This window comes from Micropterus salmoides, unplaced genomic scaffold, assembly GCF_014851395.1.
Source record: "Micropterus salmoides isolate LMB-PRFRI ecotype aquatic unplaced genomic scaffold, ASM1485139v1 Ms_hic_scaffold_19, whole genome shotgun sequence".
Taxonomy (NCBI): Eukaryota; Metazoa; Chordata; class Actinopteri; order Centrarchiformes; family Centrarchidae; genus Micropterus; species Micropterus salmoides.
In genome coordinates, this window is record NW_024041039.1 from 15,812,891 (window position 1) to 15,883,692 (window position 70,802).

The window sequence follows — 70,802 nt, forward strand, 5'->3', positions numbered from 1 at the left end:
CAAGGGAGAGATTAAGTTAGAGCAAGAGCGAGAGGCAAGCTATAGTGACAAAGAGACAACTTCTAGAGAAGCAGAAAAAGATTGAGGGCGTGTGGCTCGTTTCTTGAGGACACAACGTTTGTTGCTTTGGGTCCTTGTTTTCTAAGTATACTGTGTGCCATAATTAGGCGTCTGTGATCCACTGACCACTCAAGTAAAGGATGGGCGAGGGGCATCCAAGCACAAGACACAGCAATAGTTACAGGGAACAGCATTAAAGATTTATAGAAACTGTCTTCAAGAATCTATGTTTATATAGTGGTAATTTGTTTTCCCAATGACACTGTGGTGACAAACATAATCTATAATTACACTATTTACCACACACGAAGAAGAGTTGTTTTTTTTATTATTATTGTAAAGTCGTAATATTTTGGTGGAAAACAAATGAAATATGTTGACAGTGGATATTATTCTGATGCATTCAGTAGCAACATGCTAGATACGTCAATGAACAACACTTCCTCATTATATTGATAGATAATTTGGTAGCATTTTGTGTAAAAAATGTGTTGTATTTAAACAGAATGTCTATGAGATGGAGGTTAAAAGAAATAACTATCGGTAACTGGCAGCAGAAACATTTTACCATAAGTTATCTATGTTGTCAATTAGCCAACAATAAAGGTCATATCAAACAGGCATGTGACTGGCAAAGGGCCTGTCTGTTGATGAGGAGCGCAGAGTCAAAGTAAACTTTAGACATAGCCTATAAAGCAATAATCAAAACATACCCAATTTAACCGATCCTTATTGTCAATTCAGTGTTGGGCCGGTTACTCAGAAATAATAGTTATTACCTACTAGTTAGGCCTACTTAGCCTTAAAAAAGTAACATTAGCTACTCTACTTACTACTTGGTGATGGGCTATAACGTCACTCTCTCCCGATGAGTCCAAGCATCACTGGCAGTAGTGACCAGCGAGTGTCACGTTGCTGTGTTGCTTTAGCTGATGTTTCAATTAGCCCAAGTATAAATGTAAAATTGTTCGCGGTCAAAAACTTTTTGCTGGTCACACAAAGTTTACAGCGGACGACAATGTTCTTTGCATCTTAGACTGTGACACAATAATGACAATAACGTTACTTACAGCTGTCAAAAATACCTCTCTCCCTGCTCTCCAGTCTTTCTTTTGCATTTTGGCTAACGGCTGACTTGAACAACATAAGGTCCGATACCGCTAACCTGCAGCGAGGTCGCACATTCATGTCAGGGATGGTGCATTCATTATTGCAGCATTACTTGGATTAGTAACTATAATAATATAATATGTTTTGGAAATAATAATCCGTTACATTTCTCTTTACTGGGAAAAGTAATATTGCAGTATCACTGCCCAACACGTTAGGTGCCACGTTAGTGTTTCTTCTATATGCATTCAGGAGCGGTAGTGCGCCGCTGCTGAATTGTGACCGCCGCTACTAAAATTTCCCACAATCATTATTATGTCAATGCGCTACTAATTTTCACTCACACACTCACACAAAAGGCAAACATGAACAATCGTATCTATAATGATTCTGAGGTCATATTATCAGGGTTTTCCTGCTGTTAAGGCTGAGGGGGTGATGCCCAAAACATGCTGTGCCATATTTGTAAAATCACTGTGGAGAGCATTATTACCAACCAAATTACTTTCCCCAAATCTAATAGTTGTAGTTCCTCCCCAGTAGACTTATCTTTGGGTGTTTATTTATTATCTGCTCTTGCTTTTCCAACTATTTGTTCAGAGATATGGTGAAATAATTGTCCAGTTTGATGTGAAATTACATAATTTTCATTGGAAAATGGAAAATTATCTTGGGGGAGGACCCTCAAACCCCACCTACCCCCTGACCTTGACTGCCATGACCACCACCAAAACATTCATCTAAAGCTCACACATACAGTACAACTATGGGAAAACACTGACTTTCTGATGTGCATCGCGTGCTCATGGACACGAGCAATGCTGTTGAGACATGCTGTGTTATGGTTTTATATTCAGAGATACTACGCGCACAACAAAAATTTTGCTTCACTTCCGCTGCTACAACTCCATCCTAGTGGAAACACTGCATGCCTTATTTAAATAAATACTACAACAAAATCTAATATAAAACTATTGGGTTATTAACCCTAGCCCACTCACCTGTACCAGCATGGGGGCCTCAACAAGTTATTAAGCTAAGCTTAGGTAGCTTCCTTCATGGTAAACATCCAGAGTAAATGGGACCGGTGCCAGATTCTTCCAATATAATAACATTTAGATCAATATGGTTTAAGACCCTGTTGAGCACATTTTATTTATCTTGTAAATTGTGAATAAAGCAAAGGGCGAGGTGTTTTGGATAAGAGATTTGGAGCAATAAAAAGGAGGTTAAGGAGTCATGTTTAGCCAAGGATTTAAAAGCAGAGATAACTGGGAAAGAAGCAAGCACAGAGTATCAGAAAGATACTTGTATAGGCAGCAAACAGTGCTCATGAAACCCAGAGAAAATTAGCATGGAATCTTAGGAGGAAAGTCAATATACACATTTAATTAGGGCTATGCCTAGTATAGAATTACTATCATACACATTGGAGAAGGAAAAGAAAGATGTATATATGAGTTTATACACTGAAAAAAATTATAAACGCAACACTTTTGTTTTTGCCCCCATTCCTCATGAGCTGAACTCAAAGATCTCAGACTTTCTCTATGGCCTTTTATTGTGGCCAGCCTAAGGCACATGTGTGCAATACCCATGCTGTCTGATCAGCTTCTTGATATGCCACACCTGTGAGGTGGATGGATTATCTCGACAAAGGAGAAGTGCTCACTAATACAGATTTTGACAGATTTGTGAGCAGTATTTTAGAGAAATGTGCACAGAGAAAGCCTTACATATTTGAGTTCAGCATGAATGAGGGCAAAAACAAAAGTGTTGTGTTTATAATTTTGTTCAGTTTAGTCGAGACACTGGGTTTGGATGAAAGAAACAAGCTCACATGCTGCCTAAATGTAGAAATATTACAAGACTTTTCATCCATCCATCCATCGTCAACTGCTTATCCAGGTCGCCAGTCCATCGCAGGGCTACAAGACTTTTCAACCTTACAGAAATTACATAGTCACATTCTTTGCACATTGTATTTCACATGTCTCATTTTCACCCCTTTTCTCATCTCCACTTTTTAAAGGTGATTTACAGGTCTTAAAAACATAAACATCGAAACAGGTCATCTGTCTTTGCCCTCCAAAATAACCCATATGAGAGTTTTCTAATCTGGTAGGACAACATTGTGTGCATTACAATATATGAGCATTTTGTTTTTTATCTGCCTCCTCTATGGTTAAGGTTTGGTTAAGTTTAAGGCTAAGGAAATGGTTAAAAGAAACAAATGTTGACTGTGGTAGGAGACAAACATTCAAATCCTGCATACTCTCTCCTGCCACACACCTGGCTAATTTTGAAGTTGGTATGCGCTGTTGTGTTTGATGGCGGAAAGGTGTGAGAGAAGGGGTTTCATTTCATTTAACGATCCACGATAAGACCTTAGTTTGGAGCACACTGACCCTTTAACTGTCCACCTCCTCCCAAATAAGTTTTTCTGCGCAATTACATCATTACATGCTTCTGCCTTTTTTTTCTGAGAAGACAATCATTATTCAGAGAACCACAAGAGGTTGCTTGTCAGATAAAAATAGACATAGGTCATTTTAAGTGTTTGACCATACAATCACTGTGTTTTTCCCAGTGAGGACGGTCTCTTTGAGTTACTTTTTCCAAAAGATGAGCCCAGACAAGTTATCAACTCAAAAGGGTTACAGTCGTGGTCAAAAGTTTTGAGAATGACACAAATATTAATTTTCCACAGAGTCTGCCGCCTCAGTTTTTATGATGGCAAATTGCATATACTACAGAATGTCATGTAGAGTGATCAGATGAATTGCAATAAATTGCAGTGCCTCCTTGCAATAAAAATTAACTTAATCTCAACCAACATTTCCACTGCATTTCAGCCCTGCCCCTGAAGGACCAGCTGACATCATGTCAGTGATTCTCTCGTTAACACAGATGAGAGTGCTGACGAGGACTAGGCTGGAGATCATTCTGTCATGCTGATTGAATTAGAATAACAGACTAGAATCTTTAAAAGAAAGGTGGTGCTTGAAATCATTGTTCTTCCTCTGTTAGCCATGGTTACCTGCAAAGAAACATGTGCTGTCACCATTGCTTTGCACAAAAAGGGCTTCAGAGGCAAAGATATTGCTGCTAGTAAGATTGCACCTAAATCAACCATTTATCGGATCATCAAGAATTTCAAGGAGAGGTTCAATTGTTGTGAAGAAGGTTTCAGGCGTCCAAGAAAGTCCAGCAAGAGCCTGGACTGTCTCCTAAAGTTAATTCAGCTGTGGGATCGGTGCACCACCAGTGCAGAGCTTGCTCAGGAATGGCAGCAGGCAGGTGTTAGTGCATCTGCATGCAGTGAGGCGAAGACTTTGAGGATGCCCTGGTGTCAAAAGGGCAGCAAAGAAGCCACTTCTCTCCAGGAAAAACACAAACTTCACTCGGTAAAAAAATTGGTAGACTATTAACTTATGTTACAAGTCGCGGTGGATATTTTATGCACGGACCAGGTAAAGCAACAGTGAACACACAGAGTGCAGATGTTGGTTTCAGTTGTTGGACAGGTTACGTCATTAATAAGCCGCCGTGCGGCTCACCTGCTGATAACAGAAAAAAGACAAGTTCTCAGTCTTTTAGACTTTATAAAACATAGGCTACTGCTGATGTAGAAAGTGGAGCAGACGGGGGAGTGAGACAGAGAGAGGCGGGGCAAGCCGGGGTGTTTACCTGAGGTGTAGGTGTGTGTGAGTGTGTCAAAGTGTGGGGAGAAGAGAATTCTGAGGCAGGTGCAAAGTATACGTAAGTAGTATAGTATAATAAGAATGTTTGTGGTCATTAAAAGCTGCTTTCACAAGGTGGTATAATGTGAAAATTTTAGATTTTTTTTTTGCTGGGGGGGCGGAGGTTTTACAATCACGATGCCTGCTCAACGTCGTGATGTCTGTCAGCCATCACCGATGGACGATGGTATTATCTATCGGCCCAACCCTATCGGGGACAGACTATTATTCTGCAATAGGTACAGGGATTGGACTGCTGAGGACTGGGGTAAAGTCATTTTCTCAGATGAATCCCCTTTCTGATAGTTTGGGGCATCTGAAAAAAAGCTTGTCCGGAGAAGACAAGGTGAGCGCTACCATCAATCCTGTGTCATGCCAACAGTAAAGCATCCTGAGACCATTCATGTGTGGGGTTGCTTGTCAGCCAAGGGATGGGCTCACTCACAATTTTGCCTAAGAACACAGCCATGAATAAAGAATGGTACCAAAACATCCTCCCAGAGCAACTTCTCCCAGCCATCCAAAAACAATATGGTGAAGAACAATGCCTTTTCCAGCATGATGAAGCACCTTGCCATAAGGCAAAATTGACTAAGTGGCTCGGGGAACAAAAAATCAACATTTTGGGTCCATGGCCAAGAATGGGCTGCCGTCAGCCAGGATGTGGCCCAGAAGTTAATTGACAGCATGCCAGGGCGAATTGCAGAGGTCCGAGGGTCAACACTGAAAATATCGGCTCTTTGCATAAACTGAATGTAATTGTCAATAAAAGCCTTTGACACTTATGAAATGCTTGTAATTATACTTCAGTATACCACAGTAACATCTGACAAAAATATCTACAAACACGGTAGCAGCAAACTTTGTGAAAACCAATCCTCGTGTCATTCTCAAAACTTTTGACCACAACTGTATAGTATTTTATTAGCTGTAAGACAATGGAGTCTGTAGTGTCCCTCCAATAAGACTTCACTCCACAGTATGTCTTACAAGAGAAAATACTTCTCCAAACATGAGCTTCAGTCTGGCAAAAGCTGTTGTCAATGCCCTTTGCCTCCTACACAGTACTAAGAAACTTTTTGTTCAAATCATCGCATCTTGGCAGTCTGGTTACATAAGGAGTCAACACAAGTCCACTTTCAATTTGTGATTCCATATTTAATGTGTTTGTGGGGGAGGTGAGAGGTTTTTTAAGGAGTAAACACCTACCTACGTACCAGCCAATGTGTTAGAGCTGTCTGGAAGGGGGAAAAAAAAGAGAGAGCCATAAGGAAAGATTTTACAAAACACATTACGGCTACTTTGATCAGAAAAAAACCCAAACCCCAAAAATCCATAATTTCTGAAATGTGGTAATATTCAGTGCTACAGGCCACTGTACTGTATCTGCTTGCTTGATTTTGATCAAAACTTGCCCCAGTTTTGTCATATAGGTACGGCAATGTACTCTTCAGATATTCACAATTAATTGCAGTAAACAGCATCATTATAACTATTCACACTAACCATACAGAGAATTTGAGTTTTCTTATATGAACACTGTCTTTAAGAGGACATGTGTAGGCAAGTGAATATGTGCGACAGTAGTTTAGTGCTGTGAAAAGAGTTAAGTTTTCTTTGAGTGTGATTGTGGATCCCATTCACCTTCAGTTTGGAGTCCTCTGAAAGTTAATGGGATTATTTTTCAGTCTTTATTCAAGAGCAATTTGGGAGCATGACTTATTGATTTCACTTTCACTTTTGTAATGCTGTCTTTCAAAACCCTGCTGTTGCATTCAAATAACCCCTGCTTCTGCTCAGACTGTATGCTTGACCTCAGATATATTGTTGCTTCCACATATTTCCACGCCCCAGCTTCAGCCCTTTTCCTTCCGCTCAGGCTAACACTGCCACTGCGTGCTCCTGAAACGTTTGTTCCCAGATCCAACCACTAGAATACCAATTGCCGCCAAAGTCAAGGACCTCAAGTAAGTTTCTTATTTGTATAGTGTAATTTCTTCCTTCGCCCTATGATGGAGTGGCGACCTGTCCAGGGTGTACCCCACCAGGATTAGCGGTTGACAATGGATGGATGGATGGATTTCTTCCTTCAAATTAACAGGAGGATTTCCTGTTTTACCCCATTCTGTTGACACTGTCTGAATGCAACATTAGTTCACTCTTGGGCCATGTCATATTTATTACCTTGGCTCTGTTCCATATCACTGTCCCCCATTTTAATTGAATGTCCTAAATGCAAGTGTTGAATTTATGCCATAAAAATTTCAACAATGAACCAAAAACAGTCTCATTCAAGGATAATTTTAGCTCTGAAATCTCATGAGAGGGGAGCTGTTGCAGGAAACGACGGTGGAAACGAGAGGGGATTCTGTTGTGGACTTTATTTTCTAACATTACTCCAACACAACAATATCCTCTCTCCAACTCTGACTCGTTTCCACCATCGTTTTCCCGCAACAACTCACTTCTCACAAGATTTCAGGGGGAGACTTATCCTTGAGCGATACTTCCGTTTCTTGCTAAAAAAAACAAAGGGGGTTACTCGTTGGGAACCTTTCCATGATGCTGTCACACACCTTGTAAACAGTCTGAGCCTGTGTGGCAAAAATAATCCCTTTTTGTGGACATTATGTCGACGGGACAATTGCCCTAAAGGAATACGTGCAGCCAGTTCGCGGCTGCTGGCTGAAGCCATCTACTGCACAGATTCCAAAATTTCTTTTTGTAACTACTGGTCATTTCAACTCCAAAAGATAAGAAAAAGAAAATAAATAAATAAAAAAAAATAGGGCACAGGATTGAAAATACCAAAATTATTCTTTAAATAAATATTTACTTGTTTCCTGAAATATAGGTGAAGGCATATAATAACTGTATATTTTTAATGCACTTTCGCAATGGTTGGCAATTTAAACATATCTGCTATAGCTTTCCTAATATAGTAATCATCTATCAAAACAACACATACCAACCCATACTGTTGGACTTGATCAAATCTGGAGTCTAACACATAATATGTAAAGATGTGAATAAGCTATTTTAGTTACCTGCCATTTGGATTATTTCATACCCCGACTTTTTTTGATAAATGTAGAATCTCATTGATCAAACTGTTATATGGGCAGATGGTGCAGAAACACTTGCCTTGCCCTCTCATGTCGTATATAAAGAATATATGGACCTCAGTTAGTTTTCTCCTCAAGAATTACACAGAGAAGGCTACAAACCACTGATGAAAAGCAGATCCTGTGCTGTAATGTGACTGTGGCCTTTTACACTTGAGGGTGTTGAATAGATTATTTTAATTTTCCGGTTGCTTATGAAGCTGCAGCCTTTTGTGGATTGTCAGTATCATCATCATCATCATTCTTGTTTTGGACTTTATTTAGGAGTAGTGTGATATAATGAGAGTATAAGATATAATGTAGCTCTGGTCATGCAAAATACAAGTCACTGGGATTTAACGCTATGACGCAATGCAGTATTTTTGTTTTTCCTGCTCCTTCTGTTGCACTGGTTGCCAAGGAAATAAAGCCCCTTTTTTACATCCATGTCATCAGTGCACTTTTCATTAGGAGTGAGATGACCGGATAGCTTTGCCTACTGTTTATACAACGTGGGTGTGCGTCAGTGTGTGTGCGCATCTGTATGCATATGCGTCTCTTGATTGACTGTATCCCTCTGCGACTTGGTCGGCAGCTCTGTCTCTCCTCCCTCTGCTGTGAATTCCAAATGACATTCCTCTCACATATTTAGACCCGATATGAGTCCAACTTGACACAGTTGCATCTCAGATCTTACTTGCTGACATGCTGTGTGCAGGCGGGAGGCAATGGAGCAAAGCAAGCTAATGCTGAGCAGAGAGACGCAGAGAGAGGGAGAGAGAGGCTACGCAGCGACAGGACTCAGCTGTGTATTTGCATCCACCCAAAGTTCAGATGAGGACAGACTCGTACACTCGCTGCCTTGAGATTAGCCACGGTTTATTTGTAAGGCAGCAGACGGGACAGAAGGAGTGAATTTCAACCACACAAAATGCATCCCATCTTCAATATAAAACAAATGTAGCTATTTTTATGTAATACACAAGCCAAAAACCCAATCTTAATCTTTTATGACTAGTCCTTCCTGTGATGTATTTCAGCTTTACAATGACTATGTAGGCACCATAGCGGGACCTTTAGGGCTCATCAAGCATTAGGGAAGGATCACATGTGGAGTTAACACATCAGAGCAGAAAAAATGGCTAAAAAGGAGGAGAAAACGTTCATCTGAGTCTGAGAAGCTTCTCCGTGGTAATTCTGTTGACACATCAATGGCTAAAAGGCTATAGGCCTGGGGGAAGGATGTCCTGAACATAATGAAAAGCATGTAAGTAAGCATAATGAGAAGCAGAACGTATGTGGAAGGCTCCTACGTGCTCTGCATACGTGAGGTCCAGCATGTTTGTTACCTGGCTTATGTTGCCGTGCTCTTTTCCTACAGATTGACTCTGCTCATATATTGTTTATCACATGATGCTTCGAAAGCATTTTAATCAGTGTCCTCCCAAATTTTTAAGTTTGATGCATACTGACAAAAAAATGCCTTTGCTATGTTCCAGCCTGTTCTCCGTTACGTCTCTTGCATTTGCTGTGAACTATTCCCTGAGGTTTCCATAAACTATGCAGTGAGGCCCTCTTTCTATAGCCTACAATATGGGACCTCTCCAAGAATCTGGGGGCCTGTTAACCTAAAACAGCTTTGCCTTGCCAAAAAAACAACATTTGAATGTCAGCCCAACAGCTTTCCCTTGAAATAACCAGTAAAGAGCCTCAGTGAGTGAGAGCCCATGGTCGATTTCCACATTAGCCTTTCACTCAAAAATGTTCAGGATTTCATTTATGAGGTGAGTTTAGAAAACAAAAACACTGCCAAATGTATGCTGCTGCAATTACTTGTGTGAATGTGTTTTAAGCCTTTCTAGTAGAAGTTAGATGCTGTTAAATGAGAGGAAGAACAAATACAGAAGTATGCGACTTCATTTGTAACGCCAGCGTGAGTCAAGAATACACTAACTTACTTGACAGAAAAGAAAGACACATTAGCAATCATTTGGCACTAAATAAGCTGAATGGACATCTTTCGTTCATATTTAAAGTTAATTTGTGTAACACAAGGCTCCTTCATCTACTTTAAGAATCACTTACAGTAAATTTCACATAAGTCATGACTAATCATTTTGTCTGTCTGGAGAAATTTGTCAGGATTTCTCAGAAGAGGTTTTCTTGAAAGGGGGCCATGCTTTTGTGATTTGCTATTGCATCAGCCATGTCTCAACTTACATTGTAGAGGAAGTGATGCATTTCCAGTAGAAGATTAGGACCAGTCAATTTTACTGGCAGAATTAGAGAATGGCGGACAACACCATGACTCACTCAAGTTCAGCTTAAATTAAACTGGTTCTGGTATAAAGAACTGGGGTCTCATTTATAAAAGTGTGTGTAGAATCCTCACTAAAAGTGTACGTGTGCCCAAAAGCCAAAAATGGCGTATGCCAAAAAATGTTTCAGACTTATAAAACCGTGCATACGCACACTTATAAGCAATGTTCCCTTTATAAATCACAATCAACTTGAAATGTGGCGCATGTGAGGGAGCTCCATGTCCGACCCTTCAAACGCCCTTAGTTGCCTATAAATGGTTGGTGAGGCGTCCCTCATTAATATTAATACGCACTGACTGCATGAAGAAAAGGAGGCAAATTCTGACAGAAAAGCTACAAAACAAAATTTAACTCAGTTTGACACCGACGTTCCTTTTGGTGAAGCTGAAGCATGTTGTTTGGTGGGAGGAGGAAAGGGAGCACTGGAGCTCCACCCCTTTATAACCGATCTGCAGGAAGAATCCCTCTTGAGTGGTGATGTCATTTGCTGGAGGGGGGCACACAGACGGGATGATCCAGGTACTAATTTGGATTCCCCTGTTTGAAATTGAGATTAAACTAAATGCATTCTGCTTGTGTTTAACCATTTATTTAGGCTACACAGCTACACATCCACACGTTGGTGCACAGCATTTGGCTCGACAGGGCAACTAACATGTGATAACAATAGCCTATTTGAAACGAAGCGCTCGTGTTTGCTCGACTGACACAATGGCATCAATTTAAATGCAATTTGTCCTCCTGTTCACCTTATTTATGAGAATATTGCACTGCATACAAGTGTTAATTATTATGATTCCCGATGAAACTGTACAGCATATTTGAGGCGTTCTTTGGTAGAAACAGATATCTGTTTGTGTTTATGATCCTAAATCTGGTTCTTTTTGTGTGCACTGCAAATGATGTTAAATTGTATTTTTTTGCACACTTCAGGGAAAATAAATCAAACTGGTGTTTGTTTATTCAGATAATATAATACTCAGAGGTAATATTTTGATTATTTTACTCAACAGTAGGTCTATTCATTTCAAACCGTTTCATCCTTCTGCCATGTGAGTCGCTGTTTCTCATGTCTCCAGTTTATGTGCGTATGCATGGTTCAGAGTTTACTTACAGGACCGCACATTCTCCCGTCAAGTTTGTTTTTTATGTATCACAACCTTTGCTTGGGAAGTGGCATCCGCACGTTTCCAGCCATTTTGTACGTACACACTGTTTATAAATGAGGCCCCTGGTTGTTTCACAACCAAGTCTGCTCTAAAAATAAACAAATCAACCAATTAATTATTTCCTTTGCCACCGGGTGGCTGAAATTACATTAATTCTTCTAAATTTCCATGGTATGTGTCCACCGTAAAACAATTAATAGCCCAGGCTTTTATTTCTTTAATCACTGAACACACTCTGCCTATATTTGGGAAAGGCATCTACATGGGACAGGCCTTTAATTCCTTCACCATGCCAGTAAATCTGAATGAATAAAACTTTGGTACTCATTGTTTCTGCAAAATGAACTTAATTACTGAATTTTGGAATTTATTACAAATCTAACAATGTGTAGGATGTCCATATTTACAAAACTTTAAACTTGGAACCCTTTGAAGGACAACTGGGGGTCCCCAGACCTCACTTTGAGAACTACTGATTTAAGCAGCTTAGAACAAGCTCAAGCAGGTGACCCAGTTGGCTTTAAGAGGTTTTATACATCCAAAGATTCTATAAAAACCAAACCAGGTGTCTAATTGAGACCTGCTTTATTTGTCCAAAAATGTAGCCACCCCAGGCCAGTAAAAAGGACAGGCGTCTAACTGGGACTCTTTTAATTTAAGTTCTGAAGATCTGAGAACTGATTCAGCTCATAACTTTTTAAAAATATAACCTTATTGGCATAAATGATGATGTAAGTCGCCTTCTTTTCTTGCCAAAATTAATTTTTAGTTACACATTATCTATGGATTTGACATTTCTTTACTGTAAAGGAATGATTTGCTTTGCATTAGTTATGTAACTGACAACTGAGGCCTGTTAATTTGATGTGGTTGTCATTCGTTCGCTTCTTGGGCACAGGATGGAGACTGGTGACAAAAAAAGGCGCCGAACGGAAACATGTCGGGTTTAGTTATTTCATCTTGCTTTTATTTGAGTATCCAGTGTTCTTTTTCACTTGTCTTTCCATCATAAAATTGTTTCTCAACTTTGGAGTAGCCTGTTTTGCTGGGAACACATGTTTAAAACTCTACAAAGAAACATTTTGCCTTCAGCAGATGAATTTGACAAAAGCCATCTAATTTCAAACCCTGAATATATGTCTTCCTGTAGAGTGAAGGTGAAACATTTATCCATCCATCCATCATCAACTGCTTATCCTGCGTACAGGGTCGCAGGGGGCTGGAGCCAATCCCAGCTGACATCGGGCGAAAGGCGGGGTACACCCTGCACAGGTCGCCAGTCCATCGCAGGGCCAGGTGAAACATTTAAATAAAGCATACAATACATTTTTGAGTGGAGACTCAACTTGAGTTAAACCCAGGATCCATGAGATGCTTCAAAGTGTTGTTCCAGCATTGGCCTGTTGAGAGCTGGACGTTTATAGGATGACTTGAAATTGAGGTTAACTGTTTAGATTGTATGCAAGAATTATTACAAAGACTATGGTCTAAACGCGGTGCGGTGGTGCAGTGGTTAGCACTGTCACCACACACCAAGACGGTCATGGGTTCAAACCCCAGTTGCCCCAGCCTTTCTGTGTGGAGTTTGCATGTTCTCCCTCTCCCTCTCCATGTTGTCCGCGTGGGGTCTTTCCGGGTGATCCGGCTTCCTCCAAACCTCCAAAGACATGCAGGCTAAGTTAATTGGTGTCTCCAAAATTGGCGACCTGTCCAGGGTGTACCCCACCTTTCGCCTGATGTCAGCTGGGATGGCTCCAGCCCCCTGCGACCCTGTACGCAGGATAAGCGGTTGACGAAGGATGGATGGTCTAAACATGCTCTAAATGAAAAGTACAATGAGATAACTTTTTTATGAACTGGCACTATATTAATAAAACTGAAGTGTATTGAATAAGCGAGATAAAGATAAAAAAAAATTTTAAAAAAGAAGAAAGACAATGAGGCAACTAGACGTAGCCACTGATGTGCAAAATTATTTTTTGCACTTGTCTATTTTGGCTCCTTTAGAGTTAGCAATTCATTGATTGGTTACTGGCAGTAAATGTTGCTTAAAAATCTCCACAAAAGACATCTGTGAGACCCAGATCCACCAATTAAAACCTCTCCAACCCGTGTGGTCTAGTGCACATATCGAAACACAAAGCTCATAGCTTGCCAAATTAAGGAATTGAGAGATGAAAAAAAATCTACGGTAAATGCACCAGTCCATGTGCTTGGTGGGGCCTGGGTTCAAAGCAAGGGCTTAATGTAATTCTCTACCACAACAGGATTTGTATTAGTCTCAAAGGGTCGGTGAGGTTAAGAGCAGTTAAGTAGTAGTGTCTAAATCCTTCCTAAGCTCTGCCACCACAATGCAGTGCTTCCTCTAGGATCTCCTGGCATGCTTAATGGCATATTACACATGTCGCATAACCAATGAGTGTGGTTGTTTTGGTGCTGGTGCTTTGGTTTTGACTTAATTGTTTAGCCAATCTTGATTACTACTGTTCCAAATCCAAGGGTCATCTTGGGTTACACAGACTCTTAACTATTAAAGGCTTAACAGCTGTATCATTAGCTCATGTGTTTTTTCTTTCCACAGTGTAACTGTGTGTCATTGATAACTAAATAACTCCCGAAGGACTCGCCACTCTACCTGATCTTGTTTGAAAGCTTGTTGTTGTTGTTCTAAGTTTAAACACAGTGGCAATTGCCAAGCAGGTACACCTTAGACAAACATTAAAACAAACACACAAACAACTTCTCCTCTAAGAATCACTATAAGTGGCAGCCATGAACAGTAGCACATTAACTGGAAAATGTTTTTAGGGCCAGCGTTCACTTGTTATTCAAAGGAAAAACCCGGTGCCACATTGCACAGCTGATGTTTTGTTTCGTAATTAAGGACAGATATCCTCGAGATACAGATTACACCAGCCATTGGCATCAGCCATGACAAGCACGATCACTGAGGTAACAAGGACGGCGACCTGGTTACTGAACTGCACCTTCAGGTCAGGGAACACGTCACAGCGCATTAGTTGGAATAAATTAAGGACGTGACACAGTGCCCCGTCAATACGATCACAGCTACAGGAGATGAAATGAAAATGAGTCAATGGTAAAGCTCTAGCTATAAGTATATTGGAAAATAAGTCAATCTTGATTACATAGACTAATGTTCAGACCAGCAGGGATTATTCTATGACCCACAAAGTTTTATTCACATTCCTAGAAAGCTAGTAGTATTTATTAGAAGTGGCTGGCCGAAAGAGGGTGGTACACACACACACACAAAAAAAAATCATCTTCATTAGCAGTATATTTTTATAATTGATATAAATTATATGCCAACCCTTTCGGGCAATTTTGGTGTTATTGACAATCGCCCAGATCGACTTTCATGTTAAGAAACTGTACGCTATTGCAATCTCCATGGGCTCCGGGGAGGCTTGTACTTAGATGTTTCGGTAGAAAACTAATTTTTCCAATGATTGTAACACCACATGAGGCAGTGTCATTTGCGCCAGCGGTCCCATTTAACATCAACATGGCTAACATAACCTCAACCCAGACGAGCAACTCGATTGTGTCATTAAGGAAAATACCGTTCAGTCATTTATCTATGTCAATGGCGCTCGTTGGATTGGTTGGAACAATTTGATCCAAACTGAAATGTATTAAGAACTATTTGATAGATTACTGTGAAATTTGGCACACACATTCATAATGGCCAAATGATGAATCCTAATATTAGTGATTACCCGTGTTTTCATCCAGCACCACAAACCGGTCTAAATTTCCACTTGTGCAACATTATACAGTACAGGATACCTCTAATAATAACAGCAAATAATAACCAACTTCCAGTAAGCCTCAGATGTAACTTGAAAATATTGTGAATATAGCATATTAGACAACACTTTCAAGTGTGTTATGAGCACTATAGCCTCATGGACTGCCTCAGAGACGTTTGGTCTGGTTACATTTTAGTCCTTCATAGACTGAGATTGAATAGTTTTAATGCACACAGTCAGCTGTAATTTTACCTTAATGGTTATATATGTGTTAAATGTTAGATAACTGTTTCATAAAGTTTCTGTTTCTGAGAACACTTGTTTGTTCCAAAGAACGTTTCAGAATCCTGGTCTAAATTGCATCCCCTATGGTGGCGATTGTTTACCCAGTGCAGATTTACCTTGGATGAACCGAAGTATTTGGCTGTGGGTAGATGTGGGCGAGAAAGAAAGAGAGAGAGACAGACAGACACAGAGAGAGAGAGAGACCGAGAGAGAGAGACCGAGAGAGAGAGACTAGTGTGAGCAATCTGAGCAGGCTGAGCAGCAAGAGGCTGATTTATAATTAGAGTGAATGTCTGTTCAATACCCCTGCTGTTCTAGTGATGGCTCCACTGCATAGAGAGGCAGCTTTGCTGCTGTGAACTTAATTTGAATTCTGAAGCACCACACATCTTCCTGCATTTACGGATAGCCTTGCATGTCTGGGATAATAAAGACTCTGAAAAAGATTTTTATTTCTGGATGTACTATACCAAAATCTTGGTTTTGACAGTCACTTGAAGCCTTATCAAATATCACTAATAACAAAAACGGGTTATCAGACACAGCTTTATAATTACAGTTTCAAGTGCAAAAAAGCTAAAACAAGTCAGAATTTCAAATTTCACATTCCACATGATCAACAATTTAGTTAAAGATTCAATCCATTGTGCTTTTAGTTAATACAGTTTATTTTATCCATCTGTATGGTGGAGTGGGGTGAAAATTATGAAAAGACTGCTATTGAGAAATGTTTGCCATCCTACTAATATATTTATGTGGATGTTACGCAGTTATTGGAAGACACTGCTACTTTATACCCAAAAGAAACCCCAAGGTAAGAAGGACTTTGCACTGCAACACTTGAGACTTCACGTTTGAATCAAAGAATTTAATGTGTTAATCCTATTCCACTAGCACATCGCTTATTCCAGAATATGTAAACTTTAAAAAATGATCCAAAACACATATCTGATTCACGATACAGCCATGTCACAAAATATGCACAAATGAGAATCATGCGAAACTGATTAATTTTTTACCTACTGTGACACTGGTAAGTCTTGGCCTATTAAAAGAAAGTTTTGACATAGCAATGGTTTTGAAACAACAAAATATGAATATTTTAGATGTAAAGTATAGAATAGAGCACAGAAAGCATATATTGATGTGTAGCTGCCAAGATGAGAATGTTATTTGGCAGTCTTAAAAGTGAGATTAAAATACTGTGTTAAAACACAATTTGGTGAGCCAATTGTCTCTCTCTCACAGCAAATTTTAAACTGGAAAAACTCCAATTATCTTTGAAATTAAATTGTGTAGGTCTACAAAGAATTCTTTGGAAACACTTATAATAATTTAAAAAGTCAGGAACTAATTGAACACCCAACAGCTCAATTTGAATAAAAATTTAATCAAGATACATAAAAGAGGGTCAGAATGCTAGATACAATCACGTTTGCAATGGGCAATTTAGAGTTTTCAGTTGATGCGCATCTTATCTTTGGCAGACAGTGTCAAGAAGCCAGAGTACCCAGAGGAAACCCACAAACTGGGAGACAAGCACAGAACGGTGCCAGCTAACCAGCAGATTCAAACCCAGAATATTCTTGCTGTGACATTGCTAATCACTGAACCACCTCTCCATCGCTAACTAATAATATGACATGTTCAACAGCCCAACATGACGTCCTCAAATGTCCTGTTTAGTTAACAACCCAGAGTTTACTGTCATAGAGGAGTAAAGAAACCAGAAAATATTCACATTTGACAAGCTGAAGTCAGAGAACTGGACATTCTTTCTTAGAAAAATGACTAATAGTTCAGAACTAATCAATTAATTTACTAGTTGTTATAACTAATACAAATAGACTCCTACACCAGAGCTGCAACATCTTTGAAGTACAGTATGATGTGCAGCTTTTGGTACAATCACCAATGCACCACTGATGCAGTTTTCAACTTTTGCACAGTTATACATAAGGTATTAATGTCCACACCAGATGATGTTGCCAACATTAAACGAGCACACCTGGAGACATAGTGAGTATCCAGGTATTTGCTCACAGCGTCATATTCAACAGCTGTCGAAGAACAGGCTGGATTTTATTAGGAGTTTACTGCCAGTTGTGCTCATTACTTTGACATCAACATGCAAAACACCAATGACTACATGTTATGCTGTAGAGGGGTGCTGTCATGAATTCTTCCAGTCTCTGTACCACCCAAGAGGTTTGTTTGCCAGTTACATGCAGTCTTTCTGGACAAGTTCCAAATGTAAAGTACTATTCACACTTAAGTAGTCACAATAGCTTTCTGTATGTTCTGCTAGCGCTGGAGCAAGACTTCAAAATGTAAACACTGGAGATATATGCTCTCTGTTATTATGGATATGGGGATTTTTAATGCCGAAGTTACAGCAATTACAGTAAAGAATGTGTGCATAGATGGTGTCTGAAGAGTTTTCTTCAAACAGGTATATAAACATTTAATAACTATACACAAGACTAAAAAAGAAAGTTGGTGATGAATGAACTTTCCATCCTTCCCATCATTAGCTGCTTCAAATCTGATTCAAATCTCCAGGATATTTGTCTCATAAAAGAAAATGGTACCCTTTTGCACCTAATAAAAAGACACAAATTAACCCACATCCTCATATTTTGGGAGAAACTGCAGGTTATAGAAGCGCATCTAAATAAATGAACGACTCCGGCTTTCAGTTCAACTTTCACACGCAGACTTAAATTGTCAGTATGTCACGCCATGTAGGATGTGGATGTATATAATTCGGCAAACTTGGTCATTACTGAGGTGTCAGTATGAACATCTTGCCTTCTCATTAAGGTGATAATTAAAGCTCAAGCCATTAACCTCCCACATTCAAGCAATATTCATAAAGCAGTATGTATTACCATTGCATACCTTCAGATGTTTGTCACATACAGAGAGGCCTCATAAAGTTTGCAGGCTTCCATATGATTACAGAATTCAACATATTTGATCAGTGGCCATTTCCAATATGCTCACCTTTAACATTCTGTTTCATCTCAGATTGGAAAGTGATGGAGGTGATGTGTGAGATATGTAAGGGGCGGAGTGCAGAACATGTGCAGTAACTAAAACATATAAACCATATGGAGAGATCAGCAGGAGACATGAAGGCAATAAAAGAGGAAATGTCAGAAAAACAGCTTGCATGTAGGAGGGGTGCGTGCAAGATGATCATGACTCAGTATGTTGAACACCATCACTGCTAATTTCATCTGTAGAAAATGTTAACAGATAGGTTTACAATCTCTATTGGACAAAAAACTATTTAGAGTTTTTTGTTGTTCAGTTCTAAAAATATATGCAGAAAGCTTCAACAGCAATCTAATCTAACATTATTAGATTATTCTCATGGCGTAGCTCAGAATTAGTGTGTTATGGAGCCACTGACATCAATGGCAGCAACTGACGCACAAAAAATAATTTTCTCAGAATAAAAATGTAATATTGGTTCCAGCAAAAACTGCACTACTCATTGTTGTGCCAGTAATCTCAAACTAGGAATGCTACTAGCCAGCCTTTTCTCTCCAGATATCTCAGGTCAGTGTATGCAGATACCTTGCCATTTCCAGTCCGGTACCAGTGCTCCCCTCTCCCCAACTTTAAAATGTGTATACCTCAGTGCATGAAACTCATTGAATTTTTTTTATGTAAGGTATTGTGAGGAGATGGTTTGCTGTGGCATTGTTGGCAACTTGGCAGGTGGCTGCCTGCCGTGACTGAATGACTATAACAGATTGTGGAAAATACCCTTATTATTTTATTAATAGATTTTTAGTACCTAGTACTTTATCAGTACCTTTATTAGGGTTCAAACTGCGAAGCGGAACCCTTCTATGTTTGTGTGTTTTAGTTATTATTATTTGTTGCCTGCCGCGCCAGCTCAAATTTCCGTGAGCTGGAATGAGCTAGAAACATGAAACTAAGGCTTAAAAATGCAAACTTTGAAAAGGCCATACCCCTCACGCCGTAAGTCTGATTGTCTTGAAATTTCTGACACAGATGCAGCTCAATGTGCTCTACAAAAAAGCCTCCGGGACCATTAAGGTCTGCCTATAAAATTTCCCCGCCATTTTTTGAAAATCAAATGTTTGACATCTCCTCCTAGACCGTAGCTCCGATTACCACCAAACCTTCAGTGAATCATCATTGGATCAAGCTTATTAAAAGTTGTATAAAGCATGTCGATATGTCAATTGCTTTTCAAGATATGGACCAATGAACTTTGAAAGGGGCGTGTCTCTGGACATAAATGAACATAAATCAGCAACCGTAGGGCCAATCATCACAAAACTCACAGGATACATTCAGATAAGTTCCCCAGATACACCTGGACAGTTTGATGTACATACGTCCCTAGGGGGCACTATAAGCGCAAGAAAGGTGCTTAGCGTTACACAAATTACACTATAAATCTCATATTCATTCTCCAATCATCACAAATCTCTCAGGATATGTCCTCATAAGTAACTGAAACATGCCCTGAAAGTTTCACTCAAATCGAACACCAGGGGCACAATAAATGCAAACAAACTGCAGGTGATATAAAAGAAATCAGGCTACAAATAACAAATTGTTTGTCCAATCAACAAAAAACTTGCTGGATATGTCTCCATAAGGAAACTCACACATACATTGCAAGTTTCGTTGAAATCGACCACTAGGGGGCGCTTTAAATGCACAATATCTGGATGTGAAATTATGCAAATGAAGCTATTTATCCGCAAATCGTTGTCCAATCGTTACCAAACTTGCAGGTTGTGTTTCATAACAATATCTAACCACATGTGTGAAATTATTTTGATGCCGATATTGCGAAAAAAGGTTTGAACCCACGAATCGCCGCTTGCGGCTATATTTGTTTTTTATTTTTCTGTTGAAATAGTGCAGCAAAATATGCTTATTATTCTCATATAATGAGTCCTGACATGGCTGAATGAGCACTCAACAAAAGGAAGTCACCACAATATAAGAAAAAGTATTTGAATTAATACATGAATAGATAACGTGCCAACCAATTTTAATGACAGAAATTCTGTTTACTTATAACCGTTTCAAGCTGCAACTAATTTACATTGACAGTTGTCGAGCTGGCCTTCTTGCTGTAGGACTAATAAGTAAAAACTTAGCTATCTTGCGTGATGTTTGGCTGTGTGAGCAAAGTTGTCGACTTGCTAGTTTTGGATCATAAGTAATGTAATCGTAACAAAAGGAATGTGTATAGCTAAATAAGGACAGCGGTGAATTACACTCATCAAATCTCAAAAAACACTTAGTTTAGTTTGTAAGATTTATTGATATTATAAATATATCATTTTTACAAATTATAGTTTTTGTACTAAATAATCAGTTTATTCTGTAAAGCCGTGCCATTGTTTCCTCCTGCCTCTGATGAGCAGCAAAACCATGCAACCTGTAGAGAGAATGCAATAAACAGGTTGAAACCCCTTGAGGACTTCACTGATGCTCAGGTGAGGAGTATGTCACCCTCCTTTTACACACACCTTTTAACCCAAGTCTCCTGGCACATGAAGAGGGCTGTGCTAATCGATCAAGACCTGCACTGTGGATTACCTCAATGGTAAGTATGCTGATCCAGTCACTATTGACCTGTTGGACATGGCCTCACTTGTAGATCCACTGTTCAGGACCAAATACCTCCCAAGTGAAAAGATCATTGTACTGAAACACGCTGTCTTAGAGGCAGAGTCTCTGTTGGCTGATCAGAGCAGTCGTCAGCCTGACACAAAATGAAAAATTAACTTTCAAGCTACTTGCTGTCAGTTAGCATCAAGAGTGACACAGATCCTCTCAAAGGGTGGAAGGAACATGAAAAGTTATTCCCAGCACTGAACCACCTAGCAAAGAAACATCTTTTGGTACCAAGCACCATTTTCAGTTGCAGTGGTAAAATTGTAACCTGCCAGAGGGCAACCCTGAATTCTGAAGCTGTTGATAGGCTACTTTTCCTACACAAAACCTGTAAGAGATGTACAGGGCTACACAGGAGAAGGTACTTTCTCTGGTAAAGAATTGTCTACCTTATTAGAAAACTACTTTGTCAGATCAATTGCCGGTTCTGTTTTGTGTTCTGTTTGCACAGCTATGTAGCAGCATTCTCAGAGATATGCTTATTTCTGTTTAATATAGCTTATTAATTAAATTTCGATCCCTCCGTCTTTTAACAAAAGTGCTTATGACATCCAAGTGGCTTTGACTTACAACTAAACAACTTGGTAGAAAATACTAATATATATATTGGGTATTGCCATTCAGCCTAAATATACCAGCATATGATTTTTGGTCCATATTGCCCAGCCCTTGTGGGAGAGGAGTGACAGGGAGGTCGAGTATCAGAGAGGCAGGATGTGGAGCCAGAATATTTTCACATGTAACTCTGTGATTTAAAGGTTTTGTTGTATTTTACAAGTTAACAAGGCATTAGGTGTACAGTTTGATAAAGATATAGGTGTAAAAATTTTTCTTAGAGCTATTGCAAGATGTCATGGCAGAGTGTCCAAAGTTTCTTTATACAAGGTGAATAAAAAAGGGGTTGATGTGAGAAGGATGAAGGACAAGGAACAATACTGATAACGTTTATAAGCCAGCAGCCAATGTTACAGGGAAAGCAAGTGGCAGTTGTGTTTATTGTTAATGTTTATTAAATGTCATAATAATATTAAATAGGCTATGTGTGTCTCATTATCATTAAACATTTAAATGACGGAATATTTACAAGCCGTCTGTCAAAATAATGAACAAGAAAGTCTAGCATTGTTCCTTTTAAAAGGTATCTCTTTTACATGCCTCTAAATATACTTAAAGGGGATCTATTATGCTTTTCCGTATCTTCACAGGCCAGTATAATGTGAAAAACTGGGATTTTCTTAATTTTATTGACAGGCAGGTGAGGACAGGAGACAGTAGTATCTACAGCTTTTTTGAGGGCCTGCATGAAGGGCCAGAGTAAGTAAAGTTGAATCATGCCAAACTACTATACTGGAGTAACAGAACTATAATATGAGCTGTAAATGTAGTATAATAGGTCACCTTTAAAGGTTCAATGTGTAATATTTAGAGTGCGACCAATATGGGATTTTTAAGTCAGATACCGATTTCGATATTATAAGATTTTAAAATCCAATAGCCGATATATCGGCCGATATTGTTTTACCCCCCTTATTTTAAGAAAAGCGTAACATAAACAAAGATTATCCCTAACATTTGTTATGTTGAGACCTCAAAAAGATACCATGACATAATGCCATTTAAAAATAAACTTTTATTGTTAGAAATAGTGCTTTGAAAAAACTCTCCAATTTAGGAAAATAATTATTATTTTTTTCATGCAGTAGTTATTACCTTACATATAATCTGCCATGATGACTACTTTCTACATCTAGTTTATCACCTGCACTCTGTTAATTCTATCCAATGCTACAGAAACGATTTCTTAACACTTCTGGCTCTATGATACAGTGACAGAGGAAACTCTGCCCTTGAATTAATCTAATACTACATGACTGTCTTCAACAGGGACGTGCAATTGTTCAACATGGCATTAGCTTTGTGGCTAATTTAGCAAAAGGCAGCGTTATCTACTGTTGGCGATGTTAGAAAATATTTTGAAGTAATAAATTAGTGAGAAATGAGAGGACCGGTCGCTAGAACTGCCAAACCGGTTCAGAAATAAATCTACAATAACGTCTGTCAGCAGCGTAATCTCCTCTGTCACATTTAAACACACTGCTGTGATCCTGGAGAGGGCAGTGAAAAACGGGAGGGTTATCAAGTCTGGTCTCCGAAGAGGAAAAGTGATGAAGGCTATTTTTATCATTATTTAAGTGGTGTAATTGATGTGACAAAAGACCAACTCACCGGGAATGTGAGACCTACCAGGAGCTACTCACTGAAGCTCCGACAGAGACGCTCTGAGCTCCGGTAGACTGCGGTCAGCTAATGTTTTGTTCTGTGGTGCTGCAGCACACCCTCTGGTGAGCAACAAACTCATGAGATGAGGGAAGGATCCGACTCTGTTTCTCTTTTTTAATAGTCATATATTGGTGGTATAAATGCCGATGCAGATATCTGCAAAATGATAAATTGGTCGGGCTCTAGTAATATTTAGGAGGATCTATTGACAGAAGTGCAATATAATATACATCACTAGCCTATGTTTTTAGTGGTGTAAAGACATTACATAATGGTTACAGTTATGTTTTTATTACCTTACAATGAGCCAGTTCTACCTACATACACCGCAGTCCCCTTACAGGGACGTCATCATGTTGTGCCGCCATTTTTCAACAGTAGCCCAAATGGACAAACCGCTCTACAGAGCGCATTTCGTAACTATGTTGAGTATGTACGAAAAACAAGCAGAGTAATAGTAGTTGTCTGGTTTGTTAAAAGTAAGAAGTTATGTGAGGACCACGTGTATTGAGCAGAGTCACTGTAGCTTCACCTCCGTGCTTGCAAAAGGAGGGGTACGTGGGTTAGGTTAGGGATAAGTTCAGTTGTGCCCAACTAACACCAGCATTCTAAAGTTGGCAGTTTCAGCCTTTCACTGTTCAGAAAACCAACTGTCAGTTCCACACTGCCCAGACAGCAACTGACCATTTTTTCTTAGTTAAGTCACAAGGTCAAGGCTGCTATCACTTTTTGACAAGCGGAAAACTACTTGTTACTGGTTGTATTGGCCCTTTAAAAAGGTATTTCAACAGGTTGATAGGACTGGGTGAGCTACGATCAGCCATAACTCAAATATAACGCTCATGACTAAAATCAATTCATTTTGAGAACCTTTTAGTCACAAGTAGTGAGGTAGAATCAGTTTTTTTGCACTTGTAAAACTGAATTGGGCTATATGGGCTGTGATTGAGCAATACCCTGTCTGTCTTTTTGGCAAGTGCAGTACTACAAACTACATATTTCAACTGGTGGATTGGTTGGCACAGAGCAAGCAAAATTAATGTAATGAGGATAACTGTAAGAGACCCAGCCATGAATCATGTTAATTAAGTACATTACACATAGGTCTACCAAACACAAATTTCATCTGCAACAATAGGCTAATTTTATTGCTTATAATAACGTTTGCCAGACCTGATAAACTGCAAACACTTGATGAACTGTGATTATTCGTTACAAGAAACATTAATGTTTCAGAAAGACATACCTTTGTTACCACGGACATAAAGTGATGCTTATTTGCACATTATGACAGCTGTAGATGTAGGCTATAGATATAGGGCGTAACAGCTTTAACATGCTGCGGGCGCTCCCGCAGAGGGCAATCCGTTTTTGGCTGATGATCACTTTTCAGCCCGACACCGGTCGCTTCCTCCAGCGCATGTTCTGATTTATATTGTGCATAAAAGAAGGGGCTGTTGAAAGACGGATCCGTTGTCAATGAGAGAGAGAGGAGCAAGCAAATGGACACCTTGCTAATCTACATTGACATCAAAGAAAGTCGTGCCCACTGATGTTCGGCATGCGAATATGGGCTTAGTTAGGGGAGGTGATGGCACAATGGATAATGGATGCCTTTGGTGTGAGACACCCAGGTTCGATTCCACTGCTGTGTCCCTGAGCAAGACTCTTAACCCCTAGTTGCACCAGAGGCATGCAACCTCTTACACAGGGAAGTGTGCAAGCAGCATTAGGGTTAAGTTAGGTTTTTGTTGAAACTGCTGAATTTACAATTGCCATTAGAATCAATAAGTTTATTATAAAGTATTTATTTCATTCAATGAGTGAGTGAATGCAGAGAGCCATTTGTTGCAATTCGCAACCCTACCACTAGAAGCCACTAAAACATACACACTGAACCTATATGGATAGATATGGAAAAACTGTTTAATGTGTGAGTGTATTCTCTGTATATTTGTGTTAAGGACCATGTTGAAAACTAGATGGTTCATCTCAAGGGGCTTATCCTTCTAAAAATGTTTTTAATATACAGGTGGTACAGCTAACCAGCCATATGCAATAGACCTTGGAGTCTTGCATATTACATCACTGTTATCGAGCGGCCATGTAATTCAGCTGAACTGAACTAAAATCGAAGCAGAAACATTAAAGCATTTCCCCCCACACAATGTCTCATCTGTATCAACATCATATGCAACAAAATTATCTAGCTATTATGTATACAGAGCAAAAGAAATTAAGGTGGATTTCCCATTTCATTGCTACTTTCAAAATGTACAGTGAAGTTGTAGACAATGGTCTCCTTTTGATGACAGGTGACCTAGCCTGAAGTTAATTAGCAGGATTACTCTTGACTGCTCTTTGTTATGTGCTCTGAATTACACCCACCACCCATGTATTTTTCTACTTTTGTTGAGGTTTAGTGTGTCACATTCCACCCAGAGCCTCTTGTGTACAAAATGACAGAAATAAAAAATTACATTCAAGTTGCCTGTAAACGCAATACAACATCTACAAATGTGTTTCTAATTTGTTCTGCTCTATTTGAACACTCCAAGTCCTTGTTGCTGCGAGGACATGAACTCACTGAGCAAAATCCAAAACAAATGTTCATTGAGGATTAAGCAATGTAAAGCCTTGTTTATTTCATGTTTGAAGAGGTCATCATACAGTACATTTCACGCAGCTCTGTTGAGGTTTAACTCATTAAGTCACTATAATAAAACTGAACCATGTTTTTATTTTATACTGCATCTCAAACTTAATTATCTCAAGGCTCAGACCTATTCACAACAAGCCTGGCAACCAGACGAAACTGCAAGCTCATGTTTTAATTGCTCCGCGTCTGGCCCCCCTCCCTAGTTGGGCCAATCACAGCTATTTATCTAATATAAGGCGGGTTTGATATGATGACTGTACAGGGGAGCGCCACCTTACTGGCCACTGTGGCATTTTCATAAACAACCAAGATGGCTGCCGCTGATTTGAAACTATTTCTGTTTCTGCTATCACCTCTGCATTAAACATATTGGACATATTTTCTCTAAAAGAACATCAACCAACTACTCTTAAAGCTTTGTTGATAAGAAAGATGTGTTTGCTGTAGGGTTGCAAATTGTATACACTTTACTTAATTTATCTTTGGCAACGTTAATGATCATTCAATGATATGAATGATTAAAAAAAACAAATGTTGCTATACAAAACAATATACCAAATGCGTTTTTTCCACAAAGCTTTATTTCCTCAGGAACATATCCGCGTTAACTTTCCACTAGTCTGTTAGCTTTGTATCCAAGGATAGGGTAATGTCCCGTAAAAAGTTCTCAACCTCTGTGTCCATGCTGTTGGCTGCAGAAACTGTTGAGTACGGCTCCCTCAAAAGTAGAGCCATTGTGGAGGCCTCACCTATGCCTTCAGCTCCTGCCGCTGTTGACTAAGCGTCTGTCGGACGTATCGCCTTCAGACTGTGGGTTCGGAGTGGCCACTTCCACTGCCTCTCCCGGCTCAGCCAGGTTAGATGTCCGTTGATGAGGCCAAACGTAATGGGGTAAGTGTTGCTGATTCCGCAGACATCACTGTTGTTGCACATATCAGTGTGGTTAAAACTGCCGCTTCGTCCTCAATGAGCCTCCAGTATTCCTCTTTCAGCTCCAGGGTCTTAGCAGTATCTAGCCAGGTGACAGTCCGGTCAGATAGGACAGAAATAGCCCACCTCTGCTCCACTAAGCGGCCGAAGTCACAAAAGCTGCATTTCGACCAAAGGAACTATACTGCGGAACTAAGAACCTTTGGAGGAACTCACTGTGTTTCCACTGAAGAGACCAGGGTCTAAATTTAGTTCTGTCCGCCTGAGATCAGACATCGGCATTAAATGTATTGCTCAGAAACAGCAGCCAGCGTGCAGCGGTGTGTTTACAACGAACGGCTGATAGATTTATGATAAATACTGGGTCCAAAGTTGTTGTTTTAAGTTTTCATCAGTCAGGAGGTTTTTACACAGAGCTGAAGTCGATCTCCTTTTCTCCAAAACAAGCGGAACAGCTGATTACAGCAGGTCATAAAGCTTGTTGTTCCTCCTACGCTCAGGCGGACACAGACGTGAGTCTGGCCAGCTGATCTGCAGCTCTTGTCGGCTGGAAATGTTTTAATAACCTTCCAAACTGTCACTATTTTATGTTTGTTTTGCTTTCTCTGTGTTGGATTTATTTTAAGAACTTGATGTCTTTATGCAGTGTTTTATTAAATTCGTAACGATCTTTGTCGTGTGTCTCTTCATTATACTCCAATATTCCAATCAAATCTGATGTTCATTTATAAATTTTGCTCATGGATAGCCGTTACTAAATAATGATGCCTATGCATCACTTTGTACAGTGTACAGGCCTACCTCAGCTGGTAAATTTGCCTAATCTTCACAGGTTTTAAGACCACTGTGGAAATGCACACAACAATGGGCTGAAGGAACCTTTATGTTCCTTGAAAAGAGATCCAGGGACTTAAAAGTCCCAGGTACTTTTGGTGGAAACGTAAACTGAATTCCATCGGGTCTTGGTGGACTGGATGAGCCGGTGGCAGTGCCATTTGCTGTTGCTTTTCCTGTAGGGCTTTGGTGGCGACCGTGCTATGGTTAAAGTGACTTACAAGCCTGCCAGCCACTGAGATTACCTTTTTGACGTAGACAGAGAATCCGTTGTTGATGGCAAGCTGAAATGTGTGAAGCAAGTCACCAAGTACTAGGTCCCTCTGCTGGGGTTGTTTGCTGCAGTGATGTTACTGGTGTTGTCGTGCACACACGCCATCACTTTACCCTCGAGCCTCCACTCCTCCTTTTAAATTTTGGTCTGCCATATGCCAGCCTGGCAAACTTCTAGTTAGCAACACCATAGTGGTGACTTGCCAGTCCTCGACGATGTAGTGTAAGGGTGGTGAAGCTATCTGTTGTCTATGCGAACTTGGAGACGCTTGCTAGCTGCACTAGCATCTCTGACTTAGCTTTCTTGTACCTGTTCTCAATGTGTGAGTTGATGGTGCCTCGGGATGGGATGTGATATGCTGGTTCAAGCAGATGCATCATTTCCCAAAATTGTTGGCCATCAACCATTCTGATAGGCATCATGTCTTTTTCTATAATCTTGCAGATTGATTCCGTGCAAACACTGTGGTGACGGTGGGTTGCTGCTGCTAGTATGAGGAGGATCCAGCCAACGCACTTGAATGAACATTGTTGAAGTGGTTGAGCATCGGCGTTGTCGTTGTGTTGTATTTGAAGCCAGAATCACAGTGTTTGCAGATGGCATTTTCTGCTTTCAACTCAAAATGGTCCCATACAATACTTTGCCCGCTTAATTTTTCAAATCGCTGTTGGCGGTTAATTGAAACATAAACACATAATAGGATATACATGTTTATATTTCTGATCTTTATTTGATAATAAAATCGATAAAAATTTCAGGTGTTTGATCAAAGTCTTAACGATAAATGAATCAATACTCGATTAATCATTACTAGCTTGCTGTACTAATGACAGGATTTAGTAATATAGTAGTAGTATAATTGACCAACTATGCTACATCATACTAGGGGGTGGGCGATATGGCACTAAAATAACATCACAATAATTCAACTTATTTCTGCAATAATGAATTTACTATTTTTTGGTTTAGAATTTACAATAACTGTTGAACTAAGGACTCGTCATACTCATCCAGGTTCTTCTGCTTGAGGTGGTGAAGTTTGTTGTATTGCCAGTCTTTTTGCACTTCTCCACACTGTAATGCGGCATATCAAACGCAAATTTAATCCACACAACGCTTTCCTCGCGGGGGTTTTATCGCTGGACAACTGCTGAGTGTTCACACACACACACACACAACGCGATAACGTGAATAAACACAACTCGCCATTACTACAGCTGTATGAACCCAAAGTAAACATTTTGCTGTGATTAAACAGGAATAAACGGATCAAACTGATGCCGAAATAACTACAATATGATGCAGATTTGTTAAACATATGAATTCATGCTTTGTCAGGTCTGTCAGCAAGACAGCAGGACAACAACTTCTAAAATGTTTTTTTTCTGAATGGAGTTTGGATCGATCAGCGCTATGCTATGCTAACTTGGTCACAGTAAAGTACAACGATAGCTAGAATAAAATTCCATACGTGTTTTCTGAACTCACCAGGTAGTTCAACCTCCTGGCTTTCTTTTCTCCCAGCAATGTTCAGTTTTGTCCGGTTTTTATATAAATATGAAGTAGTAGTCCAACAGAACTAACAACGCTAACAACACTGGAAACGGATGTGCACGTAATCTAGCTGCTGAGAAGCTCAAGTGTAGATAAATCAATGTTGTAATCCCAAAAACTAAAGTAAAAAGCTAATTTAATAAAAGCAGTTTACTCCGAGCTCCTCCCTCGAGCAAACGCCGTAGTTGTTGGAGCATAATCCAGTCTGACTACGGGTGTTTATTTGTCCAAAAGCTGGAGCGCTGCTCCCTGCTCCTCTCCCCCAAGTTTTAAAACATTCAACTCACACGAATTCCTTTGCGTTGCCTTTGCATCAAAAGCACCGCCCCCCTCATGTCGCCTTGCCCACCTGACAGGAACTCGCGGCTCTAGCGTCTTTGCATTGACTTTGTATGTAAACTCACCGCCCCGAATGCTTGCTTCGCTTTTGGTTTGAAAGCAACATAAGTATTTCACTCACATATGCCCATACAAATAAATACATGCAAACCGGAAAAATTATTTACGAGCACAGTAAAGACTACAACCTACCGTCATTGTCCACCATCTCTCACCCCTACTGCTAATCCTTCACAGCATAGTCAGACTGGCCACTGGGAGCAATATCATACCAGTGGAAAGTTATATAGTATACTGTTATATGAAATTATAATGAATATAGTAACATATAATTATATATTATACTAAAAGTATATGCTAATAAAATTACATTTTTATTTAATGTTATAATATTGTACTAATACACTTATTTATACTAGAAAGTCATCCAGGTTGTGGATTGTGCCTTTGCAGTGGGCAGATATAGATTTAGCTAGAGTCCGGATGCCATTGTGCCAATATGTGCCTCCTTCTAGCCATCTCCTCCTGAGAGCAACAGGTTCTGTTTTAATCTTGTAATCTTGTTTACATAAAATCTGGCGTGGGTGGTGCTGGTGTGTCGCGTATCTGTGCCTGGTTCAAAAATCCCACATTCCACAAGCCGCAATGCACCAATGACGTTAGTAGAGTTTCCTGTGATGAGTGTTTTAAAAAGTTGTCCATGTTTTAAAAGCTGTTTTAAATGTGTCAACTATTCAAATAAATCGTTTTTTAAAAGCTTTGTCAATTGTCACATCATAATTGCACACAAGGAGAAGGAGCACGCACACACACAGTCCTATATTCACAGTAGCTAGAGGAAAAAAGTTAGCGTAGAGCCCTGAATTCTTACATACTGCAGATGTTTATTGTACATCTGATCTTTTGGAACCAAACCACCCTCACACTACTGAAGTCGCTCCCCTTTTTGGAGCTAACTCCTCCACCGTGGAGCTGGTAGCAGTTCGCTTTCGGGACATACTGTTGCATGTTGGTATGGACTCATCACGTCAGCAAGTTGGAATAGTGCCATTACCACAATATGATTTTTAAAAATATCATTAAAATATTATACCGATAAAGTGTGAAAGATTGGCTGTAGGTCTTTATAAGAAGCGTCCCTCGAAACATCTTTGACAGTTTAATGTTTCAGGACGCACACCAAGAAGGTGAAAAATTTCCAGATGCTTTATTACAGAAAAAAGCTGTCAATATACTATACTACTTAAACCACACTCTTTTAATACATGGCATTGGCTGTGTAAAATGGTCCATCAGCTCTTTTAGGGTAAAATGCTTTGTTGCATAAAATAGTATTTTGACATGTGATGTCTAGGTTCTCCTCTCCACCACTCCACAAGCATACATGGAGCTCAGCACAGCAAACATTTGGGAAGTTATGGCTATAATATTAAGATTGGCAGCCAGACTATTGCTGAGGGGGAGTTTGATGAAACCAATATTAGAGGAAATGAGCAAGAGTCATATTTACATACTTTAAGCCAGTGCTCACCCTCTTCCAGAAGTGCTTCCAGATAGAAAACCCAGAGGGAAACAAATTCAGACCATAACACTATTCCAGTCTCACCACTAATCAGCAGCATGACCGCATCATAAATGCTTTCCAAACAACAACCAAAACCTAAGTCACTGCAATTAATTAGCTCATTCACAATTAACACCAAAGCACATAAAAAAACCAACAGACTAGTAGGTAACTGATAGTGCCAGTAAAGCCTGTTTGTATACAGTCTATGAGTAAAACACACAAACAATGACCAGGGCCCCGTTTCAGAAAGCGGGATTAGTGAAAATTCTGAGTATGTTAAACTGGAGATGAGGGAAACTCTGGGTTTTCCGTTTCAGAGAGCAAGATCAGATAATCCCTAGATCAGTAACTCCGGCAACTAATGCTGTGAACCTAAACTCCTCGGGAGGAGGTTAGGTCAATCTGTCATCGATGTAAGTACAGATCTCCGCACATCGTGGATTTATCCTCAGCCTAGAATAAAATCTAAACCCTGCTTTCTGAAACAGGGCCTAGCAGCAAATACTTAGCTTGCTGAAGCGAAGCAGTGTTTTGGCGGCCCAGTGGACAGTGTAGCAGGGGTCTCCTCCTCTCCGGGTCTCAAGTTGCAGATAGGAAAGGTCGGCAGCTCAGGTGAGAAACTACCGACGAACTGAGCTGCAGAATAAGGTCAGCAGGAGAGCGCAAACACGGATATGTTGCCCACAAAACTAGCCTGAAGCGACTTGGTCCGACTGTTGACAGGTCAGCTTGATTACAGACATGCTGCATTAGCAGTGCAACAGTAACATGGCAGCGCGAAAGAGTGAGAGGAGCAGCGACATTTTAAATATCCCGCCATATTGAAAAGTGTACATTGGGTATACACTCAGTGGCCTGTTTATTAGGTACACCTAGCTAAGATTAACCGAGATTAACCCATTCTAACACAGCAGCCCTGCTCCTTTAACTGTTTTAGAGAGCTGTTGATTCATCTTTATGATTATTTTAGAGGATGTAGTTTGTAGTGCTGTTGAATTTTATTGCATTATATTAAGACTACCCTCATTAATATACATGGGGTGGACAAACATACACAAAATGCGCCTCTCTAAAAATTTCAACAAAAATTGACCATTATAACATACATCACGGTTGCGGCTGGATTCAGTGTAGCAGCCCAACAGTGTATACTTGAAACATTTATTATTGAAATGGTTAATAGCTATATCAAATTATCTTGATTTCTGGCTGCATACAGCAGGCCTTTTTCACAGATTTGACATTAGTAGAAAGGCACAGGTGTAGATTATAAAATGAATGATAGAATAGAGCCATCATTATGTCTGTTATCACCTGTGTGATGAGTCAAAATGTCCACTGTGAAAAGGGTCTGTTGGTCTATGCAGAAGATGCCCTTCATTTGCGTCTCAGAGGCAGTAGCTTGGTAGTAGTTTGACAAAAAATCTTAACTCAGGGTCCATTTAGCTCTCAACTCTAGCTGGACTGAATTTTTGTGGATGATACCAATACCAACCTGTGAGAGTTGACTTTCTGTTTATTAACAAAAACATAGCTAAAGGTTGTGACCAAATGTGTGCTGAGAAAGGACTTTGCTGTTGGACAAACTGTGTGAATAGATCACTGTTTCAGAATTATGTTATTATGTATTACTCAAATATGTCTGTCCAGCATGTACACTGACAAAGATATGTTATCTGTGGTCTTCCTCAACTGATGGAGATCATTTGCTATCATGTAAATTAAGTACAGTGTATATGGTGGTGGTGATGGTGTCTTTGTTTTCTGCCTCTGGCATATGATGTGGATGACCTTTTGATCTTTCTCCAGCTCCATCCACTGACTCCTGGCCTATGACCTTTGACCCCTTCCCACTCCACACAGTCTCTTTGTCAGGGTCATGGCATTTCACTGATGCACTTGTCATCACAGTTGTTACATATGATGTCAAACACCACTCCAGTTTTCCTCTCTGGGGTGGGGTGCTGACTGAGATGCTATGACAGATGTAGCAGTGTTCATTCTGGTTGTACGATTGGTTGAACCTTGAATTTGATCCATTCTTGGAAAATGTAACCCTGAACCTGTCATCTAAAACTACCAGTGTTAAGATAATTAAATGGGTTGCATATTGCTTGTTTTCAGTCAGCACAGATGTCTTTGCAATTAACTGGTTTATAATTAGATGTTTGTGTTGAATGAGAATGAAGTATTGAATAGCCTTTTGTCATTGGCAAGGCAGATGTACATAAAATATGATTCCTTACTTCCTTGACTGAATCACTGTTCTTTGAATCGTTGTTTATCTGTAATGGATTTCCTGTGGCTGTTTTATGTTTTTTTTACGTTTTGCTTTATTTTTTTAACCTCTTTCATTCTTCTTTATGTAAGAGGTTATTATGTCATTATGGCTAGTTGTGCAACTGACATGTACTGTAGCTTTAACCTTCACTTGTTCCCACTGTGCAAAGTGATTGAAATGCTACAAGAGAGCCCTGCCATTTATCAACTATGTTTACTGGAAATCATAAGGAAGCTCTTGCAATTTTAACATCAACACCACTCCCTTCATGAGTAAAGCTTTACATACATGTAGGTGTCAGTGCAATAGTAAATGGAGATCATATTAAATTGCACCAGATAGAAATGTGACTTTAAATTGAATACAGTGCGATAATAGCATTTACTTTGCACTGAAGGGGTTTATAAGCAAGGGGAACAGCAGTATGATAACATCATCTGAAGTAGGTAGGATCCCTCAATTTCACCCACAAGACACCCAAAGATTAAAATCACCCACAAAACCATGTCTTGCTGCAAGGAAAAGACAGCCGGGGTTTATCTGTTGTTTTCAAACCTCTACATACCTGATTGAAGATAATGAGATGAGGCACATCACTACGACAAATGAGCTCTTCTCCATTCCCGGGAAGTGAGAGAGAGTTGCAGAGGCCAAGAGAGTCTCTGAAACAGCTGATTAGATTACCCTGCTGGGGCTGTAGGCTGCGGCTGCCACACCGCCACTCACCTCAGCTGCCCTCTCCTCCATCTCTCATCTTTCATTCTTCCCAGGCTCGTGGTCCAGTCCCTGCAGAGTAACACCTCCCCCTGTAGGATCAAGACAGGACTTCAGCCTAGAAACCTCAAACGCCTGGCCGCATCACATGAAGGCTTCTGAGGTGAGCAAACCGCCGCGGCACATGTTTTGGATTATGTTTTAATTTTCTTTCATTTCACGAGGAAATAAATCATTGTGATTTATGCTGTTGGTTAAAGACTACTCGGGAGACAGATGGTGCATGTTCAATGCCTGTTATGTTACAGTTTCCCCCCAGTGGTTTAAAATTTCACTCAAGGACTAGTATAATAGGCATCACTGATACAAACATCTGCAAGGTTTAGAAACATCCTGCATGTCTGATTAGTGTGGAGAACTGTAAAGAAAACAAGAGCAAGAGCATGTCCAGTGCTGTTTTATACAGTTTATGGTCCAGCATCAGAATACATATTTCTTGTATTTGACAGTCTAATACAACTTTGTGCCTTTGGGGCAGGTTAATATGCTCAATTTCAGTGACTGCCTTCATGTTATTTAAAATGCCAAATTTTTATGACAAGTCAGTGAAGGACATTACATTCTGAGAAATTAAAGTGTCCTGTACCACACTGCTTAATGAGCCTAAACAATAATTGGTAGGGTGTGTGTGTGTGTGAGTGTGTGTGTTATGGTCACATAACACATGAGGGTGCACAAAAACTTGTCTGGTTTTATTAGAGCCACTGACAATTAATGTCAAGATCTTAAAAGGTCATCCAGACTGACTCAGACCTACTCCTAAATATGTCACATTCAAGAAATGACAGTGGAAGAGAGTCCAGAAGATGAGATGAATGGTATACTAGTTTATTCATTATTCAATGATGAAGACATTTAGAGGTAGCTTATAATTAAGTCTTTATGACTTCATACATTTTTCAGATGTTTTTCAGCTCAGTATCTGAAAGATTATGAGGCCAGTAAGCATCAGTGGCTCTCCCATAAATACAGGGTCAGGTAATACCTCAGACAGATTGGATTGTGAAATGAAAAGCTGCAATTTCTCTGCTACTCGTGGGAATCAAATTCCATGGGTAGCATCAAATGTTCAAGCTTTGTTGGCCCTGTCATGCATTTAGTTGATGGTTTACTGCCATTTCAATTAAAGAGCACAGAGACCAAACAGAATATAGCTTCTGCTTCAATTGGCATTTGTAATCTTAAAATGGGATTCTGTATGATTACAATGTTTTTTGGGTCATCAGCGATCTGGGTCATGTTTTTTGTGTCTATGATGCCCATACGCCTGGGCCACACCACCTGCCTGAGTAGCGCGTGTGCACATGTCAACAGGTTAGGGCAGCCACACGGCCCGCGTAAGACTTAGCGTGTCACCTATTCTTTCTGCATGAAGCAAGCTGTTCTGAACAAAAATAGACTAGGAGAATGATCTGTTGATTCTCATAGTACCAAAATTATATCTATTAACTACAGTTTCATGGTGATCTGTCATTAAAGGTAATGGCCAACTACATGGAATCAACAATGATTAAAACCTTGAACGACCTTATGGATGTAACGCTACCTTAAAACGGTTTGCTCTAAAAAAAAATAAAGTAGACAAAGCCAGTTATTAACATGAAAGTGCAGGACAAATTTGCACAATGCCTTTCATTTGAGACTCACTCGAAATCTGCATTTCGGCACTTATAGGGGAACATGTCCACTTTTCAATAAAAAGTGTCTGTTAGTGAAAAGAATACATTATAGATATAGCCCAATTTGTAGGTCTGATGGTATTGTTAATGTGATAAACAAACTTCCTAGTAAATGAAGAAGGGATTGATTGAGACAGTAAGGCACACAAAATATAGACAAGGCAATCATAACCACAACTCCTCAATTTATTTATATTTATTCCATTCCTTTGTATCCTTTGTAACTAATACAGTGAGGTTCATGGTGCAAGCTGTTTTTCTGATGTTGCGTCTATGGAATAAATGTTAATTCACCTGGACATTTTTTTTCTCCACCACAAACATCCTTTGTGTGTTAAACCCTTGTGATCTGCAAAGGTAAATCATTACAGTATATAGATATATAGCGAGGGGATTTAACATTTTGTCTGTGAGCTGGTTGTGGCTGTTACTGGCAGCCTGAGATGTTCCAGATGGTGGCAGGTTTCCCTTCCAGCAGACTGTCAATCTTGGGTCTGAGCCAGTCAGGTAGGGCAAGTGAGGACAGCTTGGCAGCAATACACTGCGATACACAAGCCCTGGAGATGTTGTGGGATTTGAGAGTGCCGGCCGATCGCTGACCTGGATCAGTAAGAATTAATTCCGGTATCGACTACGTTAAATTCCTTGAAGATAAAAGGTAGTAAACCAGCATTTTCCAGCTTATAAATATGTACAAAATAGCAATGTTTTCTGCTAGTTTTCAACTTGCATGACATTTAATTGTTAGATGTCATAAAGGAGACGAACATGTTGCAGTCTTTAGTTCTTATCTGTATTGGTACTCTTTGTTTATTGAAAAGGTGAACACCAGATCCTAGAACAGTCACACTAGTAGACCTCCAAGTATAGCACAGACCTGATAATAGGCCCACCAACATGGTCATGGTAGGCTATGTTAGCAATATAACTGTCAAAGGAAACAGACATCCAAAGAACCACAGAGCATAGTGATACAGTCTCTCTGTAAGCAGTCTCTCAGTCATGATGCTGAAAAAGTCCCAAACAGAGACACTTAGATAAGTAAGGAAACGTAGTGACACCCTGGCTGCAGGTTCGTGTTAGGTCATGGTCTATGTGTGGAAAGATAAAGACGGAGAAACTGCTTTGATAATCTTTCATTATTACTGAGGTCACGGCACATTAAAGCGTTCCACTTACAGCAAATTGGCAGCTGCACCACCACGCCTGATTCCCCACCAGGCTGCAGGAGACACTGTTGTAAAATGCTCTCCACGTCACATTAGCTTTTATATCTTTGGTATTACCCCGCGACCCTGTATGCAGGATAAGCGGTTGACAAAGGATGGATGGATGGTTCTTCGGTATTATGTTGACGTATATGACAACAATTTAAATCCCCCACATTTAGCATGATGCATTATGTTTCAGCTACTGTTTTACCGCACCACAGTGGGATGTTCTAGCATGTATTTCCATACTGTACACACATGCTTACATTTTGTCTATTCTTAGCCTACATTCAGCCTTATTTTATTTATCTGGATTTGGTATTGCGTATCTCGCTTCTGATTTTGTATTGTTTTGTCAGTGACATTTTATGCTCCCTCTCCCTTGCCTATTGATGGTTTCAACCAACTTTTTAGGACACATTTGGTAAACATAAAGAGCATGGCAACTGCTCAGAATTAACATCTTTCAATGAAATAAATAACCATGGAATTGCCATCACCAGAGTAAATAAATGTGTGGGTTTTCATGGGTGAACTTTGAACTATGCACTAATAGAATGACTAAAATAAGAGTCATTTTTACAATTACGCCTTTGTATTGGATAGAAGACAGTATGAATCTTATGTTATAGCAAACTATCAAGGAGTCACTTGTTAGTTGCACAGTAAAGAGCAGGAATCCTTCCAGAAAACATCCAGGCGGACAACAGGTCGTGTGATTTATGCGAATAAATAATAATAATAATAACGTCAAATCAAAAGTATGTGTCTTAACCATGAGGACACAAGGTTTCTTTTTGGTTTTTGCATACATAGTAGGTGCAATGGCTCACACAAAACTGTCACAAACTGTGTATCCACCTGTGATGGTAAGCAAAGGAAACAACCATTGATACTGAAATCTGCTGTGCTGCACTTCTGAGCAACTATCAGGACTATAATGTTCAAATATCATCAAAGTCCAGTCATCCCTCTTCCTCACATGAACCATAAAGGAGAAGTGAGTTTACAACAATGGTACTTGAGGACAACTTTGTACTCCGGGGTTATTTCCATCAGCAGTGTCAACTCGGGACAAGGTAACAGATCTTGCCAAAATTGTCTCTGAGAAACAGCAAATGTCTGGTTTTCCTGAAATCATCCCCTTCCGATAACAAACACGCTTGTTTACAACTGGCATTTCCGCTCACCAATCCTTTGTGACTCAAGGGTTCATCTTCACCTCGTATAACATCAAGATTTAATACTCCCTTTGCACCGGGAGATAAGCTACTATAGCCAACTGTTACGGAAATACAAGGCCAACAACATCCCAATAAAAACACTTATTTCTGCAAGAGGAAGTAATCCATCAAGCACGTGTTGTAATAAGAGAAAGGGTTGACCCTTCTTTTCTCCACTTCTAAGAACAACCTTCATCTCTTCCTATAAAGGAGATTTGCGCACTTACATCACTACATACCACAACGTAATCTGCTCAATGCAAAAGAATGATACCGTGTCTATATTAATTATTTTGAACGCCAGTAAATTGTTTAATGAAACTTAACCGTTCTCTCCTCATGTCTGCACATGTTTACAGTATAAATGCAGGAGTTTACTTTCATTGGTGATTTAAATACATGATGGATTTAAGGCCTTTGCCTGGAATATGCTTGAATTCAATGTAGGGCTGCAACTATGATTCAGCTGCTGGTTATTTTCTTGATTGACGGATTAATGGTTTTGTATATGAAATATAAATTATAATTGCCCAAACCCCGAGGTAGCACTTTCAAACATCTTGTTTTATTCGACCACCAAAACCTGAAGATATTCCGTTTACTATCATATATGACAAAGTAAAGTGGCAAATTGTCATATTCATGAAGCTGAAATCAGAGAATGTTTTTCAACACTTTTCTGTCATTTAATTTCAGTTCTACTTCAAAGTAATTTTTTTGTATTAACAAAAAAAAACGAGTGAAACCTAAAAAATATATTGTGATGGCAATGATAGCTAACAACTAATTAAACAACACAGCTGAATGTCAATGTGTTAAATTGTTGAATAGTATATAAATTCATACTCAAGAACGAAATATGTCCCAGAATGTGTTTTGCAGTGGTCGATACTTTTATATTGCCCAAACAGAAGATGAATGAGTTGAAATAGTGGGCCAAAGGTTTCCATTTGGTTATGAACCTCTCTTTGTCATTGTGTAGCAGTTCCAGATAACACTTGCTGACATATTTGGAGTTTTGTTTCTAGTACTGGGAAATAATTGTTCACTGGTGAACACTAATGGCAAATATCTGTCCTAAACCGCAGAAAAGCCACATTGTATTGGACCACTTAAAAGAATTTCACAGTAAACTTTAGGTTGCTGTCGCAACATGTCATGTCAGTTTCATGGCACTTTTATAGATATCTGGCTCCCCCTTGTGTTTAAAACAGCACACTGCCAAAGTGGCTAGATACATAAATTTTCATTCCATAAAAACAAGTTATGAAGACAAATATAACCCGAATGTTACTTGCTTTTGGTAGTTTGTGTGTAATACTAGCCTTATTATCCTCATTACAGCAAATGGTCTGTGGTTTACATACTGTAGTTTAGAGGTATGTTTCAAAATTCCCTTCCAGTAAAGTAAAGCCAAAATGGATGCATGGTTGAAAATATATATTCAAATAATCTTTTTATTCATTCTATATAGTTGTACACCACTAAAGACAGTGATAGGAGCACACAACGGGCATGAACATTTGTCAGTTATATGGAGGAGGGAGGAAACTTTGCAGATAATAAAAAATAAGAACATTTTTCTTAATCGTTGCGTCGCTGAAAGTACATCCAAAACTGGAGAAATAAGACTGTATGTGCCAGATTGACTTCTTTCACTTGCTATTGGTTTTATTCTGTACAGAGGGACAATTTGTACAAAATTAATCTAGATATATAACACTACATGAAACAAGGTAAATCATATATACAATATTAAATGAGTCATATAGTACAGATCACATACAAAAGGACACTTTTAAGTTATCATGTTTTGGAAATATGTTAAAATTAAAAGATCTGCAAAGATCCTGCAGAGAAAGAGAACAAGCCACCAAATCATTTTTAAATCATCTCTTATCGCGGACGACTTGTTTTTCAGCACTAAAATAAACCTCAAATATTTCTTTACTCAAACTCAAAGTCCATAAAACATCTCTCCCAGCAAGCAGAACTTTCATAAATGCAATGACCTCGACAACAGAAATTAATCAGTTTGGTGAATGGCATTCCTCCAGGGTAAACGGTACATGTTTAACATGGTAGTTTTAATTTACAGATTTTTGCATTCAAGCAAATACAGTATTAATACAGTTAACAAGCCATGTCACGATGTCAGTTTATTTTCAGCATCTGGCATTTTTGTGGCCATTATTGATACCAGTGTGTTTCAGCGTTGGGCATCCTGAATGGCCAGAAGAAAAATAAATCCAAAACCTGACATCTACGCCACTATCCTCCAGAGAAAAGACAAAGAAATACAACATCAAATATGAAGAACTGTAGCAGACCTCCTTAGTTTAAACAATGGTACTGACTGAGATAGAGACAGACAAACAGACAGACACTCTAACACCTGAAATTAGGAATGGTAACAACACAAACAGGCCAAACAGTTACATTTTTCCTGGTAGCTCTCAAGATTTTTGTATTAATCACTTAATGTCAGTATGTTAATAGCTACTGAGATCACCGGCTCCTATGTTTGATAATAAAATAATTTCTATTTTTAATTAGAGGACATTACAATATCTTTATAGTATACAGTACCAATACACCTTCATGCTCTTTAAAAAAAGGAACATAATGAGCAAAAATCTTAACGTAGTAACAGCTGCTGACAACTTTCAGTTCATTTTTAGGTGCTGAGACACAGCGTGACAGTACAGATCTGTGCCTCCTCCTCCATTCAATAAAAACTAAATCGGATTATTTCTTTTTTTACAAAGACACACACACACACACACACACACACACACACACACCCCTTTCATTCAGGTTCATCTTCATCTACTATACTTACAAACAGTTAGTACCATTGTTTGAACTGCCTAGGCATCACTATGGTCTGGTTTTCAAATATTGCCAATGAACATAAGGAAGCAAGCATATAAAAGAGTGGTATATGGCACAAAACAATAAAATGGAAAGTATCAGATGTCCACAGGACAACTTCTACTTTCCTCGCCATTGCAAGGCTAAGGACAGGCCTCAGTTTGGTCTGGTGTACTAAACAAAACAAAATAACCAAAAACTCTTAAACACCAGTGAATAAAAGGCAAGTGTCCCTGTTAAAGTCACAGATGAAAACATGAAACAAACAAAGAACACAACGGTCTTGGCACTGACAAGATGTCCGTTAGATTGAGCACAAAATAAAGAAACCATACAACAGATGACAGGAAAGTCTTGTCTTTCATCCGACCAACAGGTTCTGTTTTTTGTTCCCTTTGACAGAAACGAAAACCAAAGAGCAGAGACCGAGAGACGATCCTTTGACAGTGAGTCAGTCAGTTCCTATGTTTCCATGTCCAATCCACTGTGAACATGTTTACGAGAAGGAATGAAGGAACCAGCGTTGTGCCGTCCCAGGTTCCACATTTACAGTGAGCGCACGGAAGGGGGGTGGGAGGTGAAGGAGAAAGGAAGGTAAGAGGAACTGATGGAGAAATAACTGGAGAACACAATGAATGTGGCGAGGGCTAAAAGACACACACACTCCCGCTCCTCTCCAAATAAAGAAAAAAACCTGAGAAAGCAGAAATCTGAGAGAGGTGGATACAGGGCTTCTGCACTGGGGTAGCAGGAATGAAGGAGAACTAAGGATTCTGGGTAAATTGATGGTGGGAGGAGGGATGGAGCGCCCAACGTGGGTTGCCAGTGTTTTTCTGGCACCTGGACGAAGAGGATGTCCATGGCTGTCGAGGGTAGAAGGGGCAGTTGAACCAAGAGCCAGCAGATGGGGGGGACTTAGAGTCCATCGTGGGTGGTCAACATGTCTTCAGCTCTGCGGTGGGACTCCAAGGCTTTTGTGGTGTAGATATCCTGAGGCAACTCAGACTTGCGTCGCACCATAGGCCGTTCTTTCCGCTGTTCATGCTGCAACTGAGAGGAGACCAGAAAAGTGAGGCTTAATTAGAAACACGTCATCGTCTCTTGTCAATTGTTCTGATCACATCTTCATGAGATGAAGCACAATTCAGTTACATCAAAATCTAATTTACAGAGGAAAAGCAACACCAAATTAAAATATGGCATTACAGGTATGACATTCAGCCGTACCTAGGCAAAAATATTATAACAACTTTAAATTAAATACACAGCATCAAGTCCTGCACTACATTTATGGAGCCCCAAAGTGTTCAATATTAAATATATAAAAACACATTGTCAGATAAACAACTACTTTAAGAGATCTAAGAAATGATTACAACTCAACTGATTATGAATTCTTATTCAACAGTGTTTTATTGGAGTAAAGTCATTTAAGAAGATTTTATTTCATAAGTGCATTTTATATCGTTACATTTTATTTCTTTCCACATACCATAATTTTTTACATCATAATGACATTTTTCATGATAGTGGTGGAGTCACCAGTCATAATAAAAATGATGAAAGGACATTTCACAATATGAGGTTGAGATTTATTAATTTATCACATTATTACTACATTACATTATTGGTTCGGTCATACTGATTTCACACTACATTATTTATTTAATCTTGAATGCTTTGGGGCTCTATGCTATACTTTAGACAACATGCAAGGAGAAACAGGCAGACAAAAATGAAAGCTCTTGATTCCAGTGTTTAGTCCACGGCCAGATTTGTTTTGTATGTTTTTATTTTATTAGTAGGTTGATTTTTTTTAAAAACCCAAAAACACACAACAACAACAACAACCAGTTTATCATTTACACAAAGTATACAATTATAATTACATTACAAGTGCTGGTCATATAATTAGAGTATCATCAAAAAGTTGATTTATTTCAGTAATTCCATTCAAAAAGTGAAACTTGGATATTATAATCATTCATTACACACAGACTGATATATTTCAAATGTTTATTTCATTTAATTGTGATGATTAAAACTGACAACTAATGAAAATCCCAAATTCAGTATCTCCAAAAATTAGAATATTACTTAAGACCAATACAAAAAAAGGATTTTTAGAAATGTTGGCCAACTGAAAAGTATGAACATGAAAAGTATGAGCATGTACAGCACTCAATACTTAGTTGAGGCTCCTTTTGCCTGAATTACTGCAGCAATGCGGCGTCGCATGGAGTCGATCAGTCTGTGGCACTGCTCAGGTGTTATGAGAGCCCAGGTTGCTCTGATAGCTCTTCTATATTGTTGGGTCTGGCGTATCGCATCTTCCTCTTCACAATACCCCTCAGATTTTCTATAGTGTTAAGGTCAGGCGGAGTTTGCTGGCCAATTAAGAACAGAGATACCATGGTCCTTAAACCAGGTACTGGTAGCTTTGTCACTGTGTGCAGGTGCCAAGTCCTGTTGGAAAATGAAATCTGCATCTCCATAAAGTTGGTCAGCAGCAGGAAGCATTAACGCTCTAAAACTTCCTGGTAGACGGCTGCGTTGACCTTGGACATCAGAAAACACAGTGGACCAACACCAGCAGATGACATGGCTGAGTGATGGCCATCACTGACTGTGGAAACTTTACTTTCATTAGAGAACATAACTTTGGACCACTCAGCAGCAGTCCGATCCTTTTTGTCTTTAGCGTAGGCGAGACGCTTCTGACGCTGTGTCTTGTTCAAGAGTGGCCTGATAGAAGGAATGCGACAGCTGAAACCCATGTCTTGCATACGTCTGTGCGTGGTGATTCTTGAAGCACTGACTCCAGCTGCAGTCCACTCTTTGTGAATCCCCCCCACATTTTTGAATGGGTTTTGTTTCACAATCCTCTCCAGGGTGCGGTTATCTCTATTGCTTGTGCACTTTTTTCTACCACATCTTTTCCTTCCCTTCGCCTCTCTATTAATGTGCTTGGACACAGTGCTCTGAACAGCCAGCCTCTTTAGCAGTGACCTTTTGTGTCTTGCCCTCCTTGTGCAAGGTGCCAATGGTCGTCTTTTGGACAGCTGTCAAGTCAGCAGTCTTCCCCATGATTGTGTAGCCTACAGAACTAGACTGAGAGACCATTTAAAGGCCTTTGCAGGTGTTTTGAGTTAATTAGCTGATTAGAGTGTGGCACCAGCTGTCTTCAATATTGAACCTTTTCACAGTATTCTAATTTTCTGAGATACTGATTTTGGAGTTTCATTAGTTGTCAGTTATAATCATCAAAATTAAAAGGAGTGAACACTTGAAATATATCAGTCAGTGTGGAATGAATGTATACATTATACAAGTTTCACTTTTTGAATGGAATTACTGAAATAAAATCAACTTTTTGATGATATTCTAATTATGACCAGCACCTGTAGTGCAAGTAGCTTCAATTAGAAAACTTTGCATGTTTGATAACACACAAATCTATTCATATATAGAGTGACTGTAAGATTAATAGACAGAGAGAAAGTCAGGTTTACCTGAGTCGCGCCCTCCTCAACTGTCTTTTTTAACCTCTGAACATCTTCTATCAAAGGGATATCCGTCTCCATTGCTACAGGACTATTGAGGTCAGAGGAATCAACATACATAGAGAACTATGTTGAAAACAAAAGGGAAACAAAAACAAAAAAACACACAAAAGGATGGAGAAAAGACTTTCAGTCGCATGCAAAGAAGAATGATTCAAGAGGCTCTGAACTGATTAAAAGAAGCAACTCTGTTCTATTGCAATTATCAGTTTAATTATGACTTAGTTGAGGGAATCAAAATGATTGAAAAAAAACAAAAAACTCCAAAATAAATCTTTTACAGCAGATTAACGTTGTAGCGTTGATATTTTTGGATTGAAAGTTTTATTTTTGTTTCACATTTAAAAAAATAGTCTGACTTTACTTTCTTGCAGAGAGTAGAGAATATAGACACCGTTCTCATGTACGTACTGTCAACACTGTACATGGCTGGGTCAAGTAGGCGGTTAACTTAGACTGGAAACAGGAGGAAACAGCTAGCAAGGCTCTGTCCAACAAAGGCAAATCTGTCCACCAGCACCTCTAAAGCTCTCTGCTTAGAATATTATATCTCCTTTATTTAATCTGTACAAAAAACAACTGCTGTTTTACAGTGGGGAGAGTCGGACGATTTCTTGGCTAGGTGCAGGGAATTCCTGTTGACTCCACTGGTTGCCGGAAAACCTCACGGTGACAACGAGACTTCAGGAAGTCCCTGCCAAGAATTAAGATTTAAAAAGGATTTTGTGACCTTTGGACAGAGCCAGGCTGGCCGTTTCCCCCCAGTTTCCAGTCTTTGTACTAAGCTAACCAATAGCTGGCTATAGCTTCAAATTTACCTTAAAGACATGAGTGCTATCAATCATCCAACTCTCTGCAAGAAAGTCAATAAGCATATTTCTCAAGATGCCCAACACTGAAGTCATACTGTCTTATAGTGCAATGCTAAAGTCAGTTTTTGGGAGGGGGTTAGGAATTTTAAAAGCAGGCGTTTCAGCCTGTATAGAGTTACTCTTTAAATTAATCACATACTTCAGAGAGACTTTTAGAGATGTCTGATTCAAAACACTCACCACAACTAAGCACATTCTTAGAGCAAGGCCACTCTCACAAAGACCTTTCCATCTTTACCAGCAGTGTAATTTGGAGAACATTAACCACCAAGTCGGAGTTTGAATGAGGGATAAGATGGAAAGGGAACTACAACTCAACAAAACTGGCTAACAGAAAACACAACACACTTACTTAATATATATTTGTTCCATACACACACACACACACACACACACACGCACACTTTAGAAGAAATGGAAAAACAGGTGTTGTTAAATGGTTGTACACACTGCTCACCTGTGGATTTGACTTCGCAAGGTTCTCGATTTTGATCCAAGCCTCTTCGCGTTCTTTTGACTTTGCCTTCTCTCTGTCAAAGAAAGCGGCAAACCCCAATGTCAGTAATCGGTTCCACAAAACACTACTTTAAGGTGCAGTGTTACGGCTGATTGTAATTATTTGGCACTCAAACATCATTTAAAAAAAGCAGGAGTCTGTGGTGCCTACTTGTTTTTCTCAGCCCTGAACTGCTGTGTGCAATCATCGAAGAGCTTCTGATTCATCTCCATGAAAAGCTTCAGAGCATTGTAGATGAGGCCGTGGATGGTCCTTTGAACGAACACACACACACACACACACACACACACTTCAAGAGTCAAATCTTTACAAACACAAGCAGCATTACTGTAAAGGTCCCTTTGTCCCCAGCAACAAACCTAAATTAATATCACACATGAGGACAAAGTTTTAAAAAAATTATACTTGACACTTGGCAAATAGCTATCGTACTTAAAATTACTAAATAAAATAATTACAAAAAATTAAGCTATAGACCGTTGGCTCTGACACTTTTAAGCATTTTATTTTATCTTTAAAAATAGCAGCACTCTAAAAATGTCTTCCAAAACAATTAATTTACAATGAGTAATAAGTAAGTGCTGGAACTTATGGAGTCACTAGTTGCAGATGTCCTTAAGGAGGAGTGTAGATGTTTCCCATAGGCTGGATTTTTAAGTATTGTCATGTGTGTCCATGTAACTTTAAATGCTGTTTTTGGCCAGGTCTCTCTTGAAAAATATTTTGTATCTTTATGGGCTTTTCCTGGTTTAATAAAATTAAAATAAAAGTAGGACTCTGTTGGCATGTTTGCTTGAAAAATGACTTTTGTTCATCAGCTGATCGATTCATTGACTCTTGAAATTCTATAATAGATATAGATAGAAACAGACAGATCATGTAAAAAAAAAAAAAGAAAAAAAGTGATCTGCAATAAAAAATGAATTATAGGTATGGACAAACAGCTGTTTACAGAATCTTTATGTAATGTGTAACTGATGTGCAGGAGAGTACATTCTGTGACCACACTGAAAAACCCACACACACACACTTTTGAGAGATATCACTATGTGAGCTATTGTGTCAGACTGGTGTTACTTGCTGTGTGAAGTACAGAGCTTTTTATTAGCAGAGCTCGTGGGGGCAGGGGGCTACATTTGAGCATCTTACTTGTTCCAATGGGTCTTAGAGTTGCGGTATAGAGCGGGGAACATAATCGGCAGAATCTTTGCTGCGTTGTCGCTGATCAGACTCATGATGTATTCGTTGTTCCAGTAGTAGAGAGCTCTCTCCGCCACCTACAGAAAACATAAACACCACCTCAGTCAGGCACATACCGACACACACCACCACTCCACCTGAATAATGAGTTGTGAAGGTACAGTTGTGATCACCCATCGGGTACTCGGGTACCTGGAAGTGCGGGCTGGACACACACTTGGCCAGCTGTCTGAAGAGAGGCTCCTGCACTTTAACGAACTCAGAGGGCTCGATGACGTCCAGGATCTCCTCCAACTCATTGAGGAACATCACCTCCTTGGGACTGTGAGTCTTTGGCCAGTACTTTAGTAGAGCCATTACCACCTGTTGGGATGATGAAGAAAGATAATGATAATGTTGATCAGGGAAGATAAAGGGATAGCAGCTTTGGGGCTTAACAGATGTCAACTGGCCCAAAAACATTATTTAGCAATTTATAATCTTGCAAAACGAACCAAAATACACATTCACATTTTTAAAAATCAGTTTGAGCATCAAATAAGGAATTTAAGCAAGCACCATTATGTGAAGAAATAAGGCATTTTTGACATACCGGCTCAGTTAGAGTGCTGTCCTTTTCTAAAAACTGCACCACGCAGTAGGCCAGCTGCAAAACACAATCATTAAACTGTCAAAAGTATTTGAATTTACACACACACACACACACACACACACACACACACACACACACACACACACAAAAAGGTAACATGGCAGCGAACATGTGACGCCCGAGGGACACACTGGCACTAGAACACCAGTTGTTGACTAAACCTGCAGAATGATGTGCTGCTCGAAGTAGTAGTAGTAGAAGAAATTAAGGTGTGTGTTCAACAAACTTACCTGTGGATGGTAGACACTGAGTGATTTGACTTTGTGCAGAGGCAATAAAACCTTTAACAGGAAAATCTTGTGCTCTTCTTTTAGTGGTAAGGCAAATCCATTGATTATGCTACAAAATAAACAAAAGTACAATCAGAACACCTGAAAAGTAGTCTGGCATGATTTTGGAATTAAACAGAAAAACACTGACGGTCATGTAAAAATTGTATAAAAGCCATAAGGACATTACATCTGCATTCACCAAAGCTTTTAACTGTACGGGCCATACCTTCCAAGTATTTCCAGTAGTTCAGCTATACCGTTGTGGTGCTCTGTCTCATAGATAAACCTGTAAGGACAAACAGACTTCATTCAGTGGCAACACGCAGACTTTATATTAACTAAAAATGAAAAAGAAGATTCAAGTGCTGACCATTTCTCTCAGTATGCATGTTTAAAAATGAGCAGAGCACTGGGAGACCGGCACTGACCTATAGAAAATGTTATTGATCTGTTTTCTGATGTACGCTCTCAGCCCCAGGAACTTTCCGTAGATCCTGTGAAGGGTAGTTTTGAGGAAGTCTCTCTCTCGTGGATCCTCGCTGTCAAAAAGTTCTAGGAGCTACAATGCAAGGGAGTTGTTACCATAATGACAGTCGCAGCGCAGATTCTGTCTTGTAATTTAGTTTGTCCTATTATACAGTCTGAGAGGCTGACAAGATAATTTTCCTACCTGCATAACAAATTTCTGGTCGATGTATTTCTTCGCTATGTTAGGCTGAAAGTCGGGTGATTCTAAAAATCTAAGGAAAAATTCATAGACAAGCTGCAACAGAAAGGGGGGGGGGGGGGACAAACAGGAATGAATGCTTGGAAGGAATTCAAGCTAAATGGGGAGCTGTGCAATGTTGAAGTAGTTCACAAATGCTCCAACACCAACTGCACACTTTAAAATGTGATACAGTTTTGAAGACTTTAGCTCTAAATTCCTCTTTTTGTTCTTCATGGCCATCAATGCGAGAATTGTTGGCTGCCAAATCTTTTTTTATTTACACATGTACTTAAAAGGAATCACTAGGGAACTGCATGCTTCAGGCTCCTCTATGTTGAGAATAATCAGTTATAAACCTTTCACTGTTTTGCAGGTGATTTAATGATTTAAATGTCAACCTGGAGGTGTGGCCATGCAGCTTCAAGTGTTGGCTCGTCTTCCTCTGGATCAAACTCGGCGCCAGTAGGGTTTGACGAAGGAGGCAATGTTCTGAACATATTCACCGCAAACTGGAAGAGAAATGAGACTGTGACTGTTTATTCCACTGGACAGTACGCTATTTAAGTCAACTTCCTTTTGTTGTTTTAATAACCCAAAGCTGGCCCCAGTATAGGTTACAAAAGATTTTCATTCAAGTTTTAAAAAAAAAAAAAAAAAAAAGCTGCAGCTAGAACTTCCTGTCAGACGTTTCCCACTCTTGAATAAATGTTTACCGTCATGACATATGGTAAAACCACCAGTGAAACCACATGAACTGCTTCTTGAATTTGGAGAACACAACTGATTTTTCTTTTTCATACACTGTTAGATTTCACTCTACTTTACTTGAACAATGCAACATTTAAAAAATAAAAGCACAGCACAGCGTCTTTTGGGACGCATCTCTGCACAGTCAGAAGCACATTAAGTTTGCTTAAAGGTGGATTATAAATGCTGTTATCATATAGAGGAGTACAGCTCATTTAATCAGTTCCTAGCCCTTGTGTTAAAATATTAGGAACATGTGTTAGTATTAAGTTTCATGATTTATTTTCCAATCTGCTTTCAATTCTTGTTACTGATACAACAAAACAAAACTGTCTTGATGCTCGAGTCTACAACCCATTTAACTTAAGCTGCGTTTGTCTATGAAATGTCCCATCTTAGGTATTTGATAATATGTTTTTCTTTTTAGGTTAATGTTAACTTTGTCCTTGGACCTGGCCTCCAGGGGTTTGGCCCACAATAATCCAAGTGTGTTGTGTTTCTGGTCTCTCCTAGTGTCAACTGACTCCCCTGTGGGCTCCTGTTCCCTGCCAGGCAGATCATGGGACAGTGCAGGTGGCCTACTAAAACACTGAGAGCCTTGTTCGAAAAGACAGGCTACAAGGTAGATAGGCTGTCTGGGCTGTGCTGTGCGCTTCAACCCAGAACAGACTGTGAGCATGACTACGCATGAACTCCACAATTGAAACCGTAAATGGAAATGTCATAACGGTGATTATAGCAAATCTGCTGTTGGCTTTGATGATGAAAAGAAAGCAGTTTAGTGTTAGTGTCCAAGAAAGAGTATCTCACTAGACTGCAGCATTTCCATCATGTTTATAGCTCCGTTTCTATATCTCTGCACAATAAAGATTGAGATGAGATGGTAAGCAGCATCATCATCAGCGGTCATCAGTTTTGAAGTTTAGTTGTAAGACAAATTTGGCTCTTATTTTGAAATAAATCACTATTACTTCAGCTGAAAATAAAACAGTCATCACATCCCTTGTACCAGTGGTAATACTTTCCTGGGATATGCAAACTTAAAGGCAGCTGCCTCATCATTTGTTTATTACTTAACTATCTGTGAGTGTACTAATGGTGCTTTCAGACCAAATGCGAAGCGAGCGTTTGGGGCGGTGAGTTTACATACAAAGTCAACGCAATGACGTGTAGAGCCTCGATTTACTGTCGGGTGGTGCGAAGGGGCCGGCGACGCGAAGGCAACGCAAAGGAATTTGCGTGAGTTGAATATTTTCAACTCAAGCGAGAATGTCGCATGACGCTGAGTCGCGATAGCCCATCAGTGTTGAGATTGTCCGTACGTCACCAACGGGTTCAGAGCGATGTGTGGTGAGGGACAGGCAGAGCGGGAGATTGAAAATCTGCTGGCCGGCTGAGAGCTGCTAAACTTGGGGGAGAGGAACAGGGAGCAGCGCTGCAACCTTTGGACAAATAAACAGTCAGACTGGATTATGCTCTAACAACTACGCCGTTTACTCGTTTTAGTTTTTGGGATTTCAACATTGATTTATCTTCACTGGAGCTTCTCAGCAGCTAGCTTCCGTGCACATCTGGTTCCAGTGTTGTTAGCGTTGTTAGCTCTGTCGGACTACGACTTCATATTTATTTAAAAACCATACAAAACTGGACATTACTTGGAGAAAAGAAAGCGAGGAGGTTGAACAACCTGGTGAGTTCAGAAAACATGTGTAACTTTATTCCAGCTACCATTGTACTTTACTGTGACCAAGTTAGCATAGCCCTGATCGATCCAAACTCCATTCAGAAAAAAAACATTTTAGAATAAAGTTGTTGTCCTGATGTCTTGCTGACAGACCTGACAAAGCATGAATTCATATGTTCATGCATCAGTTTAATCCGTTTATTCCTGTTTAATCACAGCAAAAAGTTTACTTTGGGTTCATACAGCTGTAGTAATGGCGAGTTGTGTTTATTCACGTTAAAATCGCCTTCTCGCGTTGTGTGAAGACTTGCAGCAAATGTACTCACGCGAGGAAAGTATCACGTTTGGTCTGAATGCCACATTAGATGCGGTGGTGCTGTGAGCTAAATGCTAGCATCAGCATGCATGTTCACTTATGACTATGCCAATATGCTGATGTTTAACATATTATACCTTGTTCATGTCATAGTTCAGCATGTTAGCATGCTAGCATTTGTTAATTAGCACTAAACAACATACAGCTGTGGCTGATGGGCATTAGTTGTTAGAAATTAGACATAAATTGGACAATTTTTTACCTGACGTTGGCTATAGATTAAAAAGAGCCATGTCACCAGCATGGCTTAAGTCTAACATTTGTATACACAAAATCTTGTTGCTCATTACAACTTTTGCAAGAAATAAATGAGATGATGGAAAGGAAATACATCTTATACGTCTGTCCTCTCCTCTATGGCTTAAACCCACTTTATTCTTGAAAAATTATTTGAAAGGCAGTAAGAAGAGAGAAAACCAGATCTTCTGCTCCAAGCAAAATCATTCTCATCATATTCTCGGCCCAAGTTACTCCATCTTCAGCTTTAACCACAAACGTAACCCCTCCGGCTCTACTGACCATGTGCACCACCTCCGGGTAGATGGGCTCTGTGATGACATTCCTGTTGTGGGTGATGTACTCCACCATTTCGCTCAGCGCCGCCCGCTTCACTTCCTTCCATTTTAGGTCGCTCAGCGGGTCGGACAGGAAGTCGAAGAGAACGCAGCACTGTCTTAGCTTCTGGATGAAGAGCTTCTCCTGCTCTGCAGGGGCCACATCTGGGGACACAAAGAGGGAAGAAAATGAGCGGTGGAGGGAAGAAAAGAGTCCAGGGACGACCGAAAGAGAGTTGAATGCTTAACCAGGCGACACAACGGTGATGAAATAAGGCGCTTGAGAGTATAGGAGAATGGAGTGAAGGGTCACAAGAGAAAGGAGGGGGGCGGTTTAACTGTCAAGGATGACAGTTAAAATAGCAATGTCACAGAAAAAGAAATGCAAGGCAGTGAGAGAGTGATGAAGACTGGCAAATGAGTCATAAAGACTAAAGTGCATTAAGAGAAAGGCTGAGATGGTTAGAACCCAGGGGGAGGATACAGGGGGACAGAGCAGAGTGGAGGAGAAAAGACAGGATGAAGGAGGAAAGGAGGATGAAGGATTTGGGAGCTAGATGTACAGGCAATGTCTCGCCATTTGCGGCACACTGAGGAAAAAAACTTTTCTAGAAAGGAAACCTAGCTATTTAAGTCTGTCAATGTATTTATCCATGGTGGTTTGAAGACTTCCTATTTTTCTTCATGTCCACCCGAGCACTCAAGAGCACAGGCTTGTAAACAAACAACCTCCGACACAGTCAACACTTCACACATGACAACACAAAGAGGAAACTTCCACTTCGGTAACTCTAAATGCCTACCTGCTCATGTGGTGCAGTAACAACACACATTGTCACCATAATTATGTCGCTATGTGACACCACTTTGATCTAGCTTGTTTGTCTTTTGTGATGTTTGGTTTCATCATGTTTGGGTCACATTTGGGGACAATCTACACATGTTCCTCAGCTACCCAAATAACTATCATGGCACAGTTATTACTTAAAAAGTGAAATCAAGATCTGAACATCTAAAATACACATGGCGAGTGGTGTTAATTTTCTCCTCTAACTCTGGGCAAACACTGTTATAGCATCATATAAAGCAACTAAAATCTGATTTTATTTTAAATGAAGCTATAAAAGTGTTTGCCCAGTGTTAGAAGAGATTACCACCACTCACTCATCCGACCTATAAATACGAAGCTACAAACAGTCGCCAGTTAGCTTAGCTTAGCATAAAGACTGGGAAAAAAAGGAAATGGCAACCTTGGCTCTGTCCAAAAGGTAACAACTCATCAACACATGATACCTTGCTGTTCATTGTCTCGTTACAGGATAGCACATGCTAACCATTTCCTCCTATTTCCAGTCTGTACGCTAAGCTATGCTGAGCTAAGCAGCTGCTAACTGTAGCTTACATTTACTGGACAGACGTGAGAGTGGTACAAATCCCCTGATCTACCTCTACAAGAATGTAACTACTCATACTTCTCAAAATAAAGTTGTGTGTCTGCATAGTAAGATGCAAATGGCATTATGATTTATGGTTAAAATTACATTTCACATTAACCTCTTTTTAAAAAGATTGTTCTCTCTTTCTTCTCCTGCTGTAATAAAAACAAGCGCGTTCACAATGTCAACATATTCCTTCACTAATGCCAGCTGTGGGTTAATTTAACAGACAGAAACAGCTGCATGCGAGATAGATAAGAAGGCTGTTAGATCAAGATGCTCTCATTTTGGTTTGCTAGTGATTTACAACGCACCAACAAACCAGAAGTTGTGGTTAGTTTGCTAGACTTGTATTTATGCTTTCAATTGTGTCTCCACTGGTAACCTCTGTTCTGTATCTGATAGTAGATGAATTACTGCAATCACTGCCTGTGCACCCGACACTTACAGTGCAGCAGCTTTTCAGTAACATTTTACTGTGTTTCTGCAACCAGAATGGCCTTGTATGAAGAGGTATTCTCTGACATTCACCTATACTCTAGTTGTACAAGGATATCTACAGTTACAGATAAAAAAGGGGAAAAAGAGGGAACGCAAGGGATGGCAGTGAGCAAATTCATATCCAAATCCATCGTCTATGGTGCCAAGCCTTAACAAATCATACCAGTGCTGCTAAAGCTGTGTTTCCTATACTCCAGAATTACTACCATGACTGTACAGTTACCTGTGGGCAGAACAATTTCAAACACAGGATAATTATTACTGGATAATTAGGCTGGGAGACAAATTGTGATTTATAAATATAGCACAGGGTTCAAGTAAGGAAAATTATAATAAATAATTGATGAAGGCAAACAGAGCATTGCAAAAATGGTGTGTGTGTATATATACACATATATACACACACACACACACACACACACACACACACACACACCATTTTTGCAATGCTCTCTCATTATATATATATATATATATAATGAATTAATTTGTTCCCTGTTATGTTGCCGTCTTCCATCTTGTTTTTAATAAGACTATGAGTAATGAGCAAATTAACGTCATCAGATTCTGCCAATTCAGTCACGCAGGTGTTTTATAAAGGAAAACATTGCGGGAAAAACTTGATAGAGAGAAATAATAGGCAGCTAAACCTATTCGCTCAGGCCCTATTATCAACGAATGTACACGAAGAGTGACAAAGGCCGCACCACAGGAAAGAGAAGCGCGCACACAAACGTACAAGTGCTTGACATTCTTGCAAATAGGCAGATCTAGGTAAGAAGAGAGATATCCTATTCAGACATAATGGAGACTTGGCTCACGCACACACACTTCTGCAGTGTCAGTTTCAAGTCGGTCAATTTATCTTGATGACGGTGAGAGGTTGGGAATTCCAGAGGAGAGAGGGTAAGTGTGTTAGCTGCCATTATCAGCTGCTTCCATACAGATTTGATGGCCAAAACGCTGTCACTGTCTCAAGAGGAAAACACTGTGAGAGCCAGTACTCCTGATTAAAAACACATAAGAGAGAGGGTTCATCCAAGACACTCATCATCATCATGCAGTCAGAAACAACTAAGAATTGTCTCCAAGGTGGTCATAGGACGTTTTAGAAAGAGTCCTGTTAGGTCAACTGAGGTACACCAGTCAAAACTGGGCAACAGCAAGGCCATTTAATATTAGTGTTTACTAATATTTTCAACACTAGTGAACCAGGGCCCTGTTTCAGAAAGCAGGCTTAACAAAATCTGAGCTTATCCCTGAGCTCGGAGTTGATTGAGCTTGAGATGTGAGTTTTCAGTGCCAGAACAGATAGGAGTTAGTTCAATCAAATCTGAGTATGTTGAACCTGACGGAAGTGTGTGTGTGGGGATGAAAAAAAGCCATCATCAACGGAGCTCCAATATTACGATTCACCATGGCAACGGGTAAATAAATTCAGAGCCTCCAATTTAATCGAGTGGAGCTAGAAATATGAATGCGTGCCAACGCCAACCATGATAGGCTCTAAAACGCCGGACTGATGGAATGATCAATACATTAACATTAGTACTTAGCGTTGCTCATTCATCATTTACCAGACTGGAATTTCCTTAATAAATGATAAATGGCTAGAATTCTCCTACAGCCCTTTACATAAAATTTTAAATTGGAAATCTATATTTATTAAGATGTAACCCGATGGGACAAAATGCAGCAGTCACCTACCTGATTATGAAAATAGGTATTGATCAAATATAAGACAGTTTACTCATGAACCTGTGATTATAACGTCACAGTCACACCCAGTAAGTTAACCCATTTTTTGCAGTGGAAAATGTGTCTATGGGTTCAGACTGACTGTAATGTTTTAGACGTCTGTTATACATTAATAAAATCTTGCTTATTTCATATTTTATTAATGCTGTCAAAACACATCCAGACTATCAGCAGGTAATAATCAAAACTCACTTTTAAACTTGCTACATTTTGGCCCATTTGTTTCAGCTGCACCACAGTCATCCTCGCTCAGAAATAGTCACATTATCTCGAACATGATAACTACGAAAGGAATGTTCCAATCAGTGCGACAACAATAGGAAAGATTACTGTTCATTGATCAGTTTTATAGGTTACATATTAAACAGTGAGTACTGCAGTAATGTAGCTCACAGTAAGTGTTTTCAGTGCAAATGGCCACAGAGTCACAGTGTTATAGAAGACAGACATAGATTTTATTCTGTGCTAAGGATAAATCCACAATGTGCAGAGATAACTCTATGTCCATACATCGATGACAAATTGATCATAAAGCGGTCATGTTGAAGATCATGTTTGGATGAAAAACTAATAGGCTATCCAACCGGTATTTTAAAGTTTTTAAAGATGTAAATGCATTCCAATATGTGCTTTGATATTGACAGCATGAATGAGGAAATGAAACGTTGTGTCAGACAGCCGCCTCAGGCTCTGCAGGAGGGGAGGAGTTAGAGAGAAACTCACTATTTTTCAACTTATGAACCTCCCAAGGAGGTTAAGTTCGTAGCATCAGTTGCCGGAGTTACTGATCTAGGGTTTATTCGATCTTGTTCTCTGAAACAGAAAACCCAGAGTTTCCCTCATCTCAGGCTTAACATACTCAGAATTTTCACTAATCCTGCTTTCTGAAACGGGGCCCAGGTCTCTCCCTGGCATAAGGTTGGTGTTGTAGCAGATTTTTGTTATTTGTGCTGCTGGTTGCACTGGGACATGAAGCTGGACTGTAATGTGTTGCCATGCCTTGCAACCCCTGACCATGTCAGACTTGCGTTGCTCCTATTACATAAGTCTGTCTGCCTGTGTTAGAAAGTTTCTGTACACTCCTAAAATACCCAGCGGGTTGTTGTGTAACAGATAAAAGCACCAGTGTTGTGATCCCAAAATTGATATTAACCACAATGTGACCTCTATTAATGTAACTAACAGAAGCCTTAGGAGAGGAACAAGCATGTGTGTACACACACACACACACACACACACACACACCCACCCTCATCTTGTCTTGTGGAGAACAGAGAAAGATTTATTTTAATGCCCCCCTTGTTCAAAACGAAGATAATAAATAACTGGAGTCACATTGGAACCATAGTCTCTACTTTTTCTCTGTAAATGGGTCAAATGAACAGCTGCTAGTCTGGAGTTAGGACTGGTTTGGCAATCTGCTTTATCGACTATGTTATGATCAATGTAAACATTGACTGATTACTATTTATAACTATGTACTGGGGGAGCGTGTGTGTTGCAGGTTTGAAGGCATATGAGCAACTAGGTTGGACACATTCATTAAAGTAGTTTTCGTTGCATTGTAAGCAACACCTGAGAATGTAGCCAGGAAATAAACAGTAGACTACAGTTCATGGATCATTTTTGGAAATAGTTAAAAGGCTATGCATCATTGCCACACATTCATAATAAAAATTAAAGGCGTGCTTCGCAGTGCTTCATATTAAAATGGTGTCTTGCAGCACAAAAATGCATCTTTGGTGACACATTTTGTCTCACAAAATGTCTGATAACATGGCTTTAAACGCAGGCATGAATGCACCTAAAACTTAACGAGGAAATGTTGCAATGTGGACCCTGATTCAGAGGTGGTCAGGCATTCATGTGTCAAAACAGGTAACTTAATGTGAATACAAATGCATTCCTAACCATGCTGAAGGGCCACCTAGTCATTTTTGTTGTGTATGTGTGAAGCTCAGACTAATATAGCCAACACAGTTAATTTGTCTTAAATGTGCAGACCTGGATGCTGGTTTTCAAGTCTATAGGTGTGACACCACAGTCCTGTACATATCCATGTGCACATGAACATATATACAGACGGGGGGACAAATTGAGAGGACGAACCTGAATAAAAGAGTGGCGACATGTGAAATGCAGATGTGTCCATGCTCCAGGGCTCACTGAATGGTTTGGAGAGTTTGAAAATGACGGGAATAAAATGCTAGGGCCTTTGCAGTCACCAGATCTCAACCCAGTTTCACATACCTATGGAAGATTTTGGACCAACATGTAAGTCAATGCTCTCCACCACCATCTCCGTAAGACCTTCAAGTCTATTTAACGATGTATGTGACTGTCTCTGATGCAATGTGTCCTCTGGTTATGTTTGTTTTGCTTTCTGTTTACAATACTCAGGTCTCTCTTGTAAGAGAGATCTTGATCTCAGTGAGATTACCTGTTTAGATAAAAGGGTGTATATATAAATGGGGGAATATTTTATTGAAGAATGGTGTTCACCCCTCCAATATAGTCCCACAGCCTTGGCAAAGAGCACTGAAACTCTTCTGGAGGCTCACGGAGGCCTGACTCAATACTAAAACACTTCATGTTGATTTTTCCCTTTAATTTGTCACCCCTCTGTAAGTGTTTTGGTTTAGTAGTAGTTTCAGTTTCCCTTATACAAAATCTAATGTGACAAAGGAAGTGAAACCCACACAACAACAGTGGTTACTCGCACCATTAAATTGAGTCACGTTCACACAGGTCAGCTAGGCACAATCTGGATACCAGACATTTGGTCCGAACAATGTCAGAATGACAGATACACACAATGAGAGGAAAGAGAGTCTGATTGTTCCCCAACACTAAAGGTGTCATTCAAGGCAGTCGCCTCTGTGGCTCAATAGAGTCTAATCAATAATTGCCCGAGGCTTCATCTAATGCCGGGCTGCACCACAGTACAGTGGGAACAAGCCGGGCCTTTCAAACATGACTTTGTATATTGTACACACATTAAGAAGCTGAGCTCGATGCTGTAATCCTAAAGCATCGCTGCTGTGCACTTGACAAAAAAACGACTGGGTCATCTTGACAGTATTGCTTTCTTGACACAGATACATATTTAAGAGACACAATCAGAGTGAGGGTTCTTGCCTAAGCGTGTCGCTCTGCAGAAGGGCAACAAGGGGAACGGCTGGGGAGATGAAGAAGGGGGATGCTGCTTGCTGCAGAGCTGTGGCTGTCTACAAACTGAGACCAATTTGTGCCCAGATGAACTGGAGTGTGACAAAAACGCTGGCCTGGGTGGCAGAGCTGAGGAGGAGGAGGAGGTGCAGAGGGAAGGCTACACTTGATCCCTCTTGAGCTTGTCCCTCAAAGGCTACAGTTAAATGATTGCATACATAAACACAATTAACAATCTGACATGAGAAAAAAAAAAAAGACTCTCAGGAGCAGACCCTTCCCTGGGCTATGACCTCACTTCCTTTGACATCACTAGCTCGGCGGGGGGATGGGCAGCAAGAGCAGCTAGCTAGTAAAACCAGATTTTTTTTTTTTATGTAGCTCCCATCTCTCACAGTAATGCACACAAGCCTTACAAAACACAACCCCCCCACCCGGTTCCCTTTTCAAAAACACAACAGAGTTGCTTTCCAAAGCGCAGATAGAACGATCTCGTCTCAAACGTCGGAATGCTGACTAACCGAGCCAGCGGAGGAGAACAGGAGAACAGCAACACACGGCTCTCTCTCTCTCCTTAATTCCCTAGGATAATACAGCAAGAATAATTTGTCCTTACGTACCTCTGAAGTGCATAAGAGCCACCGGCTGAAAAGGCCCATTGGAATTAGGTGCATCCACAACCATCCTGTCTCCAGATTTATTGCATGTCAACATCTAAACCTCAACCAGGAAGGCGATCCACTCAGGGCGAGAGGCCAGCCTCCATTTTAGCACAAAAGCAGATCAGAAAATGAAGCTCTCCGCTGCTGGAGGGAACTGGCTAGTTAGTGACGTGAGCAGCGAAGAAGCTAACTGATTGGCTGAGCTCGGGCCGCTCTGGAGCAATGAAAGCAAAGGCTGCCGGGAGAGAGGGGGCGTGATTGGCTGGTGCGGACGCACAGGAGGCGGGACATGCGTTGGAATTTTTTTTTTCGGGGGGGGGGGGTCCGGCTCCTCCTCCACACTCACTGGTCTGGTGACGCTGTGCAAGGCAGGCGGTGTTACAGATCTAAGATCAGATTGACTTAAGTCCTTTCCATAGTTTAACCATTAGCAGGGGTTTCTGCATAATCTGACTTTGGATAAGCAGCTGGAAATAACTTACACTGACTGCTTAGAGAGAGAGAGAGAGAGAGAGAGAGAGAGAGGCCCTGACTGAATCTTCAAAGTCTTCTCATTGTTTTCCTCCTGTCATCTCTACTTGATTCTTTATCAAAGAGAGGTGCAGGAGAGGGTCAGAGGGGGCCTCACATCTTTGGATTCAATGAGGAACAGAAGGAGACATGAAGAAACCACATGAGGGGCTGAGGACAGGACTCTTGGGGCTTCAAATGTCTGACCACGCCAGCAAGAAAAACTAAAGAAATTCAATAGAAAGCTGTGGTGTGATTATTCACTACACAAGATGAAAGACCATGTAAATGCATGGTGTAGTGTCATCCTGATTATTCAAAAATAAATAAGTGATTAGATCCAGTCCTGTAAGACAGTTAAAAAAGATATCAAATTGATGGCAGTACACTTTAAGTAGGCTACTTTCCAGTAAGAACAAAATTAAGCTACCATGTTCAGTGGCTTTACATAATATATTTTGTGAGAGGGTTTTATGACTCACAGTATTCGGAGCGATGGCAGAATTTGCTGCATTATGTTATTCTGGGTGACATACAAGCGTAAAAAAACAAAATTAGCTGTAAACAGGAAATGAAAGCGAGAGGACAGAAAATTAAATGCACGCAACGCAGGAAACTGCTGCAGCTCCGAGCAGCATTTTGCAGCCTGACTGAAAGTTTATTCAGTGACTTAAACATCTGTTTAAGAATATCTATATGTATCATACAAGTTGAATATAATAGTATATCACACGTACAGTTATATTGGTTAGGTATATTTAGACTAACCCTTAAGTGGATAATTATTTCATGAGTCTGTGCACCAAATGAAGTCCAACTCCAAGGTGGCAAATCTGCACACCCTCTCTGCATAATGAAGTAGCTTTCCCACGTTTCATGTGATTTACCCGAGGACACGAGAAGTGCAACCACGTTCACACCACAAGGCTGATCAGAGTCTTCAGAGTAGTGGGGTTCAACGCCAATTTCACAGTGATTTACAAAGGGACTGTGCTGGTTTCCAACAGTGAACGATGTCAGACGATTAGTTAACAACTAATTAATTAAGAGTCAATCAATGAGGAGGGTGTGATTTAAAGTAGCTCATGTTACAGTTGTCCTACCACTTACTAAGCACGAAATCCTAATAACACCTTGTTTAAATGCATATCTAATTATAAAACAAAATGGCATATGTATTTTAAAGATGCATGACCCATAAATAGGTGTCTATTTATGTCTTTTTTGCAAGTAAAAATTCTTCTTGGCAGGTACTTTTTGCCTCAGCAGGTGGAGTGATAACTTCATTGTGGACTGTCTTTATTCTCACTGTTTCCTTCTTTCTTTTGTTATTTCTATACTCAGATGTCTTTACAGTCTGTATCAAAACTGTATTAAAAAAGACAGAGGAGTAGTCAGATGGTGCGACAAGGGGAAAGGGAAAGGACTAAAGGAGAGGACAGGAGAAAAGAGGAAGGCCAAGTGTATCACTTAGCAGTTGTCACTCTTGGCATTCTCTCACTGTGGGGCCAAAGCCTCTCCAAGAGGTGCCATTACATTCCACAGCCATGACAACCGGCGCCAGTATTTCCAGAAAGCTGCCACTTACTTTCTACTGGTTGGACAGGCTGGAGTGTGTGTACAGGTTGAGAAACACACCAGGCGATTTTCCATATTGTTTATTATTGTCACCAGATCCCATGAAAAGACCAAAATCAATATGAATTGATCCTGATATAAGTTATTCCTCTGTGCCAAACACCTCCATTGTTGTCCAGCAACAATTAAATACACATCAATGAGGCACAGTGCTGCAACGGGTGACGTGTTTTCTTTCATTAACATGAACACACCACACACTGTACTTTATTTTCAGTCAGGCGCACACACCATCCTGATGGCGTAAATACTCACTAACGCATTAAATGTGTATTAATCTCCAGTTGAAAATACTCCCAAACAAATGTAATTTAGTTTACGTTGAATAAAGTTTGATAAGAATCTAGTGTGAACCAAATTACTGAGCCCTTTTTAAATTAAACAATGTATATGTAACCCCTTATAAGATTCATGTCTTTACTAGGAGCACATAGTGTTGCATCTGAGTGCCCACAGACAGAGCAGGGTCAGAAAGTCAGAGTTGAACTACCACATTTTTGGTTTTGGTCTTTTCAAGGAATTTTTTTTGTCTTTGCTTTGTCCAGTTGAACCAAACCCTGGAGCATATTTCTCTTCCTGTTTAAGTGACTTTGCTACCAAAATGTCAACAAGCAAAGGACAAACCTAAACTCATGAGGAAGTGAGATAATGAGATCCTGAATATTTGTTCTGAAGAGAACGTGTCTCACTTAGAGAAGGCGAACAGTTGAGAAGTGTAGTGGGAAAGAAAAACTGCATCAACAGTACATGAAAGTACTGTAGTATTTGGAGTATTTGGAGTATTTGTTTTTTTTACCTGCCGACTGTATGACCAATAATCGAATGCCATTTCCACCAATATGGCTTTTGTTTGAGTTTTGCTTTGGTGAACGCAAACATCACCCTCGCGTTGGTTCAATTCAGGAACCAGACCTTTAGGTATGAACCCGCCCTAAGAAACACACATACACAGAGTGCCATATGGCAACAGCACAAAAATGTTTTACCAACAATTGGAACAACATACTGTTTACAACCCTTCTTCATCAAACATGCATTGTTGCCTACGGACAAAACCTCCTGTCCTGCTGACAAAATGTTGTCCACACCAGCAAGTAAGACTCAGTCAACTGTAGTCACTCGATAAAGACAAAAAAATTAGATAAAATCCATAGTCATTTCATTTGATACTGTCACCAACATTTACAGACCTTCATTTTCTCTCTCTCAAACACACACACACACACATACAGTCGCAATGAATAGCCTTTTTATGATGTTTGTGTTCAAATGGCTAGAACTTGAAGCTACAATAAAACTTTTCCATTTACAAATGTTGTCCACACTTCTCGTGCAGTCTGTTTGCGCCATGATTCTGAGTGAGATGTGATATTTTATTCTATTGTTTTAGTGGTTTTCTATTTAGTTATGTTTTGCTGACCTACAGTAGCATTTGTGTCACGCATGGACTTGTACAACACCAAATACACTGTGGGGAAGGGGCGAAGAAAATTTAGTTTAAAAAAAAACACACACACAAAATATAATATTACATTGCAAATAAGAAGAATTTTCTCTCCTCTCCCAAAGAAAATATGCCTCAAAACAGGCTCCCTAAAATACAACTCAAGTTCAACCAGAAGAACTCTACAGAAATGAAGGCCATTTTACTAAAAAGCATAGTCTAATGACTATGCTTTTTAGTAAAATGTCATCATATCAGGGGAAACAAAACATGAAATTCATTTAATGAAGCAAGACGTTCGCAATTAAGTTTCAACAGACCACCTTTTCTTATATGCAATGAACAATTTGCCTTGAATGTTGCACTGAAATCTGTTTTGAAAAATAAATGAATCATACAAAATAAAGATTTCTCTTGCACAGGGATGGCCATGCAGAATGTCTGAATTAAATATCTTTCTGGTGAGCTGTTATCCACATTCAGATTATTTTTCATTATCGATTAACCTGACGTTTTGTTTAATTAACCAATGAATCGTTTGGTCTATAACGTGTAAGAAAACCATGAAAAATTAGGTTTACCTTTTCAATCCAAGACTCAAACATATTCAGTTTACAAGGATATCAAATCACTTTGGAGAATCTGGAACTGGGTAATATTTGGCATTTTTGCTTTGAAAGGTTTGCTTTAACCAACTGATTATGAAAATGGCGCTCATTCAGATATGTTAAAATGTCTGAAATATGACTACCCTTCTAAATAAAACAATTAGAAAGACATAAGGCATACTACATACAGGTGCTGGTCATATAATTAGAATATCATCAAAAAGTTGATTTATTTCAGTAATTCCATTCAAGTGAAACTTGTATAATTTATACATTCATTCCACACAGACTGATATATTTCAATTGTTCATTCTTTTTAATTTTGATGATTATAACTGACAACTAATGAAAACCCCAAAATCAGTATCTCAGAAAATTAGAATATTGTGAAAAGGTTCAATATTGAAGACACCTGGTGCCACACTCTAATCAGCTAATTAACTCAAAACACCTGCAAAGGCCTTTAAATGGTCTCTCAGTCTAGTTCTGTAGTCACAATCATGGGGAAGACTGACTTGACAGCTGTCCAAAAGACAACCATTGACACCTTGCACAAGGAGGGCAAGACACAAAAGGTCATTGCTAAAGAGGCTGGCTGTTCACAGAGCTCTGTGTCCAAGCACATTAATAGAGAGGCGAAGGGAAGGAAAAGATGTGGTAGAAAAAAGTGCACAAGCAATAGGGATAACCGCACCCTGGAGAGGATTGTGAAACAAAACCCATTCAAAAATGTGGGGGAGATTCACAAAGAGTGGACTGCAGCTGGAGTCAGTGCTTCAAGAACCACCACGCACAGACGTATGCAAGACATGGGTTTCAGCTGTCGCATTCCTTGTGTCGAGCCACTCTTGAACAAGACACAGCGTCAGAAGCGTCTCGCCTACGCTAAAGACAAAAAGGACCAGACTGCTGCTGAGTGGTCCAAAGTTATGTTCTCTAATGAAAGTAAATTTGCATTTCCTTTGGAAATCAAGGTCCCAGAGTCTGGAGGAAGAGAGGAGAGGCACAGAATCTACGTTGCTTGAAGTCCAGTGTAAAGTTTCCACAGTCAGTGAGGGTTTGGGGTGCCATGTCATCTGCTGGTGTTGGTCCACTGTGTTTTCTGATGTCCAAGGTCAACGCAGCCGTCTACCAGGAAGTTTTAGAGCACTTCATGCTTCCTGCTGATGAACAACTTTATGGAGATGGAGATTTCATTTTCCAACAGGACTTGGCACCTGCCCACAGTGCCAAAGCTACCAGTACCTGGTTTAAGGACCATGGTATCCCTGTTCTTAATTAGCCAGCAAACTCGCCTGACCTTAACACTATAGAAAATCTAAGGGGTATTGTGAAGAGGAAGATGCGATACACCAGACCAAACAATGCAGAAGAGCTGAAGGTCACTATCAGAGCAACCTGGGCTCTCATAACACCTGAGCAGTGCCACAGACTGATCGACTCCATGCCACGCCGCATTGCTGCAGTAATTCAGGCAAAAGGAGCCCCAACTAAGTATTGAGTGCTGTACATGCTCATACTTTTCATGTTCATACTTTTCAGTTGGCCAACATTTCTAAAAATCCTATTTTTGTATTGGTCTTAAGTAATATTCTAATTTTTGGAGATACTGAATTTGGGATTTTCATTAGTTGTCAGTTTTAATTATCACAATTAAATGAAATAAACATTTGAAATATATCAATCATGTGTGTAATGAATGAATATAATATCCCAAGTTTCACTTTTTGATGATATTCTAATTATATGACCAGCACCTATACATACAACTACAGTACAACAGTCACTCACCCATAGTGACTGAGCAAGTGGTTATCTTGACTGCATCTGACCTCTGTCAGGTGTGTAATTTACGATGATGTTCAATGCCCAGCTTGTTCATGCATGTTTCTTCAGGTCACTACTGTCTACTGACAGGTCAGGTAGATCATTTTCTTATTCCTCCCACTCCTTTCCCCCTCACCGTCTTCTCAAAACTCCCAGGAAAAAAAAGAGTGTTTCTTTAAATGAAAACTAAGCTAATCAGTATTTGTTTGATTTAATTGTGGCAGTGTCGCCCACAGACTTCCAAAATTCTTTAGGCTAGTACGCCTCTGTTGTTTCTCTGTAGTGTCACCCAGTTCATTCAGGTATGAGGACAAAGCATAGCTGGGTATAGTTTACAGGAAACCACTTAGGCCAGATCCTGCCTGTAATGCTGTGTGTAAACAAAGAAGCCATGAAAGATTGATGTAAATGTTCAAACCTCAATCTTCCTGTATCACAGAATCGGCATCAGTGTGATACGTACTAATAGACTCAATGAATACGGCAAATTAAAATACTGACAGTGCGACCGGCTCGCTTGCTAGAGTTATTATACTTGGTGTGCTGATAACTAGAGTAACTTTGAAACAAGTTAAAACCTCCTATCACAACTATTCAAACTTCATGGTTGTATCACAAGCTTATGCTATAGGATGCCTGATGCTCCAAGATATGACGGAGTTTACAGTTTATGTTTGATTTGGGCTTATATTTTGATTTATTGTTTGAGTCAAGAGTTTTCTTATGTGAGTGACCCCTCTGGGGGTAATATCTGTTTCTTCCAGGTTGGAGATGCAGCTGATTGCACATCATTTGCATTACAGATAAAGCTGATGGACAGACTGCTTAGCTATAAATTATGTAGTGAGCAAAGACCTCAAGGTTAAAAAGGCGGTTATGAGGATCCACCAAGGCTATGAATTGTTAATATGATTCTCTTCATCCACATAGGCCAAACATTCATCTTAGACAAAGGTCAGTGTTTTCCAGGAGTAAAAACTTACCTATGTATGCATGTGTTATTACAGAATGTAGAAGAGTAGCGTTCAAAGGAAACGTGAAGAAAAGAGGGACAGCTTTAAATGGGGATACTGTATATTGAGCGACGCATACCTGCCAGTTCAGGTAGTTTCTGTAGCTCTCTTTTAGCGCTGAGGGGGAAAGAGGACGTGCTGAACCTCTTCTCCCTCTTCACGGCAGAGTGTGACACTGGCTGCTTTACCCTCATCAGCTGAGTTGCGGGAGGCACTTTCTTATTGGAGCCCTGCAGAAACAAGAGTCGCAGAGGAAGGGCTCCCGTTACTGGAGCACTGTAGGGCACGGTAGTTCCTGCCCCAAAGGAAATGGCAAAGGAATCACTTTATTCAAGTTCAAAGGAGGAGAGGAGAGGAGAGGAGAGGAGAGGAGAGGGTGTTGTGGTTAAGGGTCAAGTTCCTTTCCGAATCAGATCAGGTGATTCTCAGTGAAGCAACCTGATCACATTCGGCGGTGTACTGTACTTCATTTGTTGACAGAGTTCGGGATGGACCTCAGTGGTCAGAATAATTGAGCACAGATGGAGCTGATAAAGCTGTCAATGGGAACAAACAGCAGGTCCAGCAGTCAATCAATCAGGTCTCTTCCAATGTCATTGTACTATACTCACCATCACTGACGTACGCCAGAAACGATAAGGCCAAAAATAGCTGCTACAATGCCTCGTATTATACTTAGAGGCCAAACAAGTCATGATGGGCAGAACGAGGGATTGAATGGAAGTATTTTATTAGAAGATAAAGTCATAAGATCGTCACATGAGCAACTTTGTCTACATTTCATAAGGACAAAATGTTAAAAAGCAAATGTTGGTGTAAAAAGTGAGAGAATGAATGCATCTGTTTAATATCCTTACATGTGCATGTGATATGTTTAATGTGTGTGTGTGTGTGTGTGTGTGTGTGTGTGTGTGTGTGTGTGTGTGTGCGCGCGTGTGTGTAACATCCCTGTGAAGTTTTTGAGTAGAACTTAAACACTGGCTATACCAAAAGGAAATTACTACTCAATACTTAGTTTACAATGACTTTCCTTACTTTAATGTATTTATTGTAGTATCCTGTGGTATCTTTACAATAATCATACCGTTCACAGCTTATATAGTATATAGTTTATATTTGTACATGCTAACTAATGCATTTCTTATATTACACATTTTTATAAAGTAGCGTTAACAATGCAAGTCCTGTATGGACAGTGAAAAGTTAAAAAATACTTACATCTTGGTCGTCTGCAGGCCCATTTTTACTTCCAGATTTTTTAGACCTTCCAGATTTGGAGGATTCCTAACAAAAAGTGAGGAATCAGTCAAACAAAATTAAATACAAAGTATGTTGTGCTAACATTTAATAAAGTACATTTGAATCCAAAAATCCGCTTAACCTTTTCTTTTTTGCTCTTGTGAGGCATGCTGTGATGGGAATTCCCAGTGTCAGCAGGTCTGCGGTGAAACTGGTCACACACTGACAGCAGATGCCTGGTTAACACGTCTGTACACCCTGATGTGGCTTTCACGACTGCCCATCCAAACACCATGTGACTGAGTCCGAGCCACAGCAGGCTGTCATCCTATCTCCGCGGTGTCTGCACACCACAAGTCATGCGTTGTTAAAAAGATACAGTTCATTCTTGAAGAAAATACCGATTATGTTCGCTGTCAACGTCCACCTTAACTGCTGCCGTCGCTGCACTTTCTGGTACCCGTATCCTCCGCTCTAAGCGAGAGATGTGTCCTGTGCCGGTTGTAATATTTAGTAAGTGCCACAGGAGGGCAGTATTGTATCTCGAAAGAAGGAGGAGGTTGCTGCAAAAGGATTAACGTTAGGGGTTGACCGGGGATTCTTACTCTGACTTCGGAGTCTAATGCTATGTTATTGGGTTTCCTGGACTGCTATGCTAGTGACCCACTCATTTCAGGCGTTCACCACTCATTTGAGTAATGTAACTTTTTTTTTTTTTTTAAATTAACCTAAATGGAGGTAGACTTCACAGAAACCTACCAGGTGAAAAAATAGGCGAGTGTAAAGTAGCAAAACCGCAGCTCATTAAGACTGACTGAGTTTTTTTATAGATAGCCTAGGCTGCTACGAAACGCACGTAAAATCTAAGATGGCGCTTACTCGCCATTTGGAGTAGAGTTGTGCACAGTGCTTCAACTGTAGGGGAGATATTTCATGCCACAAATTTTACATGACTTTTATCAAAGACGGGCCTGACATCGGCTTTTGCCCCCCCCCCCCCACTTCCCTCCTGATATTAAATTCGCCCTTCTTCCCATGATTCATCCAACATAAACCGTTAGTGGCTTTTAGATTACTTCCCAATACCAAGTCCGGATATCACAAATTGTGTTAAGTTATAAGTTCTCTTGTAATTAATGCTGATATTAAAAGAAAAGTTAACGCACACAGACACACACTAAAAAAAGAAAAGGAAAATTTGAAGAAACAAAGTTATGCAACCTTTCTTTACCAAAAACACTAAAGCCTACCAACTGGCAGGTAAACATCACCCACTAACCAGTTACCATTTGCAGCTAAGCTGAAGTTGTTGTCAAACCAAATATGGTTCTGACTTGCTTTGCAAATTACTAAATAGGCTAACCTATTCATTCACTTCACATTTTTTTGTAGCAGTTGTTGGTAAAAAAAAAAACACCAACAACATTTAGGCTACTTTATGGAGCAATTGTGGTGTCAAGCGATAGCCCAAGAGAACAATATCCCACATTTTTTCACAGATAGCAGAAAAAGCTTAAATAGGGTGAAATTAAAGAATGAAAATGCAGAAACTTAAAAAAAAACAAAACAATGTTTCCTGTCTACATAGATGTAATTTTAAGCTTCAACAGTTTATTGTTACAAGACTTTGGCAACAATAGGGTCTTGCCAGCAGATCCTCACATCACATACAGTAACCAAATAGCCTTTTAAAGATGCAGTCCCATGTATGAAATAAAAAAATCCGTATTTGATTTATTCAAGTGGGATTTTAGTTATTTGTCTCCTTTAGTTGGGCTGTCATTCCATGGTGAACGCAATGAGATCTGAATGTCTTTAGTGATGGGTGCTTGTATTCCCTGTGTGGCTTTGTATAGTTGGTGTAATACACAACTCAGTCCATATGGTGGCAGTGTTGCATGCTTTTGAACTTCCTGTAACATTTATTACTCTTCATTTACCTAAAGACAGGTGTAGCCTACATTAGGAAATCGATTAATCTTACATTTGGGGAGGAGTTTGTAGTAGTAGTACGAGTAGTGTAACTTTGACAGCCCAAAATCAGATTTTCTTTCCAGTAAAACTGGGTGAAAACCTAAACTGCCCATGATTCTTTGACACCTTTGCATTAAAACAACCTCAATGAG

General features: G+C 39.8%; 2 protein-coding genes across 5 annotated transcripts in view; both read right to left on the reverse strand.

Moving 5' to 3' along the window:
* Positions 1-40,295: 40,295 nt before the first annotated feature.
* On the reverse strand, positions 40,296-60,532 carry ppp2r5ca (protein phosphatase 2, regulatory subunit B', gamma a). 4 transcript variants are annotated; one of them, XM_038728484.1, is made up of 14 exons: positions 60,356-60,532; positions 52,838-53,037; positions 49,910-50,020; positions 49,473-49,565; positions 49,231-49,361; positions 49,029-49,088; positions 48,761-48,869; positions 48,471-48,524; positions 48,071-48,241; positions 47,828-47,955; positions 46,829-46,930; positions 46,619-46,691; positions 45,239-45,355; positions 40,296-42,776 (listed from the first exon to the last, which is right to left on the reverse strand). In XM_038728484.1, the coding sequence occupies exons 1-14, from the start codon at positions 60,447-60,449 to the stop codon at positions 42,642-42,644; spliced, it is 1,578 nt and encodes a 525-aa protein (XP_038584412.1). In that variant the 5' UTR covers positions 60,450-60,532; the 3' UTR covers positions 40,296-42,641. The 4 variants fall into 4 exon arrangements, with proteins under 4 accessions (XP_038584412.1, XP_038584413.1, XP_038584414.1 ...); XM_038728486.1 differs by having other exon boundaries at positions 42,641-42,776; positions 45,239-45,320; positions 60,356-60,531; XM_038728485.1 differs by lacking the exon at positions 45,239-45,355 and having other exon boundaries at positions 60,356-60,531.
* Positions 60,533-67,481: 6,949 nt separating this feature from the next.
* Positions 67,482-70,802, reverse strand: part of LOC119910825 (serine/threonine-protein phosphatase 2A 56 kDa regulatory subunit delta isoform-like) — a 14,953-nt gene continuing 11,632 nt past the window's right edge. Inside the window, exons 2-3 of the mRNA XM_038729622.1 lie at positions 68,656-68,721; positions 67,482-67,667 (exon numbers count right to left, since the gene is read on the reverse strand). Coding sequence (XP_038585550.1) covers positions 67,482-67,667; positions 68,656-68,721 — 252 coding nt within the window. The remainder of the gene's footprint in view (positions 67,668-68,655; positions 68,722-70,802) is intronic.

Coding starts and splice junctions, on each gene's coding strand:
- ppp2r5ca (XM_038728484.1), bottom strand. CDS start 60,449: ATGTTGACATGCAATAAATCTGGAGACAGGATGGTTGTGGATGCACCT. Junction 48,525..48,760: donor TCAGTGTCTACCATCCACAG/GTAAGTTTGTTG, acceptor TGTGTTTTGCAG/CTGGCCTACTGCGTGGTGCA. Junction 46,931..47,827: donor TCTAAGACCCATTGGAACAA/GTAAGATGCTCA, acceptor GTTCGTTCAAAG/GACCATCCACGGCCTCATCT.